Source organism: Balaenoptera physalus (genome assembly GCF_965194825.1).
Source record: "Balaenoptera physalus genome assembly, chromosome: 5".
NCBI lineage: Eukaryota > Metazoa > Chordata > Mammalia > Artiodactyla > Balaenopteridae > Balaenoptera > Balaenoptera physalus.
In genome coordinates this window covers 77,847,508-77,918,519 of record NC_138884.1, presented here as the reverse complement: position 1 = coordinate 77,918,519, position 71,012 = coordinate 77,847,508, and the positions used below count along the sequence as shown (strand labels likewise).

The 71,012-nt window shown below is 40.8% G+C and overlaps 1 long non-coding RNA gene across 1 annotated transcript; it reads right to left on the bottom strand.

The window, feature by feature from the left end:
• Positions 1-10,264: 10,264 nt before the first annotated feature.
• On the bottom strand, positions 10,265-30,930 carry LOC309661062. Its single transcript, XR_014263841.1, has 2 exons — positions 30,185-30,930; positions 10,265-25,776 (listed from the first exon to the last, which is right to left on the bottom strand). It is a non-coding gene; the product is annotated as an uncharacterized lncRNA (long non-coding RNA).
• Positions 30,931-71,012: the final 40,082 nt, after the last annotated feature.

Genomic DNA, 71,012 nt, shown 5'->3' with positions numbered 1-71,012 from the left:
TTGGCCGCTCTTTGCGTACCTCCAATCTGGCCACAGGACACTTATTTTCAAGATGCTACTAGTCTTCTCTCGCAGGGCATGAGTAGGTCCAAAACCTCATGGTAATGTCACCATGAACTTTAGCTTACCAACGTTTCTTCCTCAGAGCACTGCCATGGAGGCAAACACTAACTTCCTGTGTTGAAGGCCAGACATTCTGAATCACCCTCACATTCACATCGGGCACTTGAAAATTTATGCTGTTTCAGAGAAAAACAACCAGTCTGTGCACCGTGGCCCTTGGTTAGCCTGTTTTCAAGTGGAATGTTAAGTTTCTCACCGGGCCACACCCTGAGCACACCCACTTAGATTATAAACATTCAGAAAATTGCAGGCCTTCACCATCTAATTGGCAGTGCTTTTCGGAATAAAAATACGGCCACCCACATGCCACATTTGCTACAGCTGGCAACGAATCAAAAGGCAGGGACACTCCCAACAGTGACCACAGCTCTGCTCCACTGGGTAGAGAATTTTTCTAATGACCTTTTGTTTCCCCAAGCATCTCAGTAGCACTTGGGCTGATTGCATAGACCAGGTTATTAAACAGAATGGTAAGATGTACTGTGGTGTGTTTTTGAAGTGTAGCCAGCATTACCTGATGCCAAGAAGAGAAATGGCCAGTCTGGAATTGTGCACTCAGAAGGAATTCCCGGGCCCTCACTGAGCGTGCTTCCCGTGCGTAGACTACACTTTTCTCCTGGACTTTGTTCTCGAAGATCCTGCAGCTCAGATTCAGACATTTCCTTCCTAGCTGCTACCCAGTAAAAAAAAGGTACCGTGTATCTACTGACAAGCAGACATGGAGAGATGTTTATGACAAATTGTTAAATGAGAAAAGCAGGTTACAAACGTTATACAGTATTTGATTCCAATTTTGTAAAATAACCACATAAATACATACAGGGGAAAAGCTGTTAACAGTGATTATCTCTGTGTAGTGATATCATTAGGTTTTTATTTGATCATTTTCATTCATTGATACTGTCTACGTATATTTATTGCTTTATAACAAATAAAGTAAATTAATAAGCAAAAGAGGGACTTCCTTGGTGGTGCAGTGATTAAGAATCCGCCTGCCAGTACAGGGGACATGGGTTCGAGCCCTGGTCCGGGAAGATCCCACATGCCACGGAGCAACGAAGCCCGTGCACCAAAACTGCTGAGCCTGCGGTCTAGAGCCCACGAGCCACAATTACTGAGCCCGTGTGCCTAGACTCCATGCTCCGCAACAAGAGAAGCCACTGCAATGAGAAGCCCACGCACCACAACAAAGAGTAGCCCCCGCGAACCACAGCTAGAGAAAGCCCGCGTGCAGCAATGAAGACCCAACGCAGCCAAAAATAAAATAAATAAATTCATAAAAAAAACTAAACAAAAGAAAAGAAAACCTACCATCTTCTATGGCCAGTTTCAAATCTGACTTTCTTTCAGAATCTTTCAAGACAGCGCTATCTGGAAGGAATCTTTCCCTTATCTAAACGTATATAGAAGACGCATAAACACATGTAGGATACATAGAATGGCATGTGTGCCTCTATTAACAACACTTACAACTCCCCTCCTTGAGCTATAGTTTTGAAGAGTGTCATCCTCTCTGGCTTCCCACGGTAGATTTTAAGTACTTTGAGAGCAAGGGCTGGGTTTGAGTCTTTTTCTGTCTCCTATAGCAACTAATGCTCACTTCCAAGCAGCTGCCAATGATAGACAGACAGGACATTCTTTTTGAGTGAGTAAGTATGCACATCTTTGGGCACATTCTATGTTTATGAAAGGTCCCACCAAAATTTACTCTTTCAAAATTAAAAATCCTGTCTTTTTCGAAAACTCTAATTCGAAAAGATACATGCACCCCAATGTTCATAGAAGCGCTATTTACAATAGCCAGGACATGGAAGCAACCTAAATGTCCATCGACAGAGGAATGCATAAAGAAGATGTGGCACATATATACAATGGAATATTACTCAGCCATAAAAAAGAATGAAATAATGCCATTTGCAGCAACATGGATGGACCTAGAGGTTATCATACTAAGTGAAGTAAGTCAGAAAGAGAAAGACAAATATCATATGATATCACTTATATGTGGAATCTAAAAAGTGATACAAATGAACTTATTTACAAAACAGAAACAGACTCACAGACATAGAAAATAAACTTTTGGTTACCAAAAGGGAAGGCGGGGGAGGAATAAATTAGGAGTTTGGGATTAACAGATACATACTACTATATGTAAAATCGATAACCAACAAGGACCTACACTATATAGCACAGGGAACTATATTCAATATCTTATAATAACCTATAACAGAAAAGAATCTGAAAAATAATATGTATGTATAACTGAATCATTTTGCTGTACACCTGAAACTAACACGACATTGTAAACCGACTATACTTCAATTTAAAAAAAAATTCTGTGTCTTCTTAATGAAGTGAATAACTAAAAAACTTCACATAGGTATTTTGCCATGGCTAATATATTCAAAAATAACAAAATCAACATCACCAAATAGAAGATGCAGTGAACTCCTGGGATAAACCATAATGGAAAAAAATATTAAAAAAAGAATGTGTATATGTGTAAAACGGAGTCACTTTTCTGTGCAGCAGAGATTGGAACAACATTGTAAATCAACTATACTTCAATTAAAAAAAAAGAAAGAAAGAAAAAGAAGATGCAGTGAAGTTAGCTCTGGGACTCCAAAAAACAGTAACATTGAGAATTACATGGAGTCTTTGTTTCTTATGGTTGATGCCTGCATTTCTCAAACCATAGATGCTGCTTTTCATTTCCCAAAGCTCTTAATTTATCCTCAGATGCTAAGAAATATGTCGAAATTCCAAAGATTAGCCAGGAAAAGGTAAAGTGAAATTCAACTTGTGATTATTTCTAAAAGGAATCATGACCTGTGACTTATTTAGTGTGTTGGCTTCAACCTAGCAGAATTCCTAGAAGATAATCACAGATTTATCTACAATGTGCAAAATAGGATGCAGAATAAATCAAGGCATTTATGTGCAGGCTTAGCAAGTGGGGAAGATCGGATAGGTCTTTGTTCTCCCCAACTGAGGAAAAGACCCCGGGCTCGGATTTGGGGCCTCTCTACTCAACATTCACGAGGACCCTCATTCAGCTCTCATTCTGATCGGCTCCTCAGGGCCTGTGGAACCTGTTTCAAGTATACCTTCACCACATCACTCCCAACTCAGCCCGCCTCTTTAATTTCCAGCTCCAGCCATGCCTTAAACATCTTTCTAAACTCAAAGGTTTTATCGGGATACCAGACATCAAGGTCTGATTCTTTTACAATTTTTATTTTTTCATACACTCAACAAACATGTATGGAGCACCTACTCTGTGCCGGGCTAGTTGCTCCGGATAAAGTAGAGAGCAAGATAGGCAGCATGCCTGCCTTTGGAGAACTTCTGGTCCAGCAAGGGAAAGCAGACATTATGCTCCAAATAAACAGCCAAATAGTTGTTTCATTCTGGTTGTCATAAATCCTGTGTATGAAAAGCATAGTGAAGAATGACAGTGAATAATTAGCATTTCTTTATTGATCTGAGGAGTCGGGGCAGGCCTCTCTGAGGAAGCCAAGCCCTAAGGGTAAGTTCAGAGTCTCCTCCACAGAGAGGAGAACACATGTAAAGGCACTGAGGCCAGGACTGTGGAGCGTCCTAGGAACTGAGAAAGGCTGCTGTGGTCACGTAAGGCCTTGCGGGTCACACAAAAAGATATTTATCCACAGAGCAATAGGGAGCCATGGAAGGTAATGGGGCAGGGAAGCAACACATCCAGATTGCAGCTCTTAAAGACCTCTCTGCCTGCTGTAGGGAGAATGCATGAGAGGGACTAAAGGCAGCAGGGCGACCAGTAGGAGGCCATTGGGTCATCGAGGTAACAGGTGATGGGGCTGCAAGCAGCATGCAGCATTGCGGAAGTGAGGATGGGGAGAGGTGAAGGATTCAGGATGTGTTTTAGAAAATATAGGCAAAAACCAAAAAAAAAACAACGACAACAAAAAATAGAATCTGTGTCACCATCTGTAAGATGTACTAAAATTAATGCTGAACATAATAAAAGATTTCAATCCGACCCTTCAATCCAATCCAGTTTACTTTCATAGGTTTACGAGACTACAGACTTCACTGGACGATATAATTATATATATTCCACAATTAGTTGATTTGTTTTCTTAAAATTCTTCTCTAAACTTTCTGAAGGGACACTATAGACCACCACTCCTGGAATTATCAAGTTTAAATGTCAGGCATGTTGAGCTCCAAGTATGTGCGAGGCCTTCTGTGATATTAAAAAATATGTGGCCCCTGTCCCCAATGGGCTTGTTGTCACTGGCAGAAAATGAGCTCTCTTTGAGGTGGAAGAACATGAGTGCCTTGAACTGAATCTCAGAATCATAATTAGTGAATGGGGTTGGAAAGAGAAACTAGTAAAGGATCCCCAAACAAGCAGTTGAAGAGATAAGAGGAGGACCAGGCATCACCATGGAAACCGAGGTGCAAGCTTGGGAAAGAGGAGATGGCTACCAGGGCTGAGGGCTGAGCTGGCAAGGAGGACAAGGAGTGAGAGAAGCCGCTGGGAAGAATCTGGTGACAGATGACAAATCCACGACAAGTGAACAGAGCGGGCAGAAGCCAGCGCAGTGGGCTGAGAGAGAGAGGAGAAGATGGAGAAATATGACCACCATTGTAGACTAACCTTTATCTATTGATTAATTTATATTTTGCCTTGTTCCAGAAAAAATTCAAGGAGGCTTCAAGGGATTCAAATATATAGCAGGAACACGTAAATTGAGAGAGGAATGAAAGGAGAAAGAAAAACAAGGGTGGTGTTCTAAAATGAAGCCAGGAGTGTGGCTAAATATGCATACAGCTTTGGCCTCACCCAAAGGAGGGAATTCGATCAAACTAAACGAACTAGACAGCTGCAAATGACCATTCAATCCCTTTATGTAGCTCTTCCTCTCCTTACTCTATTGCAATCTTGGGTCTTTTCCATTTCAAAGTCCAGATTGTGCTCCAAACCGGGTCAGTTTGTCAATATTTATGGAGTGTTATTTGAAAGGCATCCTTAATTAAAAGATGGACAGAATGAGTGCCGATGTCTTCATGCAAACTCACCAGCACCACCAGAAAGACAACTCAAAGCTTATGACCCTCAGACAGGTCACTACTGGCTCCTGTGAAAATAAACGTAGGAACATTTGGGGGTAATATATAGTTTCTTGGTAACCAGAAGGGGATGGAAAAACGAAATACCTAGAGAAGAGCAGGTATGGTCGATTTGTAGTGCCCAGAACATATCAGGGACTTCATGGCTTCATGAAAAGACTTTGAGCAACAAGTGAAAAAACATTGCCAATATTTAGTACATTGATGCTTTGAAAGCTGTCCCTTGATATCTTCGTTTTTAAAAAATATCCTTTGAAAAATATTATGAGATGGAATGTAGCATTAACAAGTGATAGGAAAAATATATTGCTATTTTGAAAACACATTGAAGGACTTTGTAAATAACATTGATGGATTCTGACTTTTATGAATAATAAGATTGTCCACTATTATAGTAGAATATTTCTTTTGTCTGAGGAATGTAAATGTTTATTCTCCCAGGCCCACCAAACAAAAGGACTCACAAAGTATCTTTTAAACAACATATTGCCCTGGAGTTTATAAAATATAATCCAGTATTCAGAAATTAGAATTCAAGTAGATATTCACCTATCACAAGGTCCAAAAATGAATGACTATTTCAAGGTATTGCCCTAAATAACATGGTAACATGATCTATTGGAAAACCATGTGACCATATGAGAGAACTTGGCCTTACATGCCTAGCTATTCAATGTCGAAAACACAACCACCAACAGCATTTTCAGAACCAACCCTCACCACAGATTATTATATGCTCTATATAAGTCCCAAATTTCTCCTGGCAAAGCAAGAGAATTGTTACGTTCTGTAGATGTTCTGAAGGGGAAGACCTCTCAAGCTTCCTACTTAAATAGATATTACTAAACACACACACACACACACACACACACACACACACACACACACACACCCCTCAACATTAGGGATTGATTGAAACCAACTTAAAACAAATGAACTCCCTGCCCTAGGGGGGCCCAGCCAGCCTTCGAGGAGCCAGATGAAGGACACTGGGCATCTGTTAAATAAAACCTGGGTCAGGGGCCTGCATACTTACCAGTTCCTTCAATGCTTATGCAAGATACTGTTACTTTATAGCAAAATGATTCCATTCTTGGCAGGGTGCAGTTTTTAACACACACAGGCGACTCCTCAGTCTTTTCCAGGCTTTCCTGCTCACCCCTATTTAGCTCTAGCTAGTGGCTCCTGCTCTGTGTCAACATTCTGCTTGCCTGCCAGAGATGAAGTCACCGTACTGGCTTTATGAGCTCTCACAGCTGCACGATACCCGCCTAGACTCTCACTGCAGCAAGGAAATGTGCCTGCAGAGCTTCGAGCCACACTAGTCAGTTCTGAAGGTGCCAGGGAGCAGCCCTCTTTTTCTGAGGGGGCCTACATCCCTCTGAAAGGTCAACCTCCAAGCTTCCAGGCCAGTGGGGCAGGCCAACGCCACTCCAGAGCCTTTCCCAAGGCCCTGCCCTGTGTAGCTGTTGAGGCCAGGGTAGAGCTTTTTCGATCTGTGTTCTATTAGTTCCTCTAAGTTGGAGCCCCATGGGGCCAGGTTCCCAATGGATAAAATATTCAGATGAGTGTTCACATTGTTTAAGAGCTTTGGATTTCTCCTGGTCCATTTCATGTCCTCTGTTGTAAGGCAATGAAGAAGCCTATTTTCCTCTGTCTTTGAAATTAGCCACTTTCTATAAAGCACTAAACAAAATGGTCCTCCTTTTAGCAAAAGAATGGGGAAAAGAATTCATTTAGCAAAAAAATGGGATGAGAGCTGTAAGGTAGGATGTGGATAATGTAAGAGAATGACAAGTCATCTTCATAATACCATATAAAATATTAGAAAATATTTGACAGAGAGCTATTTCCTCAAGCAGCAATCAATATCAGGCATCTACTAATATGGAGGTATGAGTATATAGCTACTAATATTTAGTTGATTATCATATACTAATGAAATTAAAATTAAAACATAGAAATGGAATTTTAAAATATACTAACAGAATGTTGATTTTAAAAATGGGTACTTAGATACCTTTTCTATTGCCCTGTATATTAAAAGGATTATATATTTAAAGGAATCCTTACACGTTTTTCTTAAGTCAGTGGGCTCCCTTCCTCCCACATATCCAGGGTCCAACTGTCTGGGGCAAATCTCTTTCACTGACAACCCTCCTAGGGAGAGGTGAGAGGCAAGAAGAGATAGGGGAGCAGGGAGCCCAGCATTCCCTAGCTTGGGATATTCTGAGCAATGCAATGAACTGAAAGGTAAGCTAACTCCCCACTGCCTCCTAAGTCTGGGTGCAGATACAATGGAAGAAGGAACCAGCTGAGGTTTACTTGAGAGCTTGTATGACCTTTCCATCTCATCCTCTAAATAAGTAGTAGGGTATAAAGAGGTTTGCATTGGGGAGTATTTTTTTCCATTAAAAAAGATCACAGACAAGGATAGACTGAATAAACTTACTGTAAAACAGAAGGACTGGTACCTGTGGCAGGTAGGAAGGAAAGGGTTTGATTGGGGACATTCAGGCCCTGGGTGGGACTGTTTGTTGAGGAGGTCTCTGACACAGCCCTCACAGGCTAGCTGGATGCCTCAAACGTGACCATGTCTTGAGGTGCAGCCCATGTTCCCCCTGTGTTATCCCAAAGGCACCTGGAATCCTGCAGGAGCGCAGCCTCCTGTAAGGGGAACTGGAAGCAGCTGCCATTATCTGTTTTCATCTGAACTAAAACCAGGAATCACCAAAGTCTTGACCAAAGGCAGACTGAGGATGCCCATGAATCTGCAAGATGCACATCATCTAACACTGGGGATGGGGAGCTTGTCCTCTAGTTGATAGGAAGATCTGTTCGCAGCAAACATTCCCTTTACAAGAAAAATGCAACTACTTCGAGCAATTTATTTATGTTCAAGCTGAAGCAGATGAAGTAGTAAAGGCATCTTGCTTCGATAACACTACACTGGAATAATATAAATGATACTTCAAAAGCATTTAACTCCAGGCCATACTAAGGCACCCACATGCCTCGCTACTGGGGAGGATAAATTGGGCAAGTCTTCTGGAGGACAAGGTGCCAATACACATCACAAATGTTAAACATATGTAACCCTCACTCTGGTAATTCCACCACTAGGGATGGATACTATAGAAATAATCAGATATACCCACAAAGATCAATGGGCAACACTGTTCCTTGTAGTGTTCTTTTTAATGGAAAAAAAAAAGGCAAAAAGTATCTAAATCTTTCAACAATGAGGGATTGCTTAAAAACTTGTACCTACACTTTAGAAAATTAGGCAGCTATATTTTAAAGGAATCCAATGAAAATTCTTTTAAATTATTAAAAATATTTTTGTAGAAAAAGATGTTCAAGGAAATAATGTTCTTGATATGATGTTAGGTCTTTAAATAGATTTTCGGTTTTAGATAACAAAACAGTATACACCGTATGAGCTCACTTTTGGAGAAAAAGTCAAACTACATATTCATTCATTTATTGAGCACCTAAACAGTGAAGAGAAAGAATTCAACAAGATACACATAGAGAGAGGAGCTTCAAGATGGCGGAAGAGTAATACGTGGAGATCACCTTCCTCCCCACAAATACAGCAGAAATACATCTACATGTGGAACAGCTCCTACAGGACACCTACTGAACGCTGGCAGAAGACGTCAGACCTCCCAAAAGGCAAGAAACTCCCCACGTACCTGGGTAGGGCAAAAGAAAAAAGAAGAAACAAAACAGAGACAAAAGAATAGGGACGGGACCTGCACCAGGGGGAGGGAGCTGTGAAGGAGGAAAGGTGTCCACACACTAGGAAGCCCCTTTGCGGGCGGAGACTGCGGGTGGCAGAGGGGGGAAGCTTCGGAGCCACAGGGGAGAGCGCAGCAACAGGGGTGCGGAGGGCACAGCGGAGAGATTCCCGCACAGAGGCTCGGCGCCGAGCAGCACTCACCAGCCCGAGAGGCTTGTCTGCTCACCCGCCGGGACGGGTGGGGCTGGGAGCTGAGGCTCGGGCTTCGGTCGGATCGCAGGGAGAGGACTGGGGTTGGCTGCGTGAACACAGCCTGAAGGGGTTAGCGCACCACAGCTAGCCGGGAGGGAGTCCGGGAAAAAGTCTGCAGGTGCCGAAGAGGCAAGAGACTTTTTCTTGCCTCTTTGTTTCGCGGCGCGCAAGCAGAGGGGATTCAGAGCGCCGCTTAAACAAGCTCCAGAGACGGGCGTGAGCCGCGGCTACCAGCGCGGACCCCAGAATCGGGCATGAGACGCTAAGGCTGCTACCACAACCACCAAGAAGCCTGTGTGCAAGCACAGGTCACTCTCCACACCGCCCCTCCTGGAAGCTGGTGCAGCCCACCACTGGCAGGGTCCCGTGATCCGGGGACGACTTCCCCGGGAGAACACACGGCGCGCCTCAGGCTGCTGCAACGTCACGCCGGCCTCTGCCGCCGCAGGCTTGCCCTGCCTCCGTACCCCTCCCTCCCCGCGGCCTGGGTGAGCCAGAGCCCCCGAATCAGCTGCTCCTTTAACCCCGTCCTGTCTGGGTGGGGAATAGACGCCCTCAGGCGACCTACACGCAGAGGCGGGTCCAAATCCAAAGCTGAACCCCAGGAGCTGTGCAAACAAAGAAGAGAAAGGGAACTCTCTCCCAGCAGCCTCAGGAACAGCAGATTAAATCTCCACAATCAACGTGATGTACCTGCATCTGTGGAACACCTGAATAGACAACGAATCATCCCGAATTGAGGAGGTGGACTTTGGGAGCAACGATATATATATATTTTTTTCCCTTTTTGTGAGTGTGTATGTGTATGCTTTTGTGTGTGAATTTGTCTGTATAGCTTTGCTTTTACCATTTGTCCTAGGGTTCTGTCTGTCCGTTTTTTGTGTGTTTGTTTGTTTGTTTAGTATAGTTTTTAGCACTTGTTATCATTGGTGGATTTGTTTTTTGGTTTGGTTGCTCTCTTCTTTCTTTCTTTTTTTTTTATTACTTAAATTTTTTTTAACAATTATTTTTCCTTTTTATTTTAATAACTTTATTTTATTTTATTTTATTTTCCTTCTTCTTTCTTTCTTTCTTTTTTTTCTCCCTTTTATTCTGAGCCGTGTGGAGGACAGGCTCTTGGTGCTCCAGCCAGGTGTCAGGGCTGTGCCACTGAGGAGGGAGAGCCAAGTTCAGGACACTGGTCCACAGGAGACCTCCCAGCTCCACGTAATATCAAACAGCGAAAATCTCCCAGAGATCTCCATCTCAAAGCCAAGACCTAGGTCCACTCAATGACCAGCGAGCTACAGTGCTGGACACCCTATGCTAAACAACTAGCAAGACAGGAACACAACCCCATCCATTAGCAGAGAGGCTGCCTAAAATCATAATAAGACCACAGACACCCCAAAACACACCACCAGACGTGGACCTGCCCACCAGAAAGACAAGATCCAGCCTCATCCACCAGAACACAGGCACTAGTCCCCTCCACCAGGAAGCCTACACAACCCACTGAACCAACCTTACCCACTGGAGACAGACACCAAAAAAAATGGGAACTATGAACCTGCAGCCTGCAAAAAGGAGACCCCAAACACAGTAAGTTAAGCAAAATGAGAAGACAGAGAAACACACAGCAGATGAAGAAGCAAGGCAAAAACCCACCAGACCTAACAAATGAAGAGGAAATAGGCAGTCTACCTGAAAAAGAATTCAGAATAATGATAGTAAAGATGATCCAAAATCTTGGAAATAGAATGGAGAAAATACAAGAAACGTTTAACAAAGACCTAGAAGAGCTAAAGAGCAAACAAACAGTGATGAACAACACAATAAATGAAATTTAAAAATCTCTAGATGGGATCAATAGCAGAATAACTGGGGCAGAAGAACGAATAAATGACCTGGAAGATAAAATAGTGGAAATAGCTACCACAGAGCGGAATAAAGAAAAAAGAATGAAAAGAATTGAGGACAGTCTCAGAGACCTCTGGGACAACATTAAACGCACCAACATTCGAATTATAGGGGTACCAGAAGAAGAGAAAAAGAAAGGGACTGAGAGAATATTTGAAGAGATTATAGTTGAAAACTTCCCTAATATGGGAAAGGAAATAGTTAATCCAGTCCAGGAAGCACAGAGAGTCCCATACAGGATAATTCCAAGGAGAAACACGCCAAGACACATATTAATCAAACTATCAAAAATTAAGTACAAAGAAAAAATATTAAGAGCGGCAAGGGAAAAACAACAAATAACATACAAGGGAATCCACATAAGGTTAACAGCTGATCTTTCAGCAGAAACTCTGCAAGCCAGAAGGGAGTGGCAGGACATATTTAAAATGATGAAAGGGAAAAACCCACAACCAAGATTACTCTACCCAGCAAGGACATCATTCAGATTCGACAGAGAAATGAAAACCTTTAGAGACAAGCAAAAGCTAAGAAAATTCAGCACCACTAAACCAGCTTTACAGCAAATGCTAAAGGAACTTCTCTAGGCAGTAAGCACACACTTCCCTTTCCTAGGGAAGGAAAAGACCTACAATAACAAACCCAAAACAATTAAGGAAATGGTAATAGGAACATACATATCGATAATTATCTTAAATGTAAATGGATTAAATGCTCCAACCAAAAGGCATAGACTGGCTGAATGGATACAAAAACAAGAACCATATATATGCTGTCTACAAGAGACCCACTTCAGACCTAGGGACACATACAGGCTGAAAGTGAGGGGATGGAAAAAGATATTCCATTCAAATGGAAATCAAAAGAAAGCTGGAGTAGCAATTCTCATGTTAGACAAAATAGACTTTAAAACAAAGACTATTACAAGAGACAAAGAAGGACACTACATAATGATCAAGGGATCAATCCAAGAAGAAGACATAAGAAGTGTAAATATTTATGCACCCAACATAGGAACACCTCAATACATGAGGCAAAAGCTAACAGCCATAAAAGGGGAAATTGATAGTAACACAATCATAGTAGGGGACTTTAACACCCCACTTTCACCAATGGACAGATCATCCAAAATGAAAATAAATAAGGAAACACAAGCTTTAAATGATACATTAAACAAGATGGACTTAATCGATATTTATAGGACATTTCAACCAAAAAACAACAGAATACACATTCTTCTCAAGTGCTTATGGAACATTCTCCAGGATAGATCATATCTTGGGTCACAAATCAAACCTTGGTAAATTTAAGAAAATTGCAATCGTATCAAGTATCTTTTCTGACCACAACGCTATAAGACTAGATATCAATTACAGGAAAAAATCTGTAAAAAATACAAACACATGGAGGCTAAACAATACACTACTTAATAATCAAGAGATCACTAAAGAAATCAAAGAGGAAATCAAAAAATACCTAGAAACAAATGACAATGAAAACACGATGACCCAAAACCTATGGGATGCAGAAAAACCAGTACTAAGAGGGAAGTTTATAGCAATACAATCCTACCTTAAGAAACAAGAAACATTTCAAATAAACAACCTAACCTTACACTTAAGGCAATTAGAGAAAGAAGAACAAAAACCCCCAAAGTTAGCGGAAGGAAAGAAATCGTAAAGATCAGATCAGAAATAAATGAAAAAGAAATGAAGGAAACGATAGCAAAGATCAACAAAACTAAAAGCTGGTTCTTTGAGAAGATAAACAAAATTGATAAACCAATAACTAGACTCATCAATAAAAAAGGGAGAAGACTCAAATCAATAGAATTAGAAATGAAAAAGGAGAAGTAACAACTGACACTGGAGAAATACAAAGGATTATGAGAGATTACTACAAGCAAGTATATGCCAATAAAATGGACAACCTGGAAGAAATGGAAAAATTCTTAGAAATACACAACCTTCCAAGACTGAACCAGGAAGAAATAGAAAATATGAACAGACCAATCACAAGCACTGAAATTGAAACTATGATTAAAAATCTTCCAACAAACAAAAGTCCAGGACCAGAGGGCTTCACAGGCGAATTCCATCAAACATTTAGAGAAGAGCTAACACCTATCCTTCTCAAACTCTTCCAAAACATAGCAGAGGGAGGAACACTCCCAAACTCATTCTACGAGGCCACCATCACCCTGATACCAAAACCAGACAAAGATGTCACAAAGAAAGAAAACTACAGGCCAATATCACTGATGAACATAGACGCAAAAATCCTCAACAAAATACTAGCAAACAGAATCCAACAGCACATTAAAAGGATCATACACCATGATCAAGTGGGGTTTATCCCAGGAATGCAAGGATTCTTCAATATATGCAAATCAATGAATGTGATACACCATATTAACAAACTGAAGGATAAAAACCATATGATCATCTCAATAGATGAAGAGAAAGCTTTTGACAAAATTCAACGCAAGAGGGAGGAGATATGGGGACATACGTATATGTATAACTGATTCACTTTGTTATAAAGCAGAAACTAACCCACCATTGTAAAGCAATTATAGTCCAATAAAGATGTTAAAAAAAAAAAAGACCAGAAAAAAAAGCAGTTATACAGCAGAAACTAACAGAACATTGTAAAGCAATTATACTCCAATAAAGATATTTAAAAAAAAAAGATACACATAGAGAGTTGAATATGATTATATTAAGTAGAAGGAAATGTTAAAAATATTCATAGTGGTTATTTCCGTGGCATGGTATTGCTGGTGTCTTTCATTTTCTTCATTGTCCTTTTTGTATTTTCTGTTATTTCCAAAAATGAACATGTATTATTTTAAAATCAGAAAACAAATGGAAAAAAAAAAGTTATGTGTGGTTTTCCATTGAACTTTTAAGAATTCAGTACACGAGAAAACACTAGTTTGGGCTGCCCAGCATTGCCAGATACTCTTTCCTTTGATGGGGAAGCCAGCAGGGTCAGTAGCACACTGAGGAGGGGAGGTGGGGCCAGGATGGGGTAGAGCGAGGAGAGAAGCCGAAGAAAATGGCCACGGGTAGTGACTCCTGATGGCTTCAGAGGAAGTAATGGACCAGGGAGGACTGAGTCCATCAGACCAGGGCTAGAAGTGGGGACTCGAAATCCTAAGAGCTTCACCCTCTCCCATTTCTTGGGTCTCAGTTCCTTAATGTAATAAGGGCTAAGCCCCTCTTGCCCAGTAAGCTGAAGAGTTGCTCCATGCTTTGGGATCTTTCAGTAAAGAGCGCTCCGGTGTAGACAATTGAGCTTGGGCCTCTGGGAACTCTGGGAAAAAGTACGTGGATAACTGAATAGATGGATTAATGTGGAGTTATCCAAAGAATGTCAAGAGGACCAAGGCTAGAAGAAAAAAAATGCTTAAAATATTTTCAGATTCAGAAAAGTCATATTCTTCTTGGTAAGTGACAAAAATGCCATGAAGCCAAAGCTTAAGCAAAGTTTTGTGAAAGGGAAATTGCTAATACAAAGATGAGCTCTGCAGGTCTGTTATTCTTTTAAAAACATATTTATCCCTCCATTTAACAAATATTCCTGAATACCTTCCTGGTGCCAGGCGCTGCACTGGAGCAGGGTTACCAGGGAGAATGAGGCAGAGGTGACTGTGGTTGGAGCTGTGAGCTGTCATGGAAACTGGCAGTTTTTGTTTTCTTTTCATGTATTCACTCTTCATTAATTCAAGAGACATTTATGGACCCCTCACCATCTGCACCAGGCACTGTGGTTGGCACGAAGAATATGCACACTGTCTTTTCTCTTAATGATCAACCAGCCTGGGGGATGGGGAGAAATGTGAGAAAATCAGTATCTGGAATAAGAAGCCCAGTTTAGCTGGGAGGGGTCGGGGAAAGCTTCTGCAGTGAGATGATGCTTGTGCTGGGCTGTGGAGGAGCCATTCATTCATTCACTCATTCATTCACTCTTCTATTCAACAAATCCGAATTGGGGCTGCACACAATGCCCAGGTGCTGAGAATAGAATGATAGGCTGGTGGGAGAGAGAAATAATAAATACACAAACAAGTACATCAAATGATTATGGCTATGAAAGGCACAGGGAAGGATATAAATGGGATACTGTGATGGAGAACAGCAGCGGTGGCAGCCAGGGAGAACAGCACTCTTGAATTTAGAATGAGTGGAAGGACAGTCAGCAAAGGGCTCTCTGAGGAGGCTTTATTTAAGCTGAGACCCAAAGGTTGAGAAGCACCTAGCCATGCAAAGAGCTAGGGCATTCCTGACCAAGAGAACAGCAAGCTCAAAGGCCCTGAGGTGCTGACGAGAGACAGGAAGGAGGCCAGTGTGGATGGAGCCTTGGTACTCGAGGGGAAGGGTGGACAGGTGAGCTGGGCCAGGCCGTGCTGGGCCTTGTGAGCCATGGTAAGGGTAGGCCACCGAGGGGCAGAAGAGTGACAGATCTGGTTTATACTTTAAACCATACATATGCTCCTCTCAGGAGGATGGATTGGGGGGAGATGTATGGGGTGGATGAGAGTAGGAGCAGAGAGGTCTATGAGGTGGCTTCTGCAGTAGTCTTGGTTAGACTATGGTGGCATGGAGATGAGAGTTAATTAGTAAGGAGGATTGGGGAAGAGGCAGTGGGAAGTCTTCTGGGTAGAGGAAATAATTTATGCAAATAAGGAGAGTGAGCAGACATTTTAGGAAATGACAAGTAGTTCTTTGTAGCTTGGAGATGAAGGTAGAAATGTGGGAAAGGGTCAAATCATAAATGGTATTCTATACCAGAATAAGGAGGTTAGATATTATTCTGAGGGCAGTAGGAAACCACTGGAGAATTTTCAGCAGGAAGGTTCCGTGAACAGAAATGAGCATTGGAAAGATGTGTTGGAGGAGGGATTCAAGGCAAGTGGAGGGGGCACTGAAGGTAGACAAGACCAATGGTATTGAGACAAGCTAGGAAACCATTGTTCTTAAGAGAGAATGAGACAGGGAATCCTGGCTCTGTTACTTACTGTCTGTGACCTTAGGCGACTTACTTAACCTCTCTGAGCTTTAGTTTACTCAACTACACAAATGGGAATATTACTTGACAAACTTTTCATGAGGCTTACATTAAATAGTAGTGGTAAAATTACCATTTTATCATTTCATGAGGATTACAGTAAATAAACGAAAAGGCAAATGCAAAGAGGATAACATTAAATGGTAGGGGAGAAAGTGTGGCTTGTAGCAGACATTCAGTCTTAATCTCCTCTCCTTAACAATCTCTATCTTGATTATATGGTTCCAGAGTGCATCCCCAAATAGTGTTGCAAAATAATTAGTCATCCAACTACAGTATGATAACATCACTCCTCCATACAATCTGAATAAAGCATAAAAAGGAAAGTAAAAAAAAAAAAAGGAAAGTAAATCAAAACTGGAAAAAAATAATGGCATTTCCTGCTTCCTCATAAACTGGAAATAAAAAGTTGGCTAAATTTTTCTTTATCCATTAAATCAGCATTAAAAAAACAGATAAAGAAAATAAATGTCAGTTGTATCTGTTAGATGAAACTCTATAACCTCGTTGAAAGTATTAGAGAAAATCTAATGCCAAGACAGCAAAGAGAATTTTACTCAGTTAAGACTGTGCATTGCATGGGTGGCAAGGACGATTCTGAAATACATGATATAAATCCCTTATCTGAAACTCATGGCCAGATGTATTTCAAATTCAGAATTTTTCAGATTTGAGAGAGATAATGTGGTGAATGTGCTGTGTATTCCATAACACCCCTGGTGTGGGGTTATTACTATTTCTTCAGTGAAATATGAGACTATTCATACTAAGTGGGATAAATAGAAACCCATAAAGAGCTTCAGCTTAGTGTAGGTGAGGTTTTCCTACTAAATGAGTTTGCGTCCAAGTTGGAAATAACTTTTCTTGCTCAGACTTTGGGGATTTTTTGAATTGTTTTTAAGAGGTTGGGGATCTAATGCCTTTCCCTGGATCTTGTGTACCTCTTAACCCGATCCCTTCCTTCACAGGGCTCACAGTGGCTGCAGGGGGCCTGGGTGGTATGGGGGCTCAGACCCAGCCCTGCCTTTACCCAGATGGCCTCCTTCTTCTGACCTCCAGGCCCTGCTGCTGACCTCAGCCGCCGCACTGGAGCCTTCTTCATTCATGAGGTCCTGGAGTCGCCCCCTGAAATCAAACCTCTGACCCTGTCCCACCCCGTCTACCACTCATGTCTGAACTTCAGTTCTACATAGCTCAAGTGCCCTCCTCCGGGACCCCTGATGTCCCGGTATGTATTTTGGGACAGCTAAGTGATTTGGGGTCTGCATGGCAAATCTCTGGGGCGGGGTGAGAAGTAGCTTACATCATCAGTCTGCATTTTCTAATCCCAGCTCCAGCGTTTCCAGACACTTTTATATGTAAGCTTTGGGGTGGTAAAATTCGTTCAGACTACATTCAGATGTGCAGGGAAAAAACAGTAGTTTCTTTACTAACTGATGATTGATCTGACTTTCCTCACAAGCTTCCTACCTTGCTTGGTAGAAATGGGGGTTGGATAAATTTAGTCCAATTTGATCAACTCTTCCATATTAGGGACAGTCTGTTTAGGTAACAGAGTCCCTTGTAGATCTATCTACCCAGTTTTTCAGACTTTTTCCTCATCTACTTCTCATTCCTGAGATAGCCATCAGAGTATGATGGACAGTCGGGTCCCTTGGTTACAGCAGCAATTTTCCAACAGCAGATACAGGGAATTGATTATAGTTACAGAAAATCACACCCAGCCTTACGCTGAGTAACTAAGATTTATCATGTGGGCAAAAGTCCTCTATCCTTGGGATTCCTCTCATCCTATCTGACATATCCCTCTGTCTTGAAGCAGAGAGACTGAGCTCTACAAGTCTTATCCCACCTGTTTCTCCCTGTTTCTCTCCATAGTTTTTTTGCACATGGATGTGGGCTTTTGACTTTCCCCCCTCTTCCAGTTATAAAATAAATAAGCCATGGGGATGTAATGTTGAGCATGGTAACTATGGTTGATAATACTGTATTGCATATTTAAAAGTTGCTAAGAGAGTAGATCTCAAAAGTCACAAGAAAAAAAATTTGTAACTACGTATTGTGACAGATGGTAACTAGACTTATTGTGATCATTTTACAGTATATACAAATATTGAATCACTATGTTATACACCTGAAACTAATATAATGTTGTATGTCAATTGTATCTCAATAAAAAATCCTCTCTCCTTGAACAAATCTTGGCTTTTACATGCACGGTCTGCAAAATCCTATTTTGAGTCACGAACATAAAAATGCAAAAGAAAATACTCATTAATAGTTTTAAAAATATCACCTCTCATGATACATACAAAAAAAAAAAAGGGAAAGGATTTACATCAAGGTATTTATACTGTTTATAACTGTATGACAAAATTATGTGATTTAAAAATTTTTCTTATTTTTATTTTTGTTGTTTTTTGACTTTTTTTATGATGAACATATACTGCTTAGTTAAATTTTTTTAAGTTCTTTTAAAAATATGCCTGTAGCACTATCAGTTAGGAAAAGGCAAATTATGGTCTCTGTTGGAACAACTTTAAACTTGTCAGAGCAGTTAAATTAATTAGGTCTTAAGTGACATTTAACAGCCAGGGTGGCAGGCCTGATACAACTTAGCAAAGACTTAGAAAATTAGGCATAATAGCGTACAGATTGTACTCCTGCAAAGCACGCTCAATTCAGGGGAAACAGTGCGTCAAGCAGGGTTCCTCAAAATGCTTCTGCATTTTAGTTTGTTATTTCTTTTGGAGAGGTGCATGCGTGAAATTTCTAAGGTAAAACACACGCCCATTTTTGTTGGCATTCCTCCTTCGTGTATTATGACAAGGGAATTACTGCGGGCTGTGCTGGAATATTTCATGTATGGATCATTGTAAGTAAATCCTGGGGGCACTTTTTTCCCGTAACAAAGAGGGGCATAAAGCTCCCTTTTTTTGGTAAGTAGATTTCCTTGAAAAACTGAAATATAAGAGTTAGATTTATAATGTCCAGGAAGGTGTGAAACTCTCGAAGTAGAAGGAAGAGAGGGGCTTTGTTGCCATCAAGGTCATCCTGCCTGGCCAGTCTGGGACAGATGTGGGTGAGGGAGGAAATGAGGGGACAAAGGAGGGGGACCAAGCATGCCTTGCAGAGTCATCTGAAAGAAAGTGCAGCTGAAGGTCCCAAGCAGGAAATTTAAACCTCAGCCTTCAGGAAAGGAAAGAAGTTCAGAGGAAATTCTAAACTATATTTTTCTTCAGGTAGGTCTGGTGGGAGCCTCTTGCCCCTTGCGTGCGTGAAGCAATCAGAAATAGCCCCCATCTTCAGAGTGCAAAGTTACTCGCTAAGGGCTTTTCATTTTCCACTGTGGAAACCTCCACAGCCATGTCAGACACTGAGTCAAAATATAGCAGAGGGGGCTGCCAAACACCTCTAGGGCAAAGGTTTCTTTCTGCAGCTCCACCAGGCCAGACTATTACCTGTCTGCTGCCTTCTAGGCTGGGTCTTAATCACTTCCAGCTGTGTTGGCTCCTACAGTCCCTCTGGCCCCTCCCCGTCTCGCCTCCCTTCCCTCTGCCTTTTGTGCAGGAAAAATTAAGTATCACACTTAAATCCCCCCTTAGGACTTGGGGATCCTGAGCAGGAGCCTGGCCACAGTATCCGTCTCCAGCAACAGATGAGGGGGCTGGCTTGCCTCACATGGGGTCTCCTTTCTGCCCTGGGGCTGAGCCCTGCCCCTAATCAGTTACAGCTAAGCACACAAAGGGAAGTAGGTATGCAAGGCTCCAGTGCACAACCCCCCTCCCCTCAAACTCCACCCTGGTACCCGAATTCCCTCAATTCCTTCTTAGGGATTGGTTCTTTAGGGCTAAATTTAACCCTCTCCAGGTTGTCATCTTTTGAAATATACATTTTTCTGCCAGGGTGGCCGGTATCTCCATCAAATCAATTCCACACAAGTCTTGGTGAATTGGGGGGATTGAAAATCTGTGGCTGGAGTGAGACTGGAAAGTGCCTGGCATTGTGCCATGATTACCCTACCCCTGACACATGTAGACATCATAGTCAATTGTGGAATGGTTCTCCTGCCCAATAAACTAAGGCTAAGGCTTCAGCATCCTCAACACAGCACGTCAGGTAGACACTAAAGCCTGGAATGATTGACAGATTGGGTGAAGCCTCTGCCATCTTTGGGCTAAACCATAGGATGTATATTGGGCAGTAGTGAGCTACGAGTCTGGGTCAATGGGCAGGGATTGCCTACATTAGTGCATCTCAAACTTGACCTTACATCAGAATCACCAGGAGAGCTTGCTAAGCACAGATTGTTGTGTCCCCCCCCGCCCCCCGGGTTTCTGATTCAGTAGGTCTGGATGAAGGTGCAGGGCATGCTGCTCCTGGTCTGGGGACCACACTTTGAGAACTACCGGTCTGCATCATATCAAGGAACTTGAACTCTGTTCATCAGGCAGTGTGGGATCCTTGAAGGACTTTAATCTAGGTGCAAGCGGGTCATGAGATCAGGTTTACACTTTCCAAAACTCAAACTGCAATAGCATGGAGGGTTGCCTTGAAAGGGAGTGCAGCTGGGGGCAGGAAGGCTAAACAGAGGCTGTTGGCATGATCCAGATAATCTTCGCTATGAGGTGGTTCATATAATCTTACAGAATGAGATCCTGGCAGCGAGATGGCACTGGGCAGCCTCCAGAAGCCTGAGAAAGATAGAAAGTTGAGAAAGATGGTTTAGAAGAAAGCACTAAAAGGAGATAGGGAGCCTCAAAGACATGTTGGCCATTTCCCAATTTTGCCAAGGGCAGGCTGGTTTCCAGAACAGGAGACCGTGACCCCGCAGAGGGGTCTGCAGAAGTGACACTCGCCAGAGAGACCTGCCAAATCCGTATGGCTGGCTGACTCCCTCCTCCCCTCCCTCTCTTTCCTGTGGGGAGATGTTACTGGGAGTAGGGGGGCTGCTTAGAGAACAGGTGGTGATAATTACCAGGAGACCAGCAGTTTCCCTGCCTCATCTTTCAAAGTGTCAAAAAAGGCTGACTTAGGAAATTATGGCGTGTAGGAAGCTTTCCTGATTTGTTCAGTTCAGTAATATTTAGTGGAGCCTGGTCATTCTGACTTAGTGGCTGATGTATAATTCTGAAAGGACACTGAAAAATACCTAAACTCTACTAGTAGTGCTTTCCTAAGGAGGGTAGGCCTAGAATTACCAGCATACACACAGTAAAAGAGAATTCAGAATTTTACTACACATTCCAGATACGTAAGTGAAGCTACATCAGAATCTGAACAAATAGTAATAATAATAATAATAGCTGTGAAAGGTATCATGTCAGGCCCCTGCTCATCAATTATCCGTGGATTCATGTGGCTTTTGATCTCCCTTGACTCATCTACAAGCCACAAAATAGGTCAGACTGGCCTGCTACACTGCTCTGAATCTGCTTTGTGCATTTTCACCTCTGGCTCTGCCCAGGCAGTTCTCCAGCTGTAAGATTCCTGAACCTTCCCTCCTTGCCTTAAGGTCTCTCTTAAGTTTACTTGCATTCATAACTTTTCTTTGAACACACCAACTCATGGCCATTCCTCTCCCTTCTGAAGTCCTATGGCACTTACTGGCTGAGTGTACCCTTTGGGCCTTAGTATTGGCCTTCTGGTATTAGTTCCCTTTTTAGGAGGAAAGTTCTAGCTCCCCAGTTGATACTTTGAAGCCTGGAGCAACCAGGTCTCATTTGTCTGAAAGTGAAGCATTACACTCACATGAAACTTGCATGGGTGACGTGGGGAATGTGGTGAAGGTCCAGGGGATGGACCTTCCATCATAAATCTCAGGAAGATGAAGTCTGCGGTTGGGCCCCACCTGGAACCAGGGACATGAACACTGCCAGCATGCTCTCTCTTCTTCTCCATCTCTTGTTTCTGAAACTTGCTGCATTCTGTCAAACTGGTGTCCTCAACAGCACTGGGAACTTGGCCATCGGCAACTCTCTGGCTCATTTTGACAATCAAGACACCAGAGAGGCGGTGACCTCCTTCCTTGTTTTCAAGCTCAAAAAATTAGACTGACCTGGCTTAGGACATTCCTACCCTTGGACTAATTAATGAATTAGTGGCTATAGGGGAGGGGACTGTCTATTTCATGCTTGCTTCCTCCTTTCCAAAGAAGCACAATTTGGTTATATCATTCCCCTCCTCCAGGTGGCTAAGTGCTTCAGGGGCACCAGCCCCAGCTCCAGCCTTGAGGGTGGTCCTGAATGGTCAAAGCCAGGAGTCAGCAAACCTTTTCTGTAAAAAGCCAGAGTAAATATTTTAGGCTTTGCAGGCCATGTCTCTGCTGCAGCTACTCAACTCTGCCATTGTAGTGTGAAAGAGGCCATGGACAACGTAAATGAATGAAAGTGTGACTCTGTTCCAATAAAATTTTGTGTATAGGCACTGCAATTTGAATTTCATATACTTCTAACATGTCACGAAATATTATTCCTCTTTTGATTTTTTTTCAGCCATTTAAAAATATGAAAACCATTCTGACCCCTGGTCTAAGCTAATCATCCCCCTTGCCAATGGCAGGTTTAGACCAGAACATGTGATACCCTTGGGCCAGTTGGATGTGCGATGAAGTCTGCTGGGAATCTTCGGGAAAGGTTTCCTCACATGTAAAAAGAAGCATGGCAGACACATCTCCTTTCTGCTCCTGGGCTGTGTTTAGCATGGATATGACTGCTGGGAATCCCGGGGCCATCTTATGACCAGCTGGGGGGCTGGGCTGAGGACAAAGCCCTCATGCGGACACTGGCCAAGCTGAAAGATGGCAAGAGCCTGGGTCTTTGATGAAGTCTTTGAGCCACTGAATTAACCACCCTGGAATGACCCTACCTACAACCTTCTTGTTCTGTGAGTTTATAAATATCTCTGTTGTTTCAGCAATGGAGTTAGATTGTAGCTGTTAAATTGTAGCCGAAAGCAGCCTCATCTGTGAATACCACAGGACACCACGAATGGGAACTCCCAGAGCCCCCCACGATTGGAGTGAGGGGCGGGGAGCAGAACACCTCAAGACCAGTCTGGAATCTCATTTTACATTTCCTCTTACCTTGTTAGACTACACCCTCACTATACCATTTGACTGAGCGCTTCTCTTCCCTCAAATTCTATCTCTTCAACATTCTCACCATCCTGCCACTGCAATATTGATGTCTTTAGTTCCTGCTACTGACTGAAATATTCCCAGAGATTGCTCCAAATGCACATCTGAAGCCCCGTCAGAGAGGGGCTCAGCATGACCTCAGGTCTCCCAGATCACTCACCAAAGCACAGCCCAGAGAACGCCCTCTTGTGACCCGTGGCTTCAAGCATCTTGCCCTCCGCCCTTCCTGATTCCAGCCTCACAGGCGTGATGCATTCACTTCTTGAGTTAAACTCCTCTTCCCAGGGTTCCAGCGACCTTCCACCACATCCTTCCGCTCTCCCCAGCTTCTCCCGGGGAGAAGGTGCGCTCAGGTGCTTGTATAAATACAAGGCAGCCATTGTTGCCCAGGGTCTGACCACAGAGATGGCACAGGCTCCCGGTCCCAGAAAACACCCTGATTTGACCTCAGACGCAGCAGCAGATCCGGTTAGGAGGGGCTTCTTCTCCATTTACATCTCAGGCAGCTATTCAGCCCGCTGCCCACGTTTTCCCACCAGCAGCTGCTTTTCTCTCTTTCTCCTCTGTGTTTATTTTCTTTGCCTGCACACCTTGTTTTTCTTTCAGGGGACCCCTACCCAGACCTGCCATCTGGTTCACCTTGAAATAAAGTGTGGAGTGTGCAGAGGTAGCTGGGGGGTCGGGGGCGAGTCCCTTGGAGCTCAAGCGGCCGCCTACAGAAAGGTGCTGAGCCCCAGCTGTGGAGAGGAGAGGGGGTCCCAGAAAAAGTCCAAGGCAGGCCACACACCTCATTAGTTCATTTTGATTAGTCTCTTTTATCTGGTTGTTAGGAACGGTGAACAGGGATAGATGAGGCAGTCCTGAGATTTTTATCCCCTGAGTTATATACAATTTGGCAAGATTAGATAAACCATGGAGAAAGTACACAGAAGTTGACACGTATATACAGGCTGACTTGTAAGATTATAGAAGATTGCCTGAAATCACAATTCCACAGCCCTTCCTCGTTTTTCCTGCAAATTTGGAGGCGCTTATACTTTGTTAGTCGTCTTTGCCTTTTGGCTCCTTGCCCATTTGTGCTGTTTTTCTTCCATCAACCTGGGCTGAGAACCGCCACTGTCCACCTAGACACAGCATGAGCCCTGCACACAGGCGCCCTGTCCAGAGACAGGATGGCCACTAAATCTAGCTCCAGCTCAGCTCTCCAAGGAAAGCCCAGAGGAAGGAGTGTTTTAGGTAATTCCTCCACCCAGAGAGTATACCATTTTGTAATTTGTTTCATCTGAGGGGTATCTTTTCTAATTTGTACAAAGGTATCACATAGACTGAGGGTCCTGTGCGGACCTCAGCCCTTCACTGCTTCCTAGAAGGGAACATCCACTCATACCAGGTGTAATGAGTTTCTAGTAAACCAAAGATTTGAAGGGTCCTGGATAGGTGGTCACTTTGCACAATACACAGTCTCTCACTCTTGTTCTGTCTCCTTTGTCCTCTTCTCCTTTCTCTGGGGGTTGCCATCCTTGCTGCTTGAATGTGCCCTTGGGAGTCTCACCCTCCATTTTCAATGAGTTATCCAAGGATTTCTTCCAAATAAATGCAAAACTCTCCTTACAGTGGTGTCTGGTGAATAACATTTTCTCTAACTCAGTGAGTTGGCGGAATCCAAAACAAAAGAGTTTATCTTTGCTAGAATATACTGCATGTACCACATTGATAAACAGCATTGGTCGTAGAAGTAGAACTGGTGAGTTTAGGAGCAGGAAACAACGCAATTATTATCCCCTCCTCTCTCCCCTGACTCACTATTCAAACTTGTTCTATGTAACTACTATGTTTTTCTCACAAGATGTGTGTTTATTTTCATTATAAGAACAGTTGCAAAGCAGAAACTAACACACCATTGTAAAGCAATTATACTCCATTAAAGATGTTAAAAAAAAAAAAAGAATAGCTGCACTTCTGTGATTAAACTCTAGTCCCATTTAATAGTGAAAACTACTTCCTTTGAAGTGGAATCTCCCATCCCCCAACCCCTACAGGTGTGCTTGATGAGATTCACCTGCCACCTCCACCCACCACCTCCGCCCCCAGCCCACCAGGTGGCCCTGGGTCCTCCAGGATTGAAGTGGAGGAGGAGGGGGCATCAAGGACAGGAGAGGTGTGTTTGACACCCGTGTAATCTTGTGTTGGTTCCCTCTGGCCCTGGCAGAAGTTTAAAGCTGAGTTTCTTTGAGCCTGCTGGATGTTCAAAGCTTTTCCCTTTATTTTGAAGTGCATTTGTGGGCTCTTGGGGGTTCCCTTGCTGGACCCCACCGACTGTAACTTCAGCAGACAATCCCCCTCAGCTTTGCATCAGAAGGTACTTCTCCAGCTTCCTTTTTGTTGTGGTTTCTACCAACATTTACTGTGTCTTCTGCATTTACTCTATCTTCTGCATTTCTTGGAAAATAGTACATAGAGTTAAAGGTTTGATCAGAACGGGTTTCCATTTTCTGCAAGATTACTCTTAGAGATGTTGAGAACTTCCTATTGTTCGCATAATGTCTGGCAGTCTTTCTTTTTTGTGAGGTTCAGATTGGTCAGTGGGCTCAGATGTTATTAGCCTGATCTGGGCATCTGCTTTGACCTAATGATTTTAGCAGTTATTAGTGATTATTACCTAGATCCATAATTTCATTAGAATATCACCCTTTTATACCCACTCATGAAAAAAAGGAGCCCATTCTAATTCTAACATCCTAATGCATTAAGTGGCCTAATTTCTCCTGTAAAGAAGGCCTTTCCCTCAACAATTACTTGGTTTCCCTGGGATACACTCCATACAGGAAAGGCAGAATAAATGCTTGATTGTTTCCCTTTATTTACCAGTTCCTAGAATAATAAGTTGGTTCCCTAGCGTCCTCCAGAGATTACCAATTAGAGGGTTTTTTTGTCTCATTATAAACTCATAGATTCTAATATATTTGGTGTGTCCCAATCCACTGAGTTATTATTTTTATTGCTGCTTAAATTGTCCCATCTTTGGTCTGTGGGAACCTCTTCAGGTTGGCTCCTGGGTCAATGTGACACGACCCCAATGTTCTTTCATACCTTCCTTCCTTTCTAGTAGAACAATTAATTTTGGCCCATTTAAAATATTTTCTCTCCCAGACCCAAACTACTTTTTCAAAGAGCCGTGGTTCTTTTCAGTGGGAAATAGTATTTAGAGAACACATCTGGGCGCTATGGATACTAGTTGTTATTGGGTGGGTCATTATTTCTATACCTTTTCATTGGTCAAGGCCAGGAATCTGTATTTAAGAAAATATTTATTTAAGATGGGAAGGGAACCAGAACAGTTTTTTAAATGTAAAAGAATGGAATGGGAAGGATCAGTGCATATCATAGGTAAGAAGGGTAAGTATTCATTTATGAAAATTCTGTTTTATTTTATTTTATGTGCGCGTATACAAAAGACAGATTATTCAATATCTAAAAATTATATAATTTAAATCATGGGTCACACTGCAAGAAAAGATTTGAAAGTGCTGGAAAAAATCAGTTGTTTGAGCTGCAATAAAGAACAGCCCCATATATTGGAAGATTGCTCATCACCTTCAACCGAAAGATCAATCAGGTGTTGAGACTTGAAAATCAAGAATCCCTTGTCTAGGTTGTCCACCCTCACCACTATTATTCAACATAGTTTTGGAAGTTTTGGCCACAGCAATCAGAGAAGAAAAAGAAATGAAAGGAATCCAAATCGGAAAAGAAGTAAAACTGTCACTGTTTGCAGATGACATGATACTATACATAAAGAACCCTAAAGATGTCACCAGAAAACTACTAGAGCTAATCAATCAATTTGGTAAAGTGGCAGGATACAAAATTAATGCACAGAAATCTCTTGCATTCCTATACACTAATGATGAAAAATCTGAAAGAGAAATTAAGGAAACACTCCCATTTACCATTGCAACAAAAAGAATCAAATACTTAGGAATAAACCTACCTAAGGGGACAAAAGACCTGTATGCAGAAAACTATAAGACACTGATGAAAGAAATTAAAGATGATACAAACAAATGGAGAGATATACTATGTTCTTGGATTGGAAGAATCAACATTGTGAAAATGACTATACTACCCAAAGCAATCTACAGATTCAATGCAATCCCTATCAAACTACCAATGGCATTTTTCACAGAACTAGGACAAAAAATTTCACAGTTTGTATGGAAACACAAAAGACCCTGAATAGCCAAAGCAATCTTGAGAAAGAAAAAAGGAGCAGGTGGAATCAGCCTCCTGGACTTCAGACTATACTACAAAGCTACAGTAATCAAGACAGTATGGTATTGGCACAGAAACAGAAATATAGATCAATTGAACAGGATAGAAAGCCCAGAGATAAACCCATGCACCTATGGTCACCTTATCTTTGATAAAGGAGGCAAGAATATACAATGGAGAAAAGACAGCCTCTTCAATAAGTGGTGCTGGGAAAACTGGACAGCTACTTGTAAAAGGATTAAATTAGAACACTCCCTAACACCATACACAAAAATAAACTCAAAATGGATTAAAGACCTAAATGTAAGACCAGACACTATAAAACTCTTAGAGGAAAACATAGGCAGAACACTATGACGTAAATCACAGCAAGATCCTTTTTGACCCACCTCCTATGGAAATGGAAATAAAAACAAAAATAAACAAATGGGACCTAATGAAACTTCAAAGCTTTTGCACAGCAAAGGAAAACATAAACAAAACAAAAAGACAACCCTCAGAATGGGAGAAAATATTTGCAAATGAAGCTACTGACAAAGGATTAATCTCCAAAATTTGGAAGAAGCTCATGCAGCTCAATATCAGAAAAACAAACAACCCAACTGAAAAATGGGCAGAAGACCTAAATAGACATTTCTCCAAAGAAGATATACAGATTGCCAACAAACACATGAAAGGATGCTCAACATCACTAATCATTAGAGAAATGCAAATCAAAACTGCAATGAGGTATCACCTCACACCAGTCAGAATGGACATCATCAAAAAATCTACAAACAATAAATGCTGGAGAGGGTGTGAAGGAAAGGGAACCCTCTTGCACTGTTGGTGGGCATGTAAATGGATACAGCCACTATGGAGAACAGTATGGAGGTTCCTTAAAAAACTAAAAATAGAACTACCATATGACCCAGCAATCCCCCTACTGGGCATATACCCTGAAAAAACCATAATTCAAAAAGAATCATGTACCACAATGTTCATTGCAGCTCTATTTACAATAACCAGGACATGGCAACAACCTAAGTGTCCATCGACAGATGAATGGATAAGGAAGATGTAGCACATATATACAATGGAATATTACTCAGCCATAAAAAGAAATGAAATTGAATTATTTGTAGTAAGGTGGATGGACTTAGAGACTGTCATACAGAGTGAAGTAAGTCAGAAAGAGAAAAACAAATACTGTACGCTAATACATATATACGGAATCTAAAAAAAAAAAAAAAGGTTCTGAAGAACCTAGGGGCAGGACAGGAATAATGATGCAGACATAGAGAATGGACTTGAGGACACAGGGAGGAGGAAAGGGGGGAAGGGTAAGCTGGGATGAAGTGAGAGAGTGGCATGGAAATATATACACTACCAAATGTAAAATAGATAGCCAGTGGGAAGCAGCCACATAGCACAGGGAGATCAGCTCGGTGCTTTGTGACCACCTAGAGCGGTGGGATAGGGAGGGTGGGAGGGAGACACAAGAGGGAGGAGATATGAGGATATATGTATATGTATAGCTGATTCACTTTGTTATAAAGCAGAAACTAATACACCATTGTAAAGCAATTATACTCCAATAAAGATGTTAAAAAAAAAAAAGAATTCCTTGTCTGTATTTTATGGGGGTTTTTTATTACCACGAATCATATTTGTAATGAGAAAATCAAAACAAATAATAAGGGGAAAACTTTACAGGAACAAAAGAGTGAGTTTAGTGTCACATGGATGCCCTCTGGATGTTTTTTCTAGACTTTTAATGTGGTCATAAAGCTAATTTGTTCTAGTTCTTTCTTGGAACTTTAAGAACCAACATTTCAAATGGTTTAAAAGGTACGAGTGATAATGCTCCCTAGCCTGGAGGGAAGAATATATGGAGAGGTGACAGCTACTCACTAGGTTGACAACCAGTGACTTTGCTGTCCTTGAGACTTTACTATACCCTCGCTTCCACGTTTGAAAAATAGCTTGCCCATTAACCACTTTTAGCCTTATTGAAGTTGTTAAAAAGGGAATTATACAAAGTCCTTTGAAAAATATAGTGCCTTCTGCTAATACCCGGGAGACAGAAGATAGGAGTCTGGGGTCAGCTTTGAATATGAAGGTAATTCAATCAGGCTTAGTTTTCATATGCCATAAAGTTGGACATCAAGCAGTGGAAACAGGGCCGTTTCCTCTTCGTTCTAATGTAGATTGCAGGTGCACGTATCAAAAGATAATGAAACTCTAAAAGCCCTAGGAGAGCCTAAAGCCACAGTGGATTGACTGCATAACAGAATTCAAAACTGGAGTAAGGGACAGAAGAGCTATAAAACTGACAGGATTCATTTTTGGATATGAAGTTTAAAAGAAACGGTTCTTGAAACTCAACGTTTGCGAGCCCTGCCGTTTTTCTACATTTTAGAAGCGGTGTGTGAAAACTCACAGACATTTTCTTTCAATAAGGCACACCAGGAAATGTGCAATAAAACTCAAAACTGCACCAATGCCTGCCCAAAGGCAACTGATACCCAGCCACTTACTCTATACCCGTGCTTCGAGCCACCTGCACTTTAAACAGCCCTGGGGACACCATTCACCAGACAGAGGGGGGTGGGTGTTTTAGGAGAGTGATCTCTCTCTGTCTCTCATTCTTTCGTTCATATACATGTCGCTTCACTCTTCCACGCCTGCGTGCTCACTCGCTGTCCCTCTCTCCCCTCTGTGCGGTCATGGGGAACTCAGCACCTCTTTGAATCCACTCACACAAAAGCATTAGTAAGAAAGGCAGCTTTTGCTAAACACTGAAAGAGAGACAGAGGAGAGGGTTTGCAACACCCATCCCACAGCAAGCCATTTTAAAAATTCCTTTAAGATGTTCACAGATATAAAGAACAGACTTGTGGTTTGCAAAGGGGAGGATGGGATTGTGAGTTTGGGATTAGCGGTTGCAAACTATTGTATAGAGAATGGATAAAAAACAAGGTCCTACTGTACAGCACAGGGATCTATATTCAATATCCTGTGATAAACCGTAATGGAAAGGAATATGAAAAGTATAACTGAATCACTTTGTTGTGCAGCAGAAATGAACACGACATTGTAAATCAACTATACTTCAATAAAATAAATTAAAAAAAAGATGTTTATGTTCTCCAAAGTCCTGTCTCAACCTCACCCTCCATCCTGAATGATTTTCTTCCCCCTCTTCTTCTTCTCCGTTAAGTGCCCCCTGTCCTTTCTCCATACTCTCTCACTAAGATGACCCCAGGAAGTTCAAACTCTTCCAACTTCTATTTGACAGATCAACTCAGCTGCCTCTGTTCCTGCCTCTCACCTGAAAGGATTCTCCAGTTAATAGAACCCCTACTCCTTAGAAAGCAGACTCCATAATTCATACATTCAACAAATACTTACTGAGTGCCTGCCATTTGCCAAGGGTTATTCTAGGAGGTGAGGATATAGCAGTAAGTGACCATCATTTTCTATTTGAGCAGGCTTTTACCAAAAAGCCTCATCCCTCATCCCTACCCCATCCATCTCATCAAGACATTTCTTCCTAACACACCTAGTATTCTCCAAGAGAATTCTGATGGATGAAGTCCACATCTCACTGTATTTATTAATGTTTCATATATTCTTTTATATTGTTAATACATTTTTAATTAAAAGACAACCCCAAACTGAGATAATACTATTTCCTATCTAACATAGTAGAAGAGATTTTTTAAAGTAATACAAGCTGGCTTTGACCCCAAAACGGACCGGGGTGAACACAAGCACTGGTCTGAACTCTCCAGCCCTTTGGCAAGAAAAGAGAATTCTCATTCAGAGTTTTGGAAAGCAACCTGGCAAAATGGATCAAGAGCCTGAAAACTTTCCATATTCTTTGACTCAGTAGTCCTACTTTGGGGAAATCTCTCTTAAGAAGTAATGCTAAGTCTGAGAGAGACTTATGCATCAAATTGTGAATTTAAGAAATAGAAACACTCCAAATATTCATCAGTAGAAGAATGGCCAAGTAAACTCTGCAGTATTCCATCAAAGGAATATTGCGAAATCACAAGGTATGATGGTAATATATTAGTCTTCTCAGCTGCCATAATGAAATACTAGGTATTCTAATAATAAACTAGGTAACATAAACAACACTAATGTATTTTCTCACAGCTCTTGAGACTGGAAGTCCAGATCAAAGTCCAGCAGGGTTGGTATCTGGTGAGAACTCTCTTTGTGGCTTCTGCTGATGAGACAAATTTGCAAGTGGAAGCAAAACTGGTTTCTTCCACAATGGGGGAGGAAAGTCAAGTGAATGTCTACGTATGCGCACATCTATGTACAAGAACTATTTTTGCATTGCTATCAGTTATTTACAATTTGCAGAATTGTAAAATAGCTCAAAGACAATGGAGGGTTAGAACAGGATAACTTGGAAGGGTGTGATCTAAACAATGCATAGCTTTGAAGTACAAATTTTCCCCTATCTTAGCAAGAAAAAAACTCAATATTTATTTATACTTATTATAAATAACTCCTCCTAAACCTATGCATATTAAAAACACTAGTAGAAAATCCTCCCTCATTAAAAGAAATATATGTATACATATACACACATATGTGTGTATGTGTATGTGTTCAGGGGGGGTTATTTTACTTTTCTGTAATTAAAAAAATTTTTTTCCTTAATGAGCCTGCATTATTTTCTTAAGAAAAATAATTTTGGAATCTTAGTGTATGAAAGAAATTCTGCCTCCAAACCTTAGTTCTTCCATGAAACTTTCCTTGATTAATTTCAAAATTTCCTTTCACAGTTTTCTGCTGACTCCACACTTTCATAATGATTTTCATTTGTTTGTTTGTGGATATTCCCTGTGTGTGTTTCAGGACTGCCCTTCCTATTAGACTGAAAGCTCTTCAAGAGGAAGAATCTGTCTTCAGTTCCCTGTGTATTTTGTTGTCTACCTATAAAACTAATACCTGTTTGTTGAGCAAATACACTGATCAGATTTTACTAGGTCAGCATTTCTCAAATTGTGTGCCAAGAGTCTCTAGTTCTTGGAGATCCTCCACAAATGAAGAGTTTCCTAAACAAATAACTTTGGGAGCACTGCACACTTTATATCCCTGTTGAGGATTCACAATGCATATTAGCACATTAAAGGCTCTGAAAAGTCCTGCAGTAAATAAACCTGCTTAACTTACTTTAACTCAACACTTCTCAAACATATTTCATATGAACACTTTTTTTTTTTTAAATGATACCTATTGATGTTGGGTGTTTTCTGGGATACTTTGTGGGAAATAAATTATTAACTCCTAGAAGACAGGGATAGAGATTATATCTTATTCATCTTTGTACTTATTCATTATGTACTTTCATAATGTTGTCTGATACATAATAGTGTTGGACCAAAGTAAGTATTTTTGTGTGAGTGAAGAAGTGCCTGAAGGTGAGCTTCTATGAACCAGTGTGACGTATGTTAAGCAGCTGTAGGGAAGGGAGGGATTGATTAGGTTTTAAAATACATTTAGGAGTTTTTTTTAACCTGAGTCCACATGAAGCTGGCCAATAGAAAAATGTATGAAAATATCCCAATCCCAGGATGAAGACTAAATCAGACCTGGAAGATTTGCTAAAGATATTGTAGCTTATGGGCCAGGAACCATGTATGCACAGAATATCTAGACTGCAAGCAATATATAAGATCGCCTAGTTCAATTCTTCTCAAAGTTTCTCCCTGACATACCCCTGTGGGCCAAGGATAGTGAACACATACTCTGAGGGAGGTCAATGGGAGAAATCTAACTGGCCAAATACAAGCAGGAAGCTTTTTGGAGTTTTGTATTTTATCTTAAAATAAAAATGTCAGTTCTATGGATAAAGAAGATTGTGGTATATATATACAATGGAATATTACTCAGCCATAAGAAGAATGAAATATGCCATTTGCAGCAACATGGATGGGCCTAGAAATTATCATACTAAGAGAAGTAAGTCAGAAAGAGAAAGACAAATATCATATGATATCACTTATATGTGGAATCTAAAAAATGATGGAAACAAACTTATTTACAAAAGAGAAACAGACTCATAGACATAGAAAACAAACTTATGGTTTCCAAAGGGGAAAGGAGGGGGATAAAAAAAAATATAAGTTCTACAGTTGCTCCATAATATACCTGAGTTTGTTTTAATAAAAAAGTAATGCTTTACATTTTTTAGTTGAGTGGTATAATACTTCCATTCAAGATGCAAGGACTTATTCTTGCTCTCTCATTTAACATGGGAGAAAACTCACATCCAGAGAAAGAAAGTGACGTGTTCAAGACCATACAGCAAATCTCTGGCAAACCTGGGGTTGGAGCCCAGGTCTCCTGAATGCCAATTGCATGCTCTTGTCCGACTAGATGCACCCTTCCACCTCACACTACACCCACAAAATGCCATTTGATCCAGTAATTCTACTTCTAAGAATCAAGCCTAAAGAAATAGAGATTCAGGGAAAGACCCAAAGATGTTATTTATATTAGCATTAAATTAGAAACTACCTAAATCTTTAACAATGAGAAAATGGCTAAACAAAATACATGACAGGATATTTTGTAGCTATTAAAAACGATGCTTAGAAGAATTATATATAGTATTATAGTATTAAAATATATAGTATACTATATATTAGTATATAGTATTTTAAAAGGAAACAAAATCAAGCTTTCCTACTCTGTAAAAAATATTATATAGACATCTATTGTTAATTTTTCTATCTCAAATGCAATACCTTAAAACATTGAGTTGTCATCTTTAGGCAGTAAGTAATGGATGATTCAATTCTTTTCTTCATACTTTCCTATGTTTTCCAAATTTTCTGCAATAAACATACTATTTTTATATTTAGAAGTAAGCAGAGCATGATTTTAAAATATATTTGTAATTCCCAAAAACAAAAGTCATGGAAAGACAAACACAATGCCTGGCTATTTTAGCCGTGTGATGCCAAGTTCCCTTCCTGGTCCTGCTTTCTCTGATCTACCACCCATTGGGCCCCTGTTGCATCTGTTTTCTCCCAAAGGCTCGGAGCCTGGTGGTAAAGACCGGGCAGCTGATAAGACAGAGTGCTCTTCCCAAAGGTAGCGCATGCCTGAGTTTCCCAATGAACCTTGGAGGAAAATCCCTCACGTGGCTGGCTTTGTCCTGATACTTCCCTCTTTCACCATTCTTTCTTTCTTGTCTCTCCGGTTGGATTTTCACTCTAGAAAGAGCCGGCCTGTAGGTTGTGCACTGCCTGTGGGTGTCCTGGGCGGGTCTTGCCCATTAGTATTTGTCAGTGAGGTAGACTCGTCATCCCAGGAGGCTGCAAACACATGTATGGTTTCATTTACAAACAAATGAAGCTGGACTCCTATTTCCAGAGGGGAGAAACAAAATATCCTGGAAGAAAAATGTCTTGAAATAAAACACAATAGCACCGCAATTCTCTAGCACGGTGGTTCTCAAATTTGAGCACATGCAACAATCACCTGGAGGGCTTCTGGAAATACAGATCGCTGGGCCCACCCTCCGAGCTTCTGATTCGGTAGATGGGGGAGAGGTCTGGGGAGCTGAGAATTTGCATTTCTACCCAGTTCCCAGATGATGCTGAAGCTGCTGGTCTGGGGGCCACACTTTGAGAGTTGCTGCTCTGGCAGAATCACAGACCTGGTTAAAACAAGGGAGAGGAGGGCATCTGTGACCTGGGACCCATGTATGGCTTTTAGCAGGGGAAGCTTTTGGATGTGTTTCTTTCCTTTCTTTAGCCTAATTATTCTCTGTATTTCCATATTTCAATGACATTCATTTACTCATTCAACAATTTAAAGGGTACCCATGATACACTAGACACTAGAGATACAGCAATAAACAAGACGGACAAAATCTAACTTGTGGGAGCTTCTATTCCAATGGAAATGGTTTGCATTAAACAATTGGGATGTGTGTTTCCAGTATCATTTGAGAATATTCTATTTTACTATAGAAGATGTGAAACTCATGAGATAACACAAGTATAGATAATGAGTAAGCAAGCACCTTGTGAGATGTAGTCAGAGTTTATAAGATATGTTAAATAAATATAAGTTAGTAAGCAAAGCAAGCACATCAGTGTTGAACATAGAAAGGGATGGAAGGACCAAGAGAAACCTAACATTCATGAGACTCCAAATATTCATGAAACACTAAATAGACACGAGCCATTCAAGGCCTTTAATATTCATAGTTTTAATGTGGCCACCCACTGGTGACACCCACTCTGTTTCCATGTGTCCTCTGCCCACAAAACACAAGTACACTCCAAAGGCACTCATCAGGGTGATTGGCAGGCTACCGCTGTGGCCAAGGGGACTTGTTCCTGCATCTGTCCCATAAAGCAAGTGTGTATTTTGGCCCCAAGTACAGGAAGACCTCCAAGATATTGCAGATTCAGTTCCAGACAACTGCAATAAAGCGAATATCAGAATAAAGTGAGTCACATGGATTTTTTGGTGTCCCAGTGCATATAAGCTATGTTTTCACTATACTGTAGTCTGTTAAGTGTACAAGAGCATTATGTTTAAAAAAACAACGTACCTACCTTAATTTAAAAATACTTGTTTGCTAAAAAATGTTGACCACCAGCTGAGCCTTCAGTGAGTCATAATTTTTTTGCTGGTGGAGGGTCTTGTCTCGATGTTGACAGCTGCTGACTGATCAGGGTGGTGGTCGCTGATGGCCATTTCTTAAAATAAGACAACAATGAATTTTGCCACATTGATTGACTCTTCCTTTCACAAACGATTTCTCTGTGACATGTGATGCTCTTTGATAGCATGTTACCCACAGTAGAACTTCTTTCAAAATTGGAGTCAATCCTCCCAAACCCTGCCACTGCTTTATCAACCAAGCTTATGTCTAAATCCCTTGTCATTTTGACAATCTTCACAATATCTTCACCAGGAGTAGATTCCATCTCAAGAAACCACTTTCTTTGCTCAGCCATAAGAAGCAACTCCTTATCCATTAAAGTATTATCATGAGATTTGTAGCAATTTAGTCACATCTTCAAGGCTCCGCTTCAAATTCTAGTTCTCTTGCTATTTCCACCACATCTGCAGTTACTTTCTCCACTGAAGTCTTGAACCCCTCAAAGTTATGAGGGTTGGAATCAACTTTATCCAAATTCTTATTAGTGTTCATATTTTGACCTCTTCTCATGAATCACAAATGTCCTTAATGGCATATAGAATGGTGAAACCTTTCCAGAAGGTTTTTTTTTTTTTAATACAGCAGGTTCTTATTAGTTATCTATTTTATACACATCAGTGTGTACATGTCAATCCCAATCTCCCAATTCATCCCACCACCACTCCCACCACCCCCCCACTTTCCCCCCTTGGTGTCCATATGTTTGTTCTCTACACCTGTGTCTCTATTTCTGCCCTGCAAACTGGTTCATCTCTGCCATTTTTCTAGATTCCACATATATGCGTTAATATACGATATTTGTTTTTCTCTTTCTGACTTACTTCACTCTGTATGACAGTCTCCAGGTCCATCCACGACGTCTCTACAAATGACCCAATTTTGTTCCTTTTTATGGCTGAGTAAAATTCCATTGTATATGTGTACCACACCTTCTTTATCCATTAGTCTGTTGATGGGCATTTAGGTTGCTTCCATGTCCTGGCTATTGTAAATAGTGCTGCAATGAACATTGGGGTGCATGTGTCTTTTGGAATTATGGGTTTCTCTGGGTAAATGCCCAGTAGTGGGATTGCTGGGTCATATGGTAGTTTTATTTTTAGTTTTTTAAGGAACCTCCATCCTGTTCTCCATAGTAGCTGTATCAATTTACATTCCCACCAACAGTGCAAGAGGGTTCCCTTTTCTCCACACCCTCTCCAGCATTTTTTGTTGGTAGATTTTCTGATGATTCCCATTCTAACCAGTGTGAGGTGATACCTCATTGTAGTTTTGATTTGCATTTTTCTAATGATTAGTGATGTTGAGCATCCTTTCATGTGTTTGTTGGCCATCTGTATATCTTCTTTGGAGAAATGTCTCTTTAGGTCTTCTGCCCATTTTTGGATTGGGTTGTTTGTTTTTCTGATATTGAGCTGCATGAGCTTCTTCCAAATTTTGGAGATTAATCCTTTGTCAGTAGCTTCATTTGCAAATATTTTCTCCCATTCTGAGGGTTGTCTTTTTGTCTGCTTTATGTTTTACTTTGCTGTGCAAAAGCTTTGAAGTTTCATTAGGTCCCATTTGTTTATTTTTGTTTTTATTTCCATTACTCTAGGAGGTGGGTCAAAAACGATCTTGCTGTGATTTATGTCAAAGAGTGTTCTGCCTATGTTTTCCTCTAAGAGTTTTACAGTTCCTGGCCTTACATTTAGGTCTTTAATCCATTTTGAGTTTATTTTTGTGTATGGTGTTAGGGAGTGTTCTAATTTCATTCTTTTACATGTAGCTGTCCAGTTTTCCCAGCACCACTTATTGAAGAGGCTGTCTTTTCTCCATTGGATATTCTTGCCTCCTTTATCAAAGATAAGGTGACCATAGGTGCGTGGGGTTTATCTCTGTGCTTTCTATCCTGTTTCATTGATCTATATTTCTGTTTTCGTGCCAGTACCATACTGTCTTGATTACTCTAGATTTGTAGTATAGTATGAGGTCTGGGAGCCTGATTCCTCCAGCTCCATTTTTCTTTCTCAAGATTGTTTTGGCTATTCAGGGTCTTTTGTGTTTCCATACAAATTGTGAAATTTTTTGTTCTAGTTCTGTGGAAAATGCCATTGGTAGTTTGATAGGGATTGCATTGAATCTGTAGATTGCTTTGGGTAGTATGGTCATTTTCACAATGCTGATTCTTCCAATCCAAGAACATAGTATATCTCTCCATCTGTTTGTATCATCTTTAATTTCTTTCATCAGTGTCTTATAGTTTTCTGCATACAGGTCTTTTGTCTCCTTAGGTAGGTTTATTCCTAGGTATTTTATTCTTTTTGTTGCAGTGATAAATGGGAGTGTTTCCTAAATTTCTCTTTCAGATTTTTCATCATTAGTGTATAGGAATGCAAGAGATTTCTGTGCATTAATTTTGTATCCTGCTACTCTACCAGATTCACTGATTAGCTCTAATAGTTTTCTGATAGCATCTTTAGGATTCTCTATGTATAGTATCATGTCATCTGCAAACAGTGACTGTTTTACTTCTTCTTTTCCAATTTGGATTCCTTTTATTTCTTTTTCTTCTCTGATTGCTGTGGCTAAAACTTCCATAACTATGTTGAATAATAGTGGTGAGAGTGGGCAACCTTGTCTTGTTCCTGATCTTAGTGGAAATGGTTTCAGTTTTTCACCATTGAGAACGATATTGGCTGTGGGTTTGTCACATATGGTCTTTATTATGTTGAGGTAAGTTCCCTCTATGCTTACTTTCTGGAGAGTTTTTATCATAAATGGGTGTTGAATTTTGTCGAAAGATTTTTCTGCATCTATTGAGATGATCATACGGTTTTTATCCTTCAATTTGTTAATATAGTTTATCACATTGATTGATTTGTGTATATTGAAGAATCCTTGCATGCCTGGGATAAACCCCACTTGATCATGGTGTATGATCGTTTTAATGTGCTGTTGGATTCTGTTTGCTAGTATTTTGTTGAAGATTTTTGCATCTATGTTCATCAGAGATATTGGCCTGTAGTTTTCTTTTTTTGTGACATCTTTGTCTGGTTTTGGTATCAGGGTGATGGTGGCCTCGTAGAATGAGTTTGGGAGTGTTCCTCCCTCTGCTATGTTTTGGAAAAGTTTGAGAAGGATAGGTGTTAGTTCTTCTCTAAATGTTTGATAGAATTTGCCTGTGAAGGCAGAAGGTCCTGAGCTTTTGTTTGTTGGAAGATTTTAAATCACAGTTTCAATATCAGTGCTTGTGATTGGTCTGTTTATATTTTCTATTTCTTCCTGGTTCAGTCTTGGAAGGTTGTGCTTTTCTAAGAATTTGTCCATTTCTTCTAGTGTATTTTTCATTTCAGTTTTTGTATTGTTCATCTCTGTTTGTTTGTTCTTTAATTCTTCTAGATGTTTGTTAAACACTTCTTGCATCTTCTTGATCTTTGCCTCCATTCTTTTTCTGAGATCCTGGATCATCTTCACTATCATTATTCTGAATTCTTTTTCTAGAAGGTTGTCTACCTCCACTTCATTTAGTTGTTTTTCTGGGGTTTTGTCTTGTTCCTTCATCTGGTATATATTCCTCTGCCTTTTCATTTTATCTATCTTTTTGTGAATGTGGTTTACTTTCCACAGGTTGCAGGATTGTAGTTCTTGCTTCTTCTGTCTGTCTTCTGGTGGATGAGGCTATCTAAGAGGCTTGTGCAACCTTCCTGATGGGAGGGACTGATGATGGGCAGCTCAGTAAAACTTTAATTTGCTTGTCTGATGATGGGTGGGGCTGAGTTCCTTCCCTGTTGGTTGTTTGTCCTGAGGCAACCCAACACTGGAGCCTACAAGCTCTTTGGTGAGGCTAATGGCAGACTCCGGGAGGGCTCATGCCAAGGAGTACTTCCCAGAACTTCTGCTGCCAGTGTCCTTGTCTTCAGGAAACCTTCCAACACTAGCAGGTAGGTCTGTTTCAGTCTCCTATGGGGTCACTGCTCCTTCCCCCTGGGTCCTGATGTGTACACTACTTTGTTTGTGCCCTCCAAGAATGGAGTCTCTGTTTCCCCCAGTCCTGTTGAAGTCCTGCAATCAAATCCCGCTAGCCTTCAAAATCTGATTCTCTGGGACTTCCTCCTCCTGTTGCCTGACCCCCAGGTTTGGAAGCCTGACGTGGGGCTCAGAACCTTCACTCCAGTGGGTAGATTTCTGTGGTGTAATTGTTCTCCAGCTTGTGAGTCACCCACCCAGTGGTTATGGGATTTGATTTTATTGTGATTGCGTCCTTCTTACCGGCTCATTGTGGCTTCTCCTTAGTCTTTGGATGTGGGGTGTCTTTTTTGGTGAGTTCCAATGTCTTCCTGTCGATGATTGTTCAGCAGTTAGTTGTGATTCTGGTGCTCTCACAAGAGGGAGTGAGCGCACATCCTTCTACTCTACCATTTTCTCAGGAAATTTTTAGAAGACATCCACTTTACAACATATAATAGTAGCTATGTTCCTCACCTCCCCACCGCCATGCCAGTGGGAGAGGGCAGGCGGGCGGAGTGGTGGTGCTGCACGCTTCCAGAAGGTTTTTAATTGACTTTGCCTAACAGCATCAGAGGAATCACTACCTATGGCAGCTATAGTCTTATAAAATGTATTTCTTAAATAATAGATTTGAAAGTCGAAATTATTTATTTGATCCATGAGCTGCAGAATGGATGTTGTGTTGGCAGGCATGAAAACAACATTAATCTCCTTGCATATCTCTATCAGAGGTCTTGGGTGACCAGGTGCATTGTCAGCGAGCAGTAATATTTTGAATGGATCTTTTTTTTGTCTGAGCAAAATTTCTCAACAGATGTGCTGTCATCCAGGCTTTGTTGGTCCATTTATAGATCACAGGCAGAGTAGACTTAGCATAATTCTTAAGGCCTCTAGGATTTTGCAAATGGTAAATGAGCATTGGCTTCAACTTCAAGTCACCAGCTGCATTAGCCCCTAACAAGAGAGTCAGCCTGTCCTTTGAAGCTTTGAAGCCAGGCATTGACTTCTCCTCTTTAGCTATGAAAGTCCTAGATGGCATCTTCTTCCAATATAAGGCTCTTTCATCTACTTTGAAAATCTGGTGTTTAGTGTAGCCACCTTCGTTAATGATCTTAGCTAGATCTTCTAGATAACTTGCTGCAGCTTCTACAGCAGCACTTGCTGCAGCTTCTACGGCAGCACTTGCTGCTTCACCTTGCACTTTTATGTTATGGAGATGGCTTCTTTCCTTAAACTCATGAACCAACCTCCGTTGGCTTCAAACTGTTCATCTGCACTTATATGGCAGGCCTTATATGAAAATCAAGAATGAACGTGTCACAGTGTCTGGGGCAGGGTCTGGCATAGAGGATGTTCCCACAAAGGTAGCTATTATTATTACAACCCGTCTACTCCCTACAAGACATTACTGCATTCTAACAAACAATGCAAAACCTTGAAAGCCTCCTCAATTCCTCATAAAGTATTTTCTTTCCTACCCTCCAGCACTAAATTATGTTGCCAAGTTACGTCACCTAATGGGCCTGGGCCTTGTCATGGCTTTATTTCTGTATCTTTCTCAAAAGCCCGGTGTCTTCCTCACTCCCTATTTATTTTAAGGGAGAGCTTCGGTATAATTGATATCCAACCCACAAAATAAAGACCATGCCTCGGTTTCATCCACTGACACCAACATTTTGTCCCCTAATCCCATGTAACATCACTTAATGACAAACATCACATATTTTCTTCTATATAATCAATGTCTTTAAATTCACTACCCCATCCCAAAAAAAGATGAGCCCCCTTCTAATTCACTAGGAAATCATAGGAATTCCCTTCCTATTTGAAATGTTCTGTAGCACTGATATCCATGAGCTCCACTAAGCAGCTCTCTGGGTTGGGACAGGAAAAGCTGGAACACATTTGGCAAGGTTTTGTTTTGGTTTTTAAAATGCAGTCTTCAGGGATCTCTCCACTTCTTGAGCTGAGGAACTAAGCCATTGAACTCAGCTGAAAGCAGCAGCTTGTAGGAGCCGCTGAAGGTTATTTCACAGTGAAGCCAACCTTGGCAGGCCTGGAAAACTCCATATGGGCTGCAGCTCTGGTCTCCAGGAAGCACCTAGCTAGCTCATCGTCCCCACTTGGTTTTCCTGGCATATAATCCCAGAATGTGTGCTTGAAAGGCAACCGTATAGAAAAAATGACTTGCTCTGCATTTTTTTTCTTTTTCTGTTAACCTTTATGTGAATAATTCACGGAGATGCAATTTAATATTTATTCCATCTATGTATTCTCTATCCATTTAGGGTGTAAGGTAGCTAAGCATGTCCTGAGTCAAGAAGGACTCAAGGAGGAAAACATCACTGTTACCCTCAAGTGGTCAGCGCATGGGAAATGCGTCTACCTTCCCCTGTACTGTGGAGGCCTCCACAACACTGAGTCCTTCATTCTCCAGCTCTCCCACCTTGCATCCCAGAAAATGACTGTCTCCCAGCCCCAAATCCAAAGCCCTTATGCACATAGAGACCAGCTCTGCCATTTTGTCAAACCCACAGAGACAGACGTGGATTCTCTCCTGCCTCAGCCCATGTGGAAAGCACCCTGCTTAGACTCCAACCTGATCTCAACGGAAATGTGGATCCTGTGAATTACCTTAGAGTAAGAATCTGCTCTCACCTTTCATCACTTGATAGAAAAGCAGAGAAATTTCAGTCCTTCTTTACTACCAAAACTCAAGTGTTAGGTCCATGCTGTGCAACAGAAATACAATACAAGCCCCAAATGCTTGCTGTCCTTGGACAAATGTAGTTTACAATGCTCTAGAAGCCACATTAAAAAAATTAAAAGGAAATAGGTAAAATTAACTGTAATAGTGCATTTTATCTAACCCAATATATCCCAAATATTACCAATTCAACCTGCAATCAATACAAACAATTATTGATGAAAAAGTATTCTCTGTTATACTAAGTCATCAAAATCTGATGTGTATTTTACACTTAGAGCACATCTCAATTTGGACTAACCACATGCCAAATTGCCACATGTGAACAGTTGCTACCATATTGGACAACACATGGGTGTAGAAGTTCAAAACAAATTGGGTGGGGGAAGCAGAACCTCTGAGTGAGAAATTTCAGTGGAAATAGCATCCTCTTTTACATCTTTGGGAATTCCCTCCTCTGGAGAAGAATGTTTTCATCAAATCCTAACGCCCTTGGGATAAAGCTGGCCTGTATCTGTAGGAAGAAGCTTCCTTCTTCATCTGCCCCCTCTTTTCCAGAACAGTGTTCCTCTCACTCTACTGGGTACACAAATGCCCCAGGACCTTCTTAAAATGCAGATTCTGATTCAATAGATTTAGAGTTTTGCATTTCTAACAAGCTCACTGATGACCCCATTGCTGGTGCTTGGATCCCACTTTGAATAGCGAGGTTCTATAGGCTGATGCTCTCCAGAGTCCTGTGTGTGATTAAATGGAGGTGGTATGTATTGAGGTTGGAGGAACGTGAACTTGGAGTCAGACCGCCAGGGCCTGGGGCTTTGGTTCACCACTTAGCTGTCTGGGTTGGGCAGGCTGCTTACCCCCTATAATCCTCCGTCTTCTCATCTATATAAACACAGGCAGTGACAGGGCTGCCATGTTGGGTGGTGCTGGTACACTAGGAAACAGCCAAGGTCAAACATTTTAGCTTTTGGATGTGAAAGTACAAGCTTACATTGAGAAAAGCAGGGACTTAGCTTTCCTTGATTTAACCCGAAATGGGTCCAATGTAAGCATCACCTCCTCAAAGAAACCTTCACTAACCTTCTAGTCTGATGAGGATGTAGATGAATTCCCTGTTTCTCAAATGCTTATATCTCTCGCATAGCCTTTATCACATAATACCGTGATTATGAACTTAGTTCTCAGTCTCTCCCACTGGAATTGAAGTAATTTGTAGGCAGCAAGAACAGCCTACAGTGTCCTTCCAGTGTCTTCTAATTGCTGGAGGACCAATTCTGGTTTAGCTGCATAAAATCCCTTGAGGAATTTGTTAAAAATATAGATTCATAGGCTCCATCTCGATAGTTGGGTTCAGTGGGTCTCACTTGGATCCAGACATCTATATATTTTTAAAGCTCATTAGTGTTCTGCTGCCCAACCAGGTTTGGGAACCACTGAATTCTTCTACTTTGTATCATCAGTACCTACCCAATGCCTGGCATAAAGGCAGCTCCCAATAAAATGTTTGCTGGATGAATCAGTCATCCTTTACATTGACACATGAGTCACAGCTTCCAAAGGGCCATCCCATATATTTTATATATAATCTTATCTTCAGGGGTGGATCATGTTTTGTGGGCCTGATCCTTATTCAATTTGGAAGGCCTTCTTTAAGTAAAGAATACAAAATTAGATGTAAACATGAATATTTACTTAGAATGAGAAAAATCACAAGTTCAAGTTTTGAAAAACTGACAATACATTACAAAAATCAGTTAATACTTTAATTAATTACCTGATACGTCTTTATATTACTTTTTCCCTAACTTTTTTTTGGCTGCATATTCTTTAATCACCTCTTCAAGTCACTAGTTTTATAATATTATAATAAAATTTCTCAATAGAGAAATAGCAGTATAATTTAGTCATTCCTCTAACATGGTTAATCAAAAAAAATTTTTTTTATTATAGGTGACTTAGGATGCCTAAAACCTGTGGTTTTCCTAAACTGGAATGACTAGAAATAACTTTATTATATCTGAAAATGACTGAAAATCTAATAAGTATTCCATCAAACCTAAACTAAATGTATTCTTAACTTGGCTTCCCCTGAGCTGAGTTCTCAAAATGCCTTTGGCCACTCCATTTTCACCCAAGATAAGGGAAAATGTGATAAAGGGAAAGCCAGAGTGGAAAGGAGCAGCGGTCGTAACCAATTACTATTAAAATCTTCCTTTTGCAGTGAAAACATACAACCATGTGAACACACTGCCGGGGCTCATCTGAGTGCCTTGGAAGGGGTCCTGATGCCCAAGCTCAGAGAGCTTCCCCGTGAACCTATCTTTGCCCATTTGATACTCACAATCCCTATATTCATTAGAGTCCCCTGGTTGTGAGCAACAGAAACAAGTCTGGGTCAGGAAGAAGGCATTTATTGGTTGTATGTTGGGTCCTTGCAGAACTGAAGGAAAAGGTGAACAATAATTTCTCAGAAAGCAGCACCGGTATCCAGGAAACAGAAACAGATAATCTCTTCATACTTTCCCTGGGAGGATAAATGAGATTCAAATGTTTTTCAGCCTTTGCTTCTTTAGCTCAAAAATGTAATTCTAGCGACAAAATGGCTGATTGGACAAGCATGGCTCCCGGGCCTGCCCTCAGCCAGGAGAGAGCCGTACTGCTTGATGGACACTTCCACCAAGACTGGGTCCAACGGGAGAAGCCTAGTTACCCAACGCTGAATTGGGTGCTGCTATCAGAACAAAGGGGACTGGAGTTCGTTGGATGACCTCCACGTCTCCTCTTCTGGGCTCCCATCAGGCTTCATGTAGCATTTATCACTTTATGTTATAAACAATTGAGTGTATGTGTGTGTTTCCAGCTGATTTTGCATCATGCATCTTCCATTCCCACTTATAAATTTCCATGCCACTTAGTGTGTATGGAGTACATGTTTATTAAATGAATGAATATTGTGATGAGGTAGTGGAAAGGTATTATTTCTCCAAAGTTACTTATGAAGCAGTGTGATCTAGAGAAGGTTTACTAACTTTCGCAGGGCCACATGATCAGAGAACGTTCAGAGATAGAACCAGATAACCGACCTGGAGACAGAGGGAATTTGCTGTATTCTCTTCCCACTGGGGTTTGAACCTGGGCCCACTAGTAAATGTCTAGAAGCTGAGGAGCCTCTCATGAAGGAAAAAGTCACAGGTTCTGGAAACTTCAGTGCCTGTCCACCCCCACTTCTGCCTCAACCACATCCCTAGAGGACCAGCCAGAGAGCGTACTGCTCCACATCATGCCATACCTCGTGGCAGGGCCATGGACCGTGGAGCCAGCCCCTCACATGGAAGAGTTAAGCTCACATTCCCCTCTGCTATGAAAAAACGTGTCATTCAAAATGCCTGATCACATCTGAATGTGTGCCATCTGGCAGCATTTCTCCCCCCAGGTGGTTCTCAGCAAGGCGTCTTGTAATAGGAGGTCTAAGTTATAATGACATTTGCTTTCTGCAGCTAGAGGTTGCCTAAGCTCCTTGAAGCATAGAGCTGCTAGCAGGGAGATTCCTGGGCTGAAAAGATTGCCAGGAGTCCCCACAGCTGGGCCCAAGCTAATGCTTTTCCAGGTGCTATGTGGCAAAATCTGAGTTGTGACGATTGTTCAGTCAGCGGTTCTCAAACTACAGCTTGGGTTTGAGTCACCAGGAGGGCTTGTTAAAATGCAGATTGTCTGGGCTCACCAACTCTGCGTGTCTGGAGCGAGGGCCTAGTTTTTGCATCTCTAACAAGCTCCCCGGGAGGTGCTTATGCTGCTGGTCTGAGGACCACACGTTGACAGGAACTGGTTTAGATACTTCAGGAGCTCCCCCTCTATCCCACCCCCTGTGAAACTGCTGCAAGGGATTTCACACCCTCTACCTGGCTCAGCTCTCCAGGAGAAGATTTCAAGGTGTGCATCAGAGGATTAGCAGCTATCAAGTCATCCAACGACTGCTCTCTGGCTTTAAGGCGCAGGGTGTAAGCATATGTACACATCAGGCGTTCTCCATCTCGGAACTACTGACATTTTGGATCCGGTAATTTGTTGTGAGGGGCTGCCCTGTGCACTGTTAGATCTGTAGAGGCACCCTGGCTTCTGCCCTCTGGATACCAGTAACATCTCTGCTCCCTCTCCCACAACCATGACTGTCAAAACTGTCTCCACACATTGCCAATGCCACTTGGGTGGCAAAATCACCTCTCGTTGAGAATCACTAGTATACATAAAATAACATGCTTTGGTGGGGTGGTGAAGGGCATTAAAGATTTCTCCAGCTGGGTTCCATACAGCCCCCTGAAATAAACTGTAAACGCTAATAAATAAACTCCATGCAGCCCCCTGACATTAATCACAATGATGCCTTTCCTCTGGAACACACATTTTAGGGCTGTTTCACATATTCAAGTCCTTTGATCCTGACCCGTTTGGAAGAGCAGATATTACCACTGTCTCCATTTTAAAGATGGGGAGACTGAATCTCAGAGAGGTTCGGGATTTGCCCAAGCTTACACAGGTAGTAACTCTCAGCAGAGGACCAGAATACACATCTTCTAATTCTTAGGTCAGTGAATTGTCCATCCCATGATACAACCTTTGTTCAGTCTACAAACATTCCATAAACAGTACCAGGTAATGGCATTCACATAATTTTTGGTGGTTGAGAGGCAGAAAGGACAGGAGAACATTTGTTTGCACAGACTGTGGGCTTGGGGGCTTTGAAAATCCCAGCTGGGGGCTAATGAAATCTATGTATCCTGGGGACAAATTGATAGCTGTGGAGGCTTCTTGGAGTATGGGATCAGGTAAGCCTAAAGTTCCCTAGGAAACATGCCTGGCCAGGCTGATGAGGTTCTTCTGATGACTGATCTGGGTCCTGTACCCATAAGCAGAGCAGGGACACCCTGCCTCAGTGTCCCCAAATTACCCCTACCCTTTCCTGTGTGTCAAACCACCTTTTCAATGGATGCCATCATGGCCAAGTAACATCTATGAAACAAATTCTCAATCTCTCTCTCTCTTGCTCTCTCTGTCACACTCTCAGTTTATTCCAGAGAGGATTTGATGCCAAATCCCAAATTAAAATATTGCTCCAGACAGAGAGCCCAGGAGGTACTAGAAATTGCGGATGCAATGTGTAAACACTACATTGCCACCTCCCACCATAACTACCAATTTGCGCTGCATTTTGCTGCTCTGGTTTGTTGGGATGAGCATTTAGGCAAAGACCAAGCCTTGGGGAAGTATTTTCACTATTATTTCAATTTAGCTTTCCTGCCTATCTAACTTCCATGTAACTTGCAAAGAAATTTCAAATAAGAACAAATCTAGGAAATCTTAATTAAGATTAGCAAGATACAAGTATGGAAACCTACCACAGTCTTTGTGTTTTTATGCTAATTTGAAAGTGTCACTGTTAAAGGGATCGTGTGTGTGTTTGTCTGTATGTATGTGTTTATGTATATATGTAATGTATGTGTATGGTGTATGTGTGTGTATGTGTAATGTGTATGTGTCAATGTGTGTGGTGAGACAATGTGTGTGTGTGTGTGTGTGTGTGTGTGTGTGTGTGTGAGTTTTGAGGGATTATTATGGGGGAGGAGTAAGACTTACCGGTTAGAACACTATAAATGAGACACAATTTGCCCACAGTTTTCAAAGCTGGGTGCTATTTATGTCTCCTGCTTCCTTGGCTCAAGAAAAGCTTTCAATATGAAGCTAAAATGGTTGAGGGTTGCTGAGTGAGCCAATAGGGCCATCCCAGAGAGAGTAATGGACTTCACCCCTAGTGAGATCAAAACAGACCTCTCAGCTGGAAAGGACCCCCATAAGCCCCAGAGGAACCCAATAATGGAAGAGCTTGGATTCCCCCCGACCAAGGTGAGATTGTCTCAACGTACCTGCATGCTACTGGAGGCTCTGGTGATGCCAGGCAGGTGGAGTTGCAAAAATAATCACTCAGCCAGAACACTCACTGCCATGTGGCAATGAATTCATGTCATGCCTGCACTTGCCAGAGTGACTTACCCTCCAAACAAGATGAAGTGACTCTAATGGCTTCCAGTCGGCTCCATATGGCCTCTCAGTATTCATTATTCCCTTCAGTGGGCTTTTCTTTGGTCATATATTTTTTCTGTGAAATCTGGGAAGAGGAATAAAGGGAGAAAGGATGAAATCCTAAATCCTTACTTACCTGAGTCTGGTAGAAAAAAGGAAAATTCTATGGAAAATATATAGAAAGAAAAGATGAAATGAAATTAATACTTTTTCAGACTTTGAATACATCTTATAGTAATAATAAAATAAGAGCCTCTTGACTAACATTTTATAATTTTTTTTTGTTCTGGGTAGATTGTGTGTTTCTGTTAATACATGTGAAAAACATTGTGTCAATATATATCGAGATCTGAAGTCATTAACATCAATTTCATTGGAAATGTTCTAATAATTGAGGTGAGAGGTTAAGGGCATGTATGTTGAGTTACCAGTTTCATCCTTGCTAGTTGTGGCATGTAGCCCTAAACTAGGCATTCATTCATTCACTTATTCATTCATTCATTTGTTTATTCACCACACATTTATCAGGTTCCTACTATGTGCTGGGCACCATTCTGAGTACTGAGGATATCGTGGGAAATAAGAAAGACAAGGTCTCTCATGGAGTTGACATTTCTGATGGGGTGTAGTGACAATTAAAATATACACAAATCAATAAATGAAAATACCAGCTATTGAATGATACTTACTAATAGCTCTTTCTTGTCATTCAGACCACAGCTGAAATGTTATCTCCTTAGAGAAACTTTGGCTCTTCATTTAACCATTCCCTTTGTATTTGATCTAAATACATTTGATCTAAATACAAGGGGAAGGACTGAAAGACAAGAAAGAGTCGTCCATGGACATGTGGGGGAATAGCATTTGAAATCGAGGGAATAGCAGATACAAAGTCACTTAGATGGAAGACAGCTTGGAGTGTTAAAGAATGAGAGAGAAATTCAGCCTGGCTGGAGCCCAGTGAGGTGGGAAGAGGGTGCTACAGGAGTTGGTCAGCTGGAGAGGTAGATAAAGGGGAATTTTAAAGGCCTTGGTAAAGGATCAAAGACTTCATTCTGAAAGTGATGGAAAGTATATACATTATGTATTTCTGTGTAACAAATTATGGATTGCTGCAATAGAATTGATGTTACCTCAAAGCCAATTTAAAATTTTATTCTTTGCCATTAGAAGAAGCTGAGAATTTTCAAAACCTGCAAGTCCAGACTCCTTTTGTTTAAAAATCCTTCCTCAATTGTATCTCTTTCTTCTTGCATTTAAATATAAGCAGGAAGAAGAAAACAGGAGGCTCCTTCAGCACTGCCTGGAAATTTCCTTCCCTAGGTCAGCCAGTTCACTGGGCACATATTTTTTTCCCACAATCCCACAGTTTAGGGTTGCTAAACTTTCTACCATTGCGTACCTCTTTCCTCCAGATCCAAGGCCATTTTCTTCCTTCCCTTTAAATTTTCTCTGGTAGCCTCCTCTAGGACCAGTGGGCTTCTGCTAAACCTTAGTCAAAACTCCTAGGTTTTCACTAGCACAATTTCCTAAAAGTTCTTTCACCCACTTCCCGATTACAAAGTTACTCCTGTTGTCAAACCCAAGTTCGTGAGCCTGACGCACAGTGAAGCCAAACAAACTTTGAAATGTTGTCAGAGTTTGGAGCAGAGAAATGTTCATACAAGGGCCATGCAAGGAGAATGGGTGGCTCGTGCTCAAGAGACCTGAACTCCCTGATGGGTTTCAGGGAAGAAGTTTTTATAGACAAATTTTGGTGTGTAACACTTCTCTGATTGGTTGACGGTGAAGTAACAGGTTGGTGTTCCAGGAATCTCGATCATCAATCTTCTGGTTCCAACCAGTCTGGGGTCCACATGCTTGTGCTCAGCCTGAACTTACCATCCTCCACCTGCGGGGGGCGGGGAGGCCTTAGTTCCTGTAGAAGAACTCAGAGATTTGTATCAGGTTGTTGTGAACATGCCCAGAGAAAGAACAGACCCAGGCCCCATCGAGGCACTATTGTTTCTTTCTGCATTCCCTCACTCTCCTACATAGTAATTGTTTGTGTGCCTTTTGGAACTCAAGGGAGGTCTAAGAGGCTGAAAGCCTTTTTCCTACAAACAAGAAATGGGGGACACAGCAAGGCCTTTATATTTGGGAGGTCCCCACAGGGTCCTGCTTGGTTTCAATCCCACATTTTGTTTTTGTGATGATAGCACCTGACTTCCATGTACCAAAATCTATAATGATTATCAATTACCATGTAACAAATTTCCCCAAAATCTAGTGGTGTGAAGCAACAGATATTTTTTATTTCACATAGTTCCTGCAAGTCAGGAACCTGGGAGCAACTTGGTTGGGTGGTTTCACTCATAATCTCTCATAGGTTATAATCAAGGTGTTGGCAGGGGCTGCAGTCACTGAAGGCTTGATTGGAGTTGGAATATCCACTTCCAAAATGGTGCACTCAAATAACTGGCACGTTGGTGTTGGTTGTTGACAAGAAGCCTCAGCACCTTGTCATGTAGTCCTCGCCAGGGGTTGCTTGAATGTCCTCATGACAAGGCAGCTGGCTTCCCCCAAAGCAAGTGATATAAGAAAGAGCAAGATGAAAGCTATGGTGTCTTATGTCTTAGCACTGGAATTTTCAAAGCATCAGTTCCACAATATCCTAGTGGTTGCACAGGTCAGCCTTATTCAGTGTGAGAATGGAATCCACAAGTGCATGAATATAAGAAGGCAGATATCATTGAGGCCATCTTAAAGGGTGACTACCAAAAATGCCCTGAGGGTTTTAAGCAAGTGAGTGACATGATCTGATTTATATATTTAAATGTTAGTCTGCTGATGTGAAGAGAATGGATTTTGTAGGGGCAAGCGTAGAAGGCAAGAGATTAGACCAGAGCCCAGCAGAGTAGAGAGATGTTGGTGGCTTGGATTAGGTTGGTAGCAGGGAGGGAATTTAAGTAAATGCATTCAGGATAGGTTTTGGTGTTGTATAATCAAGACTAGCTGAGGGATTGAAACCATTCAGGACCCTGCGGGGCCCTCCCCAATACAAAGGCCTTTCTGTGTTCCCCATCTCTTGTTTGTAGGAAAAATCTTTCAGCCTCCTAGACTTTCTCTGAGTTCCAAAGGGCAGATTCAAACAGTAATTAGAGAAGTGAGGGAATGCAGAAAGAAACAACAGTGCAGCATGGGGCCTGGGCCTGGTTCCTTCTCTGGGCTTGTTCATAACAACCTGATACATATCTCTGAGTTATTCTACAGGAACTAAGTCCCCCACCCAGGTGGAGGATGGTAATTTCAGGCTGAGTACACTGACGTGGACCCCAGACTGGTTGGAACCAGAAAGCTGAGGGTTGAGATTCCTGGAACACCACCCTGTTAACTTACCACCAACCAATCAGAGGAGGGTCACATACCCTGCAGCCCACCCCCAAAATTTTGCCTATAAAATGCTTTGCTGAAACCCTTCAGAGAGTTCGGGCTTTTTGAGCATTAGCTGTCCTGGACTACTTGTATGGTGCGTTACAATAAATGCTGCACTTTCTTTCACCACCACCCGGTATCAGTAGATTGGCTTTACTGTGCATGAGTGAGTGGACCGAAGTTTGGTCTGGTAACAAGATGTGGGAGGAAAGATTATAACTGAGGATGGCAGCTGAGTTTCTGGCTTGCCCAATTAGGTGAATGGTGATTCCAATTACTGGGATGGAGAAAAGTGGAGAAGAAGCAGGTTTGGAGAGAATCAAGAGTTCAATTTGAGATATGTATAGTTTGAGATGATTAAGTACAAAGTTGCAGACAAGAATCAGTTCAGGGGAAATGTTAGGGGCACAAAAGGGTTTAGGGGAGATGTAAAGAACTAAAAAATATGGCACCAAGTGGGTTTTCAATACGTACAGAAGATACTGTAGTTAGAAAACTTCCTCACTGATCTTCCTCAAAATACAACTGTGTCTGGGATCTCAGATTCCTTTTTTCTTTTTCCTTTTTTCATTTTTGAAAAACTGCTTACTGTTAAGATATCATTTACTTACCATAAAATTCATTTGGGGGTTAAATTCCATTTGGTCATGTTGTATAATCCTTTTTAAAATACATTGCTAGATTCATTTTATTAGTATTTTGTTGAGGATTACTGCATCTATGTTCATAGAGGTGCTGGTCCATAATTTTTTTTTCTGTGATGTCTTTGTCTGGCATTGGTAACAGGATTATCCTGGCCTCATAGAATGAGCTGGGGACTATTTCTTTCTTTTCTATTTTTTTGGAAGAGTTTGTGAAGAACTGGCATTACTTCTTCTTTACATGGTTAGTAGAATTCAGCGGTAAGTCATCTGGGCCTGGGCTTTTCTTTGTGAAAAGTTTTAAAATTACTAAGTCAATCTGTTTACTTGTTCTAAGTCTATTTAAATTTTCTATTTCTTCTTGAGTCAGTTTTGGTATTTTGTGTTTTTTAGGAATTTCTCCATTTCATCCAGATAAACTGATTAATCATAGTATTTCCATATAATCGTTTTTATTTCTGGAAGGTCAATTCTAATATCTTCTCTTTCATTCCTGATTTTAGTAACTTGAATCTTTACTCTTCGGTTCTTGTTAGTCTAGCTAAAGTTTTGTCAATTTTGGTGATCTTTTAGAGGAACCAACAGTTGGTTTTGTTAATTTTTCTCTATTGTTGTCGTATTCTCATTTACAGGGAGAGGATCAGATTCTCCACATTTGCACTCCAACTATATGATATCACATTGTGTAGAGCACTATAGAGTTAGCAATCAATCTTTTGTGGGATCCTTTTCCCAGCTTGTGTATGAGGTCAAATTCCAAAGAATTTATATAATCTTCTGCAGAGGTCCACAAAGACCAAGAAAGTCAGTAGGGAGAAATGGATGCCCAGTTCCTATGCTGACTTTATTCCTTGCATCTTGAATGCTCCCAGTTTGTAACAGTGAAACATTTCCACTGGGAAATCCTTGTTAACTTCAAGGCATATACTCATCATTCCAGATAATAGCTATAAAGTTTCCCCTAGTAAAAATGAAGTTCCAGCCAACATTTAAGATGAGCTCAACAAGAGACAAAAGTTTTACTTAAGATTTGCAGGTGCATATTTTAACAATAGGAGTCAGTACAGAAATCTGTAGTGTTGAAGAATAAATAAAATTGTGATTATCCTTACAAAAACATTAACACAGTCACTGATCTTTGCACTCCAGGTGTTTCTAATTACCTCACCCATTTACAGACTTTGTCTCTCCTCATAATTCTCTGTCCTCTTCCCAACAACGATCTTTATGCCAATATGTTATAACCCTAATGCTTTGGGTTTGCCACTCTCTCCTACTGATCACTGAATTTCTCATCAAAACTCTATTGACAGGAGACTGGAACATTTGTTGAGCGTTTACTGTATGCATGTAGGGCAGTAGGCACAATAAAAGGAAATCTCAAAGAAATCAAACACTTCAACAATAAATTTAGTATGTGGGGGGGATTATTGTATGCTGGAGGATGAGTTGAACATGTACCTTTCTCAAAATACAGAAAGAGAAAAAATGTATAACATTAGAAGCATGATAGAACTGTCAAAAGTACACTAAGTATACCGTGATAAATCAGGACTGGTTTTATTTGTTTCTTCTACAGTGTAAAAGTACAAATTGCTCTTGGAGAGAGAAACAGAAAGCAAGGAAATTTGGTGGCACTTTGCTAGGACAACTGACAATGAGACTTCTATTGAGACCAGTAACTGATATAACATATGCTGGTGGTCCCAGGACTATACTTTGGGTTACTTGGACTCACTGCGGTCCTGCTCTATGCAAGGCATAGTCTCTGTCCTAGAGTAGCTGAAAATCTAATTGGAGAGGAAAAACACACAAAAAAACAAATGATAAAGAAAGAAATAGCAATATTTATTCAATCAACAAAATTTATCAGGTGCCTATGAGCCTGGCAATTTACCAGCAAAATAACAGGGTGTTAAAAATTGGATTCTTCTGGGACTTCCCTGGTGATGCAGTGGTTAAAAATCCACCTGCCAATGCAGGGGACATGGGTTCGAGCCCTGGTAAGGGAAGATCACACATGCCACGGAGCAACGAAGCCCGTGCACCACAACTACCGAGCCTGTGCTCTAGACCCCGAGAGCCACAACTACTGAAGCCCGCATGCCTAGAGCCCGTGCTCCGCAGTAAGAGAAGCCACTGCAATGAGAAGCCCGTGCACCACAATGAAGAGTAGCCCCCGCTCGCCGCAAGTAGAGAAAGCCCGCGCGCAACAACGAAGACCCAACACAGCCAAAAATAAATAAATAAATAAATTACTCTTTAAAAAATTGGATTCTTCTTGTCACAGTTCACCTGAGGTGTCAAGATACAGAAGCCACATTCCCAAGTGAGATGTGAGACCATCAGGCAGGACTTGCAATAGGAAGTTGTGGAAAACTGGGATTTTCCCTTAACTGACCATCAGTCTCCAGCTTTTGAAGCTGAGGAAAGAGTTGGAGGCATGAGAAAGCTTGTCGGAGACAGAATTGCTGGTGTGCGGTAAGGCCCACTCTCACTTCTGGGAAAGGGTGCTTCCTCCTAAACAAACGTCAAAAGGCAGGGGCTCTGCGAAAGTGAACATGGGTCCCTGCAGCTGGGGGACAAGCGGATTGGCTTCTAGCTAATACCTGGGGAATCTAAGGAGTGGGAGGGGATGGGCTTTTTTTGCTGGAGGGTTCTTTCTGCCACAGCTCCTCCTTTTGCGTTAAAGGGGATTTCTCTCGCCTGCCCGCATTTGTGGCACTTTTCAATGTGATTAATTGTTGAACTCTTCGATGCCCTGGTGAGGTTGGGTGTCATTATCCCTAATGTCCAGCTGGACAAACGAAGGAGGTTGGCTGTGTTGACCTAGATCTCACAGGAGCAGGTTTGGGAAGAGAAATGGGCTGTATCCTCCTGCAGCCAGAGTGGGAGCTTCGGTCAGGTCTCCTAGAGAAGATCCCCAGTTCCTAGGCCAGGACTTTGAACGTGCCTCCTTCAAGTGCAGTGGTTCCTGGGACATTTTATAATTGTCGGGGTGTGTGAGCTGAGAGCAGCTGTGTGATGAAATCTGAGGGAGGGACAATTTTTCTAAAATATCCTGTTTCTAATTTGCACCTGATTGGCAGAGAGGAAGAAAATTGTGCTGCTTTAATTGGCAAGGGAAATGTACACCCAAGAGACTGGTGTTCCCTGGCTTTAAATTTTCAATTAGAAGATGTATGTAATGTTTGAACAAACACTTACACACCTTAGCTTGCAAGCTTTTGGCAGCAACAAACGGTGTCCCTAGAGCTCTCTAGAAATGCTGTCCTGTGCAACGGGATGCTTAATGACTACAAAACAATTCAATTAAACCAACACTGAGCTAGCATGGGAGTGGAGTCGGGGGGATAGGCGGACCCAGAGATAAATGTAATACAGTCCCTTCCTCCAGAAGCTTACAACCTAAATGTGGATAAACATAGTGGAGTTCCACTTTAATTGGGGTTAGATTCTAAAATCAGTGAGTAAATAGAAAATCTCACTTAATCAAAGTTACCCTCAAAACATTCTTTAACTTGTCCATAAAGAGTTGCATACATGAGTTGTATATACAAATCTGTGCAATAATTCTTATGTCCTTCAAATTTTAAGAAAGGTAGGAGTCGTAATGGGAGGAACAAAAGAAAGATCGTGTAGTTTATCTGAATGTTCAAACTTGCCTACCTGTAAGACAGCTGGCCAAGGCCCAGCTGTAAATGGGGGGTGGACTGTAATATCATACCGTGGATTGGCTTAGATTCTCTGCATAACAAACAACCCCAAGACTCAGTGGGTTAAAATAGCAATGGTTTATTCTCTTGGGGCTGCTGGCCAGTTGAGTGTCAGCTCACTTGTCTGGACTGGGCTGGGACAGTTCAGCTTTGCTCCATAACTTCTTCATCCTTCCCCTGAGACGAGTGAGATAGCCTAGCCATGTTTTTTTCATGGCAGTGGCAGAGGCTCAAAATCACAACACCAGAGACTCATGGTAATAGAGAAGATAGTAGCAGAAAGAGCCTTTACTTATAATAAAAATAAGTAAACTTACCTCTGGTGTGCAATTGCCTAAAAGGCAAGGAGCTCATCTCACTCAGCATCAGGTCCCTACTCTTGCCTCACCTTCCTCTTGGTAGGCGCTCAATTAATAGTTGTTGACTGATGAATGTTAATTACATTGGGCCCTCAAGGATACAATTCATGTTGGTCCTGAGAGCCAAGTGGAATCACACATTGGTGCCATCTGTCCAACCTGGGATAGGAACACAGGCCTGATTACCAGGAAGCTTAGATCTCAAAGGAACTTGTGGTTCACATTTTCTGAGAAACTTGAGCTTGTGAGCTCATCGAGGCCAGGCACGTCTCTTACTTACCATCTTTCCAGAGAGTAGCACAATGTCCCAGGGGAGCTAGACCTTTACTTCTATACTTAACCATAACCCTGTGTGATCAGTGACATATTTTCATGAAGAACGGAACCCTCAGGGAGCAAGAGCATTCAGGTTAATCCTACGTGGGAACATGACCATAAAAGGGAGTTATTCAAGAAGATTTCAGAGAAAAGGTGAAGGCTTCCTTAGGCTTCCTTTTCTTTTCCTGCTGAAAGGCAAGTCCGTTGTTTGTTTGTTTACTACAAAAACACCTGCACCTTTGATCTCAAATTACATCTATGGATAGAAAATGAGCACTTTAAAAATCTTTAACAAAGGAACAGAGGGCTAGTCTGTGCTGTGTATAAAGTATCATATGTCTCCTGAGCTCTGTTACTTCAAGCTTTCCTCTCAAAACAGCACAATCCAAACAGACATCAGACAGCATCTAATATCAGGACTGAGCGGAAGTAGAGGCGGTTTCACTGCACTTACTTCAGGCAGTTGGGAAACACAGTCTGGCTTTCAGAGAGCCTCGTTTCCCTGTCTATTAAATGGATTGTAAATAGCCATGTGCTTGACAATGTTGACAAGGCAGGAAGATTGCTTCCCAGGGAGAAACTTGACATTGACCTTCAGATCAGGATGGGACTTAAAGTTTGGGAATCGTTCCCCAAGTCACAATATTTTATAGAGAAACTAAGAGTTGAACAAAACCTTGAAGTCTGTAGAATTTAGATAGAATTTAAACAAGAAGAAAGAGAGGAGAATGCCTCTGGGAGGTGAAATAAAGAGACTCAGATGGATAGTTGGTGAAAATGAGTAGGTAAAGAGAGGCAAGAACTTAACAAGTCACTAGTGGGAATTCATTAAAGGTTGTTGAGAAGGGGAAACTATAAGTTCTATGGAGACCCAGACTCTGTCTGTTTTGGTCACTGTTTTTTTTCCCAATATCTGGCACATTACAATGCATGAATGAAGATAGATAGATAGATAGATAGATGAGATATATATCTATATACATACACAGATATATATACCTATATACACACATATACATATATATGTATATAAGTATAGTTCAAATTTTTAAATTATATAAGTAGTACATAAATTGATTTTTATGAAAAAGTCAAACAATAAAGAAGTATATTAAAAAGTGGAAGCTCTTCTTTACTAACCCCCAATTCCACTCTCTCCCCCAGAATTAATTGTGGCTATGAATTTCATATATGACCTTTCGATAGCTTTCTTTGCAATTATAAAAATATATTTCTTTATAGCAACACATGTTTTAAAAATTTTTATAATGGGGTTATACTGTAATTATTGTACATCAATATTCCTTTCTTATGTAATATGTCTTGAATCTTTTAATTATAACATATATGTAAAGCCATCTGATTCTTTTTAGTTCCTGCATAGTATTCCATTATATGGAAGGACAGTAATTTAGATTAACTTACTGAATATCTGCTATCGCCACAACATCACCACTAGCTCTTTCTGGAGACTACATTTCCCAGAATCCTCTTGCCCAATGGTTCTCCTGTTGGGATTTTCTAATAAGAGACGCTCATGTCAGTTTGAAAGCCAACCTAGAAGGAGAGGCCGTTAAGCCTGGAGGCAGCTGAGCCAGAGGAGGAGCTTGTGCACTTCATAGTGGCTTAAGGGGAATGAGCCTTTGAAAACCAGCCACTTCACTGCTACAGACAAAGGCAGTGGCCAGAACTTCCTGGGGGTTCTTGAGATATGCAGAGGCTTCCCGGTGAGCTTCTGAGAGCCATCTGCTTCAGGGATGCAGGCTGGGATGATCAGGGTGGCTCCCCCAGCCTTTCCAACAATTCTGGAATCCTCTTATTCCTTGTATTAAAACCCTCTTTACCTGGAAGACAGGAGGTGTTTTTGTTTTCCTGACTGAAGTCTGACTTTAAAATGTTACATTTTCGCCCTCTGTGTCTATATTTATTTAATTTTATATTATGGGCCCCATCTCAAGCTGTTAAACATTCTCTGGAAACCTACTGTAAATGAATATATCATAACTCATTATATGCATTAAAATGATTGGTTTAAACCATTCCTCTATAGTTGAGCATTTAGGCTGTTTCCACACATAACATATATGTTGTGGTAAACATCTCAATATGTATATCTGACTCTCTATTTTGAGGCTATAGAGACTGGCAGGTTTTAGTCCGAACACTGAAATTAGAAGAGACACTGAACTGCGAAGGGAAAGACAGAAGATGAGCTCACGTTTAGTAATATCGAGTGTAAGCTACAGAAAAAAACCTCCAGGGCTTCCCTGATGGGGCAGTGGTTAAGAATCCACCTGCCAATGCAGGGGACATGGGTTCAAGCCCTGGTCCAGGAAGATCCCACATGCTGCAGAGCAACTAAGCCTGGGCACCACAACTACTGAGCCTGTGCTACAGAGCCCGCGAGCCACAACTACTGAGCCTGCGTGCCACAACTACTGAAGCCCATGCGCCTAGAACCCGTGCTCCTCAACAAGAGAATGCACGGCAAAGAGAAGCCCGCGCACCGCAACGAAGAGTATCCCCCGCTTGCCGCAACTAGAGAAAGCCCGCGTGCAGCAACAAAGACCCAACACAGCCATAAAAAATAAATTAATTAATTAAATAAAATACATTCGTGAGAAAAATAATACTTAAAAAAAAAAAATCCAGGTGTGCTTACCTAGCTGCTGTTAGATGTAACGGACCAGGTCAGGAGCTAGATTAGGGTCGACAATCAGAGTCTAGAGAGTTTAGTCCAGTGTCAATCAATACAATGTCTGCTGTAAAGATTATGGAAAAATAAAAGCAGTAGAATTGACAAGGGACAAGATAGAGGGTGGAGGGTGCAGATCTAGAATAATATCTATTTACCAGCTTAAGTAAAATGTACTCACTTAAGTAGAATAGTGCTTTTCAAGTACTACTGTGGTCTCTCATCTACCATTTCAATTCAGAATGCTTAAATAAACTCCATCCCTTGACAACTATGTCTCTTTAAATTAGTCAAGGGACTGACTAGATTGCATAGAATGTGAAATGTAACGCACTCTCCACTTGATTGAGTCACATTACTGCTTAAATCATGTTGAAAGCAGTAAATTTATTTGTAATCTGTATTCATCCTTCATTCATTCATTAAATGGAAACTTTTCTCTTTTTAAGCAGAGAATACTATGCCAAAGCTTCCAAGGAGGTTGTCCATCCTTAAGATGGTTGAACCTCACTTAAAATATCATATTAGAGCTATTTAGTCCTTTAGCCAACCATAAACATTGTGTGTGTACTCCAAAATTCCCTTTTTTATATTGAAGTATGGCTGATTTACAATATTATATCATTTTCAAGTATACATCATAGCAATTCAGTATTTTTGTAGATTATGCTCCATAAAAAGTTATTACAAGATAATGGCTATAATTCCCTGTGCTATACAATACATCCTTGTTGCTTATCTATTTTATCCACAGTAGTTTGTATCGCTTAATCCCATACCCCTAAAGTCCTCCTCCCCCTTCCCTTTCCCCACTGGCAACCACTAGTTGGTTTTCTATATCTGTGAGCCTGTTTATGTTTTGCTATATACATTTGTTTGTGTTATTATAGGTTCCACATATAAGTGATGTCATACAGTATTTGTCTTTCTCTGCTTGACTTATTTCATTAAACATAATATTCTCTAGGTCCATCCATGTTGCTAAAAATGGCAGGATTTTGTTCTTTTTTATGGCTAATATTCCATTGTATATATATACTACATCTTCTTTATCCATTCTTCTGTTGATGGACACTTGGGTTGCTTCCTTACTTTGACTCTTGTAAATAGTGCTGCTATAAACTTTGGGGTACATGTATCTTTTCAAATTAGAGTTTTTGTTTTTTCTGAATATGTGCCCAGGAGTGGAATTTCTGGATCATATGGTAGCTCTATTTTTAGTTTTTTGAGGAACCTCCATACTGTTTTCTATAGTGGAAATTTACATTCCCACCAACGCAATTCCCCACATCCTTGCCAACATTTGTTATTTGTACACTTTTGGATGATAGCCATTCTGACAGGTGTGAGGTGATATCTCATTGTTTTGATTTGCATTTCCCTAATAATTAGCAATGTTGAGCATCTTTTCATGTGCCTGTTAGCCATCTGTACATCTTCTTTGGAAACAGTGTCTAGTCAGATCTTCTGCCCATGTTTGAATTGGGTTGTTTGTTTTTTTTTAATATTGAGTTGTATGAGCTGTTTATATATTTGGATATTAACTCCTAAAAATTCTTAAATTCTCTAAAATTTAGAAAGAAATGCTTTTGAGGTTAATCCTACATTCTCTATGTTTTAGTTTGCTAGGGCTGCCGTGATAAAGTACCGCAACAGAAATTTATTGTCTCACAGTTCTGGAGGCTAGAAGTCTGAGTCTAGAAGTCCTCTAAGAGCTGAGAGAGAAGAATCTTTTCCAGGTTTCTCTCCTTGATTTGTGGATGAATGTCTTCTACTTGTGTCTCTTCACATTGTCTTCCCTCTATGCATGTTTGTCTCAGTGTCTAAATTTCCCCTTTTTATAAGGACACCAGTCATATTGGATTAGGATTCACCCTAATGATCTCATTTTAATGTGATTACCTCTGTAGAGACATTATCTTCAAATAAGGCCATATTCTGAAATACTGAGGGTTAGGACTTATTTTTCAGAAGGACACACGATTCAATCAATAACACTGGACGACCTCAGATAATGTGTAAAGCACTGTCTGAGAAATCATTCTTTTAGTTGCTTTCAGTTATTTTATTTGGAGGAAGTCAGGCCATTAAAGGGCCTGAACTACATTATTTTGGCCACTTGTAGCTTGGCTTTTATAAACATCTCTCACCCATTATCAGGCACTTTGTTTACCAGATTTTTTTCATAAAAAATGCAAATCCAGTTTAGCTAATGAAGGAGATAAGATGGGTAGGAAGGTCACCCTTTCACCACGCCCCCCCCCCGACTTTAATAAATGAATTCTGGCTACACCAGAAATTATCTTCACTACATTGTTTACCGCTATTTTCCCCAAAGCCTCACCCAATTCAAAACAGAGTGGTTTGAACTTTGCTGGTTGTAAACTAGTTTATTCAGTGAACTGTTAAATCTTACCACTTCCCAGAGAAGTGTACTTCAAAGCTGGACATTTGGTTCAGACGTGTCACTCCAAAGTGATTGGTGGAGATGCTACCTCCTCCACAGATTGACCTTGTGGAACACATCCTTTGGAATATGGAAGCCAGAGGAACTACTGAATTCAAAGGTGGGATTCAACATGAAACTTGTAGAAATGTATTGACATCTGTGACTTCAACTGAGACAGCCGATGTACCCTTGCACACTGTTGCCCGAGGTTACTGATGCCTTTATCTAGCCATCACTTTGAAGGAGGTGATTTCTCTATGCCAAATCCAGGAGATGATAATATTCCTCCATTAATTTATTCTGGTTCCAAATTTTATCTCAATGTCTAATGTCTTTCTCCCAAGAAATTTTTCTTTATTTAAAACTCTTTGCTGGGAAAGTTGCACCAAGAAGGAAGAGACCATGGAAAGTGGGAGTGACCACTCTCGCACCTTAGCTACGGGAAAGAGGACCCCCAGTTCAGTACTAGCTCTCCAACTAGTATTCATGAGCTTTTCACAAACTCCTCAGAACCGCCAAATGAAAATTAAAGTTTGTTTACACGTATGGCAAACCACTTTAATTCTATCAGTAGTAATTCAGAGGCTGTTTTAATGGGTCAGGGAAATGAGGGAGGAAATTTTGGAAGGAAGACCTGAGAGGGATGGAGAAGTTTTAGACAGAGAGAGAGAACTCCCCACTGAGGTGCATGAGTTTCTCGAACCTTCCATAATGAATTACTACAAACATGGTGGATTATAACAACAGAAATTTGTTCTCTCATGACTCTAGAGGGCAGAAGTCTGAAATCAAGGTGTCAGCAGGGTTGGTTCCATCTGGAGGCTCTGAGGAAGAAGCCACTCCATGCCTCTCTCCTAGCTTCCGGTGGCTGCTGGAAATCCTTGGTATTTCTTAGCTTAGAGCTGCATCATTTCAATCTCTGCTTCTGTCTTCACATCACTTCCTGCTGTCTTCTTCTCTTCTTATACGAACACTTATTATTGGATTCAGAGCCTTCCCAGGTAATCCAGGGTGATCTCATCTCAAGATTCTTAACTTAGTAACATCTTGCAAAGACCCTTTTCCAAAATAAAGTCACATTCACAGGTTTTAGGTGGATATATCATTTAAGGGCTCACCATTGAACCTACCACATAGGGGGATAAGGAAGAAGAGGACAGCTGTGGGAATGGGATTCAGAAAAGAGCATGGGAGTGTGGCAGGGATCAAATTTGCCCTCTGTAATTTTGCCTTGAAACCTGAGACAGCTGATGTACCCTTGCAAACTGCTGCCTGAGGTTACTGATACCTTTATTTAGTGACCACAATTAGTAATGCAGCCTCATCTCAGGGCTGCTGCCTCACCTGGTTTTCTTATCATGAGGCTACATTACCATTACTGGCTCAAAGTGTATAAAATTTTATCAGGGCAAAGTGCAAACTTGTTATACTCTCTGGGTGAATCCAGGCATTGAAGGCAATCATCTATGCCCCATATTATAGAGCAGTGGGGCCCAAATCAACTTTCCCAAGCCTCCCAGTGAGGGGAAGAGGGGAAACCCTGCTATTTTGGAAATGTGCCTAGTGGTTTTTTTTTTAACATTTTTATTGGAGTATAATTGCTTTACAATGTTGTGTTAGTTCATGCTGTATAACAAAGTGAATCAGCTATACGTATACATATATCCCCATATCCCCTCCCTCTTGCGTCTCCCTCCCACCATCCCTATCCCACCCCTCTAGGTGGTCACAAAGCACTGAGCTGATCTCCCTGTGCTATGCGGCTGCTTCCCACTAGCTATCTATTTTACATTTGGTAGTGTATATATGTCAATGCCACTCTCATTTTGTCCCAGCTTACCCTTCCCCCTCCCCATGTCCTCAAGTCCATTCTTTACGTCTGCGTCTTTATTCCTGTCCTGCCCCTAGGTTCTTCAGAACCTTTTTTTTTTTTTTTTTACATTCCATATATATGTGTTAGCATAAGGTATTTGTTTTTCTCTTTCTGACTTAATTCACTCTGTATGACACACTCTAGGTCCATCCACCTCACTACAAATAACTCAATTTCGTTTTTGTTTTATGGCTAATATTCCATTGTATATATGTGGCACATCTTCCATATCCATTCATCTGTCGAAGGACACTTAGGTAGCTTCCATGTTCTGGCTATTGTAAATAGTGTTGCAAGGAACATTGTGGTACATGACTCTATTTGAATGATGGCTTTCTCAGGGTATATGCCCAGTAGTGGGATTGCTGGGTCGTATGGTAGTTCTATTTTTAGTTTTTTAAGGAATCTCCATACTGTTCTCCATAGTGGCTGTATCAATTTACATTCCCACCAACAGTGCAAGAGGGTTCCCTTTTCTCCACACCCTCTCCAGCATTTATTGTTTGTAGATTTTTTGATGATGACCATTCTGACTGGTTTGAGGTGATATACCTCATTGTGGTTTTGATTTGCGTTTCTCTCTCTAATTAGTGATATTGAGCATTCTTTCAGGTGTTTGTTGGCAATCTGTATATCTTCTTTGGAGAAAAATCTCTTTAGTTCTTCTGCACATTATGAATTGGGTTGTTTGTTTTTTTGATATTGAGCTGCATGAACTGCTTGTATATTTTGGAGATTAATCCTTTGTCAGTTGCTTCGTTTGCATATATTTTCTCTCATCCTGAGGGTTGTCTTTTCGTCTTTTTTATGGTTTCCTTTACTGTGCAAAAGCTTTTAAGTTTCATTAGGTCCCACTTGTTTATTTTTGTTTTTATTTCCATTTCTCTAGGAGGTGGGTCAAAAAGGATCTTGCTGTGATTTATGTCATAGCATGTTCTGCCTAAGTTTTCCTCTAAGAGTTTTACAGTGTCTGGCCTTACATTTAGGTCCTTAATCCACTTTGAGTTTATTTTTGTGTATGGTGTTACGGAGTGTTCTAATTTCATTCTTTTACGTGTAGCTGTCCAGTTTTCCCAGCACCACTTATTGAAGAGGCTGTCTTTTCTCCATTGTATATTCTTGCCTCCTTTATCAAAGATAAGGTGACCATAGGTGTGTGGGTTTATCTCTGGGCTTTCTATCCTGTTCCATTGATCTATATTTCTGTTTTTGTGCCAATACCTTACTGTCTTGATTACTGTAGCTTTGTAGTATAGTCTGAAGTCTGGGAGCCTGATTCTTCCAGCTGCGTTTTTCTTTCTCAAGATTGTTTTGGCCATTCAGGGTCTTTTGTCTTTCCATACAAATTGTGACATTTTTTGTTCTAGTTCTGTGAAAAATGTCATTGGTAGTTTGATAGGGATTGCATTGAATCTGTAGATTGCTTTGGGTAGTATAGTCATTTTCACAATGTTGATTCTTCCAATCCAAGAACATGGTATATCTCTCCACCTGTTGGTATCATCTTTAATTTCTTTCATCAGTGTCTTATAGTTTTCTGCATACAGGTCTTTTGTCTCCATACGTAGGTTTATTCCTAGGTGTTTTGTTCTTTTTGTTGCAGTGGTAAATGGGAGTGTTTCCTTAATTTCTCTTTCAGATTTTTCATCATTAGTGTATAGGAATGTAAGAGATTTCTGTGCATTAATTTTGTATCCTGCTACATTACCAAATTCATTGATTAGCTCTAGTAGTTCTCTGGTAGCATCTTTAGGATTTTCTATGTATAGTATCATGTCATCTTCAAACAGTGACAGTTTTACTTCTTTTCCGATTCGGATTCTTTTTATTTCTTTTTCTTCTCTGATTGCTGTGGCTAAAAATTCCAAAACTATGTTGAATAATAGTGGTGAGAGTGGGTAACCGTGTCTTGTTCCTGATCTTAGTGCATATGGTTTCAGTTTTTCACCACTGAGAACGATGTTGGTTGTGGGTTTGTCGTATATGGCCTTTATTATGTTGAGGCAAGTTCCCTCTATGCCTACTTTCTGGAGAGTTTTTATCATAAATAGGTGTTGAATTTTGTCAAAATCTTTTCCTGCATCTATTGAGATGATCATATGCTTTTTATCTTTCAATTTATTAATATGGTGTATCACATTGATTGATTTGCATATATTGAAGAATCCTTGCATTCCTGGGATAAACCCCACTTGATCATGGTGTATGATCCTTTTAATGTGCTGCTGGATTCTGTTTGCTAGTATTTTGTTGAGGATTTTCGCATCTATGTTCATCAGTGATATTGGCCTGTAGAGTTCTTTCTTTGTGACATCTTTGTCTGGTTTTGGTATCAGGGTGATGGTGACCTCGTAGAATGCGTTTGGGAGTGTTCCTCCCTCTGCTGTATTTTAAAAGAGTTGGAGAAGGATGGGTGTTAGCTCTTCTCTAAACGTTTGATAGAATTTGCCTGTGAAACCATCTGGTCCTGGGCTTTTGTTTGTTGGAAGATTTTTAATCACAGTTTCAATTTCAGTGCTTGTGATTGGTCTGTTTATATTTTCTATTTCCTCCTGGTTCAGTCTTGGAAGGTTGTGCTTTTCTAAGAATTTGTCCATTTCTTTCAGGTTGTCCATTTTATTGGCATATAGTTGCCTGTAGCAATCTCTCATGATCCTTTGTATTTCTACAGTGTCAGCTGTTACTTTTTATTTCTAATTCTGTTGATCTGATTCTTCTTTTTTTTCTTGATGAGTCTGGCTAATAGGTTATCAATTTTGCTTATCTTCTCAAAGAACCAACTTTTAGTTTTATTGATCTTTGCTATCATTTTCTTCATTTCTTTTTCATTTATTTCTGATTTGATATTTATGATTTCTTTCCTTCTGCTAACTTTGAGGGTTTTTTGTTCCTTTTTCTCTAATTGTTTTAGGTGTAAGGTTAGATTGTTTATTTGAGTTGTTTCTTGTTTCTTGAGGTAGGATTGTATTGCTATATACTTCCCTCTTAGAACTGCTTTTGCTGCATCCCATAGGTTTTGGGCCATCATGTTTTCATTGTCATTTGTTTCTAGGTAATTTTTGATTTCTTCTTTGATTTCTTCAGTGATCTCTTGGTTATTTAGTAGCATGTTGTTTGGCCTCCATGGTTTTGTATTTTTTTACAGTTTTTTTCCTGTATCTAGTCTCATAGCATTGTGGTCAGAAAAGATACTTGATATGATTTCAATTTTCTTAAATTTACCAAGGCTTGATTTGTGACCCAAGATATGATCTATTCTGGAGAATGTTCCATGATCACTTGAGAAGAAATTGTATTCTGTCATTTTTGGATGGAATGTCCTATAAATATCAATTAAGTCCATCTTGTTTAATGTATCATTTAAAGCTTGTGTTTCCTTATTTATTTTCATTTTGGATGATCTGTCCATTGGTGAAAGTGGGGTGTTAAAGTCCCCTAGTATGATTGTGTTACTGTCAATTTCCCCTTGTATGGCTGTTAACATTTGCCTTATGTATTGAGGTGCTCCTATGTTGGGTGCATAAATATTTACAATTGTTATATCTTCTTCTCAGATTGATCCCTTGATCAGTATGTAGTGTTCTTCTTTGTCTCTGTAATAGTCTTTATTTTAAAGTCTATTTTGTCTGATATGAGAATTGCTGCTCCAGCTTTCTTTTGATTTCCATTTGCATGGAATATCTCTTTCCATCCCCTCACTTTCAGTCTGTATGTGTCCCTAGGTCTGAAGTTGGTCTCTTGTAAACAGCATATATATGGGTCTTGTTTGTGTATCCATTCAGCCAGTCTATGTCTTTTGGTTGGAGCCTTTAATCCATTTACATTTAAGGTAATTATTGATATGTATGTTCCTATTACCATTTTCTTAATTTTTTTGTGTTTGTTATTGTAGGTCTTTTCCTTCCATTGTGTTTCCTGCCTAGAGAAGTTCCTTTAGCATTTGTTGTAAAGCTGGTTTGATGGTGATGAATTCTCTTAGTTTTTGCTTGTCTGTAAAGGCTTTTAATTTCTCCTTTGAATCTGAATGAGATCCTTGCTGGGTAGAGTAATCTTGGTTGTAGGTTTTTCCCTTTCATCACTTTAAATATGTCCTGCCACTCCCTTCTGGCTTGCAGAGTTTCTGCTGAAAGATCAGCTGTTAACCTTATGGCAATTCCCTTGTATGTTATTTGTGGCTTTTCCCTTGCTGCTTTTAATATTTTTTCTTTGTATTTAATTTTTGAATGTTTGATTAGTATGTGTCTTGGCATGTTTCTCCTTGGATTTATCCTGTATGGGACTCTCTGCACTTCCTGGACTTGATTGACTATTTCCTTTCCCATATTAGGGAAGTTTTCCACTATAATCTCTTCAAATATTTTCTCAGTCCCTTTCTTTTTCTCTTCTTCTTCTGGGACCCCTATAATTCGAATGTTGGTGCATTTAATGTTGTCCCAGAGGTCTCTGAGACTGTCCTCAATTCTTTTCATTCTTTTTTCTTTATTGTGCTCTGTGATAGTTATTTCCACTATTTTATCTTCCAGATCACTTATCCATTCTTCTGCCTCAGTTATTCTGCTATTGTTTCCTTCCAGAGAATTTTTAATTTCATTTATTTTGTTGTTCATCATTGTTTGTTTGCTCTTTAGCTCTTCAGATCCTTGTTAAACGTTTTTTGTATTTTCTCCATTCTATTTCCAAGATTTTGAATCATCTTTACTATCATTACTCTGAATTCTTTTTCAGGTAGACTGCCTATTTCCTCTTCATTTGTTTGGTCTGGTTTGGTTTTTACCTTGCTCCTTCATCTGCTGCATATTTCTGTCTTCTCGTTTTGCTTAACTTACTGTATTTGGGGTCTCCTTTTCTCAGGCTGCAGGGTTGTGGTTCCCATTGATTTTGGTGTCTGCCGCCAGTGCGTAAGTTTGGTTCAGTGGGTTGCGTAGGCTTCCTGGTGGAAGGGACTGGTGCCTGTGTTCTGGTGGATGAGGCTGGATCTTGTCTTTCTGGTAGGCGGGACTGCATCTGGTGGTGTGTTTTGGAGTGTCTGTGAACTTAGTATGATTTTAGGCAGCCTCTCTGCTAATGGGTGGTGTTGTGTTCCTGTCTTGCTAGCTGTTTGGCATGGGTGTCCAGCACTGGAACTTGCTGATCATTGGGTGGAGCTGGGTCTTATTGTTGAGACAGAGATCTCTGGGAGAGCTCTCGCTGATTGATATTACATGGGACCAGGAGGTCTCTGGTGGTCCAATGTCCTGAACTCAGCTCTCCCACCTCAGAGGCTCAGGACTGACACCCAGCCAGAGCACCAAGACCCTGTCAGCCACATGGCTTCTTGACCCCAAAGAAAGCTGCTCACTGGACACACCACTGCAGTGGGGATCTGAGGGGCTGGCTGGGAACAGGAAACGATGCCACCACTTGGCCTCAGGCACCTGAGGGATGACCGGGATGCTCCAGGGGCACTGTCCAGGGCAGGGTGAGAAGAGCTCCCGTACCCATGCCTTGTGTTTTGTAATTTAAAATAATGAGTAGCTTCTGTCTCCAATGGTTTTAAATATTAGTGAATATAGTGTATGTGTTTGTATCCACACAGGCTTTATTTTGGTCTGAGGTTTTTCCCAGACTATATTATCGCATGAATCAAGAACATATATGTTTGATCTAGAGAAAATAACTTCTGCACTTCTATGTAGGGTTTTAATCCTGAAATGTCTGTACAAATTTTCCAGGATTACTTATTACATTAATATGGAGAACTAAAGCCAAAGCCTTCAATCTTAAGTAGTCTTTCTTCAATGGTGAATGGATTCTGCCTAAATAGGAAATGTTGCACAGGGTTATAGAAAACCAGTAACTTTGAAAGAGAATTTATAATAAAAAAAAAACTATAAACTTTCCAAGCAACTAAACAAAATTGAAAAAATCCAAATAAAAACAATAACCTATTAGAAAGTTTTTGAGAGAAAAATAAGTTTAGAAATACAGTAAATAGAATAAATATAAAACAAACTTTTTCATGTTTGGAGAAGATTTCTACTTGTAAAATAACACAGTACCTCTTTAAAAGGCACTAGCACCAAATGGGTTTACAGGTGACAGCTAAAATAATGTCCCAAGAATGTATAATTCTCATGTTACAAAAATTATCCCAGAATATGAAAAAAAAGAAAACACCTGACCTCAATTTTAATGCCAGCCTAACACTGATTCTAAAACCAGACACAGTTGGTACAAAGAAAGAAAATAGCAGGCTAATTTCACTTTCAAACACTGATGCAAAACCCTAAATAAAAGGTTGGCAAATCAACTCCTGTAGTGGGTTGAAAGAATATCACATCATAACTAAGTAGGATTTAACCTAACAATGCAAAAATAGAGTTGAAAATGTTAAAGATCTTATAATGTTACTCATTGTACTAACAGATTAAAGGATAAAACCACTTGAGCATCTCAATAGACGTGGAAAAGCATTTGCTAAACTTCA